Here is a 72,089-nt window from a genome sequence, read left to right as displayed (position 1 = left end):
TGCTGCAGATTTTCCAGGAATAATTCTGGAGCATGGATGACAAGATTGAATTCATTTCCTGGTTTGTTTGAACATTATGCATTGCTGCTTTGAATCCTAGACTGGGAAGCCTCATCATTTCAAAGCAGATAGGCAATTTTTCGTTCTTTATTGGTGAATGGATGGGAAGCAAGGTTTTAAAGTAAAGCCACAAAATGTGCTTGCAGAGTGGAGTGTCTTTGAAGTACCAAAGTAGTGGTAACATTTCCTTTTCCACGCTTTCAGAGAATCTGAAGTTTGAAGTTTTCTGAATTATGCTGATGAATGTTGAATATAATAGTTCTCCACACCAAAGACAACTCTGCCATGGACCATCCCAACCTGGTTGTGAAAACAGGAGCATAGGGCATTGGACTATCAAGCCTATTTGTTAAAAGACCTAGAGCAACATAAGCTCCAGAGACCTCATCCCAGGATCTTCACCTCGAAGATGTATAATGGGCTACACCTAGAGACAACTTGAAACACCAGCCCAGGTGAGAAAACTCTATTGAGCTGCTTTTGGCAGCCTATGCCCCAGTGTGGGTGATAGGCTTAAAAGAAGAAAGACATCAATTTCAGAAAGCCTGCAAGTATTCCAAGGAGAATGGGAAGTAGCTAGTTTTCCTAAATGGAGAGCAAGGTTTAAAGAATGTGGATAGCCATGCATTTGTACAATAACCTTTCAGAACGATCAGGGACTGAACCAAATAAGGGAGACAAGATTAATAAATTGCTCAAATGGTCAAATTTGCAAAATTATTTTACATTGAAACTCTCAAGTAATTTTGCTAGCATAGGTGAAGGAAGTTGATTCAAGGAATTGGAAGATTTGGGAAAAAAATTGTAGGTTGGGTTTCAGTGGTGAAATTCTTTCATATGTGGCGTGGCTGTGCCATGGTACAAATTACCTGACAAGATTTCTGAAATTAGTAATACACCAGAGATGAATGGATAAAGATGAACGTAAATGTGGATGCAGCAAAATTTGGGTTATTTTCACCAGATGTGAAATTGTTTCCTGTGCTGCTATTGATGATTCTTACAGTTTATTAAACTCTCAGTGTAGGTTTGAGGAAGCACTTCAATCATTTGCTGACATGGATTAATTATGGGTCTCCAGTTGCACCTGCAAAATAGATTTTACCCTCCATATAAATAGAAATGGTGAAAGATCTTCATATTTTAAATGGAGTAATTAGAATGAGCATTTCCAGCCGAAATCTCAATAGTCTCTTCAGTGGTGTTAATATATTAATTTAGATTAATTTGAATAAGGCATCTTGATTAAAATCAGCATTCTGGTTTCTTTACCATCTTGATCTATTTAGTGCTTAGTAAATTGTCCCATACCCTTAGAGAATACATTCCTGATCCCTCAGTTTCTATACTCTTAACCAGTTGCATGTAAAGAATTCATGCTTTTGATCTGATCATGCATTAAAATCTAATACAACTTTAAGTGAAAAGTATCAGAAATTAAATTAAAAACTAATTATTTAATTATATAGTCAGCCTGGATGGGGTATTGAGGGGTGACACTCCTTTTGAAGGGACTTGTTCTGTCCATTCCAGGCAACTCACTTTTTTTTAAAATTAGTTTTTTTATACATTTTCTACATCGCTACAGATAAAAAAAAACCCAGATCAAAATGAAGAACATTAATACAGTGCAAAAATAAACATACAATAATAATATAATACAAAAAAAGATAATTGAGAAAGCACCCAAATTGAAGACATGTAAAATTAGTATCCTCCCCAAGCCCCACAGCAAAAAAGGAACTCCAGACCAACCACAACACAATATAGAGAATATAAATCAGGACATTCAAACCCCCAAAACTGTAAATACACTTAGCAACAGAAGATACTAATGACTACTACCAAAAAAAAAAGGAGCTGAAAGCAAGGGACCGAAAAATAAACCTTAGTTAAGAGGAAGGTTATGAAAGTACTCAATAAAAGGTCCCCAGACCTTATGGAACTTTATATCCGAATTAAGAACTGAATAATGAATTTTTTCAAGGTCTAAGCAGGACATAATATCGTTAAGCCATTGAGCATGCGTGGGCGGGGCAACATCTCTCCATCTAAGGAGGATTAGACGTCTAGCCAGGAGAGAAGCAAAAGATGATATTCGACACTTAGTTGAACTCAGACGTAAATCTGTCTCACCCAAAAAACCAAACAAAGCAATTAAAGGGTTAGGTTCTAGGTGGTGATTCAGAATATATGATAACGTTATGAAGACATCTTTCCAAAATTTCTCCAAGCTAGGACAAAACCAGTACATATGAATGAGAGAGGCCTCGCCCCTTTTGCATTTATCACAAAGAGGGCTAATATTAGGGTAAAATCAAGATAGTTTAGATTTAGACATATGGGCTCTATGAACAATCTTAAACTGTAAAAGGCAATGGCGAGCACAAAGAGAGGTTGAATTAACCGATTCGAGAATCGAGTCCCAAGTCTCATCAGATAAGGAGATATTTAAATCTTGCTCCCAAGCCATTCTAATTTTATCCACAGGGGCACGTCATAAGGATGCTAATTTATCACGAATAAATGATATTAAACCTTTACCTAGTGGATTAATAGAAAGAAAGAAATCCATAACATTTTTCTCAGGCATTTCAGGGAAGTTAGGAATTAAAGGATTAATAAAGTGTCTAATTTGGAGATATCTAAAAAAATGAAGGCAACTCACTTACCTTTGGTCGCTACTGGATACTCAGCTTCACCTGCGGCTCCAATTAGCTGGTCGTATGCGACAGTGGCCACATCGCATTACACTGCTTCGACAGGCGGGCTAAACCAGGTAAGAATAGCCAGCGGCATCATACCCCAGTGAATTAGGGACATGCCTGCCTAGGATGTGAAATCACCTCTGGCATACTGGGCAGATGAGATCAACAATGAGATCCAATGAACAGGAAGGCAGTTCTGCAACACCCCATGGACAATGTAAAGCATGACAAGACACAGAAGACATCATGATCTTATACTGCAAACAAGGAGGACCCCAGATTGTGCTGCCTCCTCATACCACTAGACTCGGACTTCGATAAGACCATAAGACATAACCATGTAACAATCACAGCACGGAAACAGGCCATCTCGGCCCTTCTAGTCCATGCTGAACACTTACTCTCACCTAGTCCCACCTACCCGCACTCAGCCCATAACCCTCCATTCCCTTCCTGTCCATATACCCATCCAATTTTACTTTAAATGACAATACTGAACCTGCCTCTACCACTTCTACTGGAAGCTCGTTCCACACAGCTACCACTTTCTCAGTAAAGAAGGTCCCCCCTCGAGTTATCCCTAAACTTTTGCCCCCTAACTCTCAACTCATTTCCTCTTGTTTGAATCTCCCCTACTCTCAATGGAAAAAGCCTATCTACGTCAACTCTATTTATCCCCCTCATAATTTGAAATACCTCTATCAAGTCCCCCCTCAACCTTCTGTGCTCCAAAGAATAAAGACCTACCTTGTTCAACCTTTCTCTGTACCGCAGGTGCTGAAACCCAGGAAACATTCTAGTAAATCTCCTCTGTACTCTCTGTTTTGTTGACATCTTTCCTATAATTCAGTGACCAGAACTGTACACAATACTCCAAATAGATAATATTACATGCTGGTTTGTCCGCTACCTTCCTTAAACAAAGGAACAATGGCTGTTCTCCAGTTTGCTGGGACCTTACAGAGGATAGAAAGACCTGTCAAATCTCATAGAAGCAGAAATAGGCCATTTGGCCCATCGATTCTGCCCCACCATTCAATCATGGCTGTTCACTGTTTTCCACTCCTCAGCCCACTTCCCAGCTTTTTCCTAGCAAGCTCTGCTTTAAATACCCCCAGTGACCTGGCTTCCACAGCTGCCTGTGGTAACAAACTCCACAAATTCACCACCCCTGGCTAAAGAAATTTCTTTGCAACTCTGTTTTCAATAGACACCCCTCTACCCTGAGGTTGTGCCCCCTTGTCCTAGACTCCCCCACCATGGGAAACACCCTTCCCACATCTACTCTGTCTTGACCTTTCAACATTCGAAAGGTTTCAATGAGATCCTCCCTTATCCTTCTAAATTCCAGCAAGTACAGGGATAGAGCCATCAAATGTTCCTCATATGATAACCCTTTCATCCCTGGAATCATCCTTGTGACCCTCCTCTGAACCCTCCTCAATGCCAGTACATCTTTTCTTAAATGAGGAGCCTAAAACTGTATAAAATAATCAAGGTACTCAAGATGAGGCCTCACCAGTGTCTTATAAAGCCTCAGCATTACATCCTGGTCTTGTATTCTAGACCTCTTGAAATGAATGCTAACATTGCATTTGCCTTCCTCACCTGCAAGTTAACCATTTGGATGTCTGCACAAGGACTCCCAAGTCACTTTGCATTTCAGATTTTTGGATTTTCTCCCTATTTAGAAAATGGTTCACACATTTATTTCTACTGCCAAAGTACATGACCATGCATTTTCCAACATTGTATTTCACTTGCCACTTTCTTGCCCATTCTCCTAATCTGTCTGTCCTTCTGCATCCTACCTGTTTAGTCAACACTACTTGCCCCTCCACCAATCTTCATATCATCTGCAAACTTGGTAACAAAGCCATCTATTCCATCATCTAAATCATTTAAATACAGCAGAAAATTAAGCTGCCCCAACACCGACCCCTGTGGAACACCACTGGCCACTGGCAGCAAACCAGAAAAGGATCCTTTTATTCCCACTCACCCCCTCCTCTAACCATTTTAATAACTTTTCTGTAATACCATGGGCTCTTAACTTGGTAAGCAGCCCATGGCACCTTGTAAACAGTCTTCTGAAAGTCCAATTATATAATATCCACAGCATCCCCTTCATCTATCCTACTGGTAATATCCACGAAGAATCCAAACATGTTCATTAGGCAAGATTTTCCCTTAAGGAAACCATACTGACGTTGCCCTATCTTGTCCTGTGTTACTAAATACTCCATAACCTCATCTTTAATCATTCCCAACTACTGAGATCAGGCTAACTGGTCTATAATTTCCTTTCTGCTGCCTTGCTCCTTTCTTAAAGAATGGAGTGACATTTGCAATTTTCCAGTCTTCTGACACCATGCCCAAGTTCAATGATTTTTGAAAGATTATTACTAATGCCTCCATAATCTCCACTGTTATCTCTTTCAGAACGCTAGGGTGCAGTTCATCTGGTCTGGATGACTTATGTATCCTTAGGTCTTTCAGCTTTTTAAGCACCTTCTTTCCTGTAATAGTAACTGCACTCACTTCTCTTTCCTCACACCCTTCAACATCTGGCACACTGCTAGTGTCTTCCAGTAAAGACTGAAGCAAAATACTCATTTAGTTCATCTGCCATCTCCTTGTTCTATGCAATTATATCTCTGAACTCATTTTCTAGTGGTCTTATATCCACTCTCATCTCTCTTTTAATTTTTACATACTTGAAAAAGCTTTTATTATGCACTTTGATATTGTTTTCCAGCTTGCTTTCATATTTCATCTTTTCCCTCCTGATGATTCTTGTAGGCGCTCTCTGTTGGTATTTAAAACATTCCAATCCTCTTTCCTCCTGCAAAATGTAGGTTTTTAGATGCTTCCCAATCCTCTACCTTCCCACTAATTTTTGCTTTGTTGTATGCCCTCTCTTTTGCTTTTACATGATCTTTGACTCCCCTTGTCAGCTACAGTTGTACTATTTTGCCATTTGAGTATTTCTTTCTTTTTGGAATCCATCTATCCTGCACCTTCCTTATTTTTCCCAGAAACTCACACCATTGCTGCTCTGTTGTCACCCCTGCCAATTTACCTTGGCAAACTCCTCTCTCATACCACTGTAATTTCCTTTACTCCACTGAAATACTGCTACGTCAGACTTTACTTTCTCCCTTTCAAATTTCAAGTTGAACTCAGTTGTATTGTGATTACTGTCTCCCAAGGGTTCTTTTACCTCAAGCTACCTAATCATCTTCGGTTCATTATGTAATGCCCAATGCAGTATAGCTGATCCCCTGGTAGGCTCAATGACAAACTGTTCTTAAAAAGCCATTCAACAAGCTCACTCTCTTGAGATCCATTACCAGCCTGATTTTCCCAATTGACCTACATGTTGAAATCTCCCATGACAATCATAACCTTGCCCTTCTGACACACCTTTTCTACTTCTTTTTGTAATTTGTGGTCCACATCCCACCTACTATTGGGAAGCCTGTACGTAACTGTCTTCAGGCTCATTTTACCCTTGCAGTTTCTTAACTCAACCCACAAAGATGCAACATCTTCTAATACTTTGTCACATCTTTCTTCTGATTTGATGCATTCTTTACCAGTAGAACCACACCACCCCCTCTCCCTAGTTTCCTATCCCTCCAATATAACTTAAAATCTTGAACATTCCTAGGGGAAGAGAGTAGGACTGCCCCAGTGCAATGACAGTTCCACTTCAAAACTCTACTGCACAGGTTTCCTGCCATTGTCAAACATGACGGACAACCACGGCAGTCAGACACACAGCACCAAATTCACTGTTAATACCAAAATAAACCAGGTTAGCGTGCTGGGTGGTGAGGTGGAGATATGTCTCTATCACAGATGGTATAAAGCACTCCTTCACTCTGTTTGCCTGCAGGTCCCCTTGGGCGAGATGTAACACCTGCTTAGCCACCCCCCCCCCCCACCGATCAGGGTCACATGAAGCCATGGAAACAGGTGGTGGATGACTGTATGAGCAGCTGATGCATATCACATGTCCTGGTTAAGTGACCACAGATGCGGGGCAGACAATCTCTAAAGAGTATTGATAAAGGTGGGGGTCATTATCGATGAAGGTGATGGCAAACCATGCCTGTCGAAAAATTTGCCAAGAACAACCATTTTCAAAATAGTATCAGGGCAGTTCTACATGTATTTTGGGTAACTGCAGGATAAAATAACTTCATAGCTTCAACTTCATGATGCAGCAACAGACTGCTCATCTATATTTTCAATAATTTGTCAAAACGCCAATGGTCACGGTAGAGCATGGGTGTTGTATTCAGCGTGACTAGATATGCAAGCCTGGGCAGTACAATATGGAGGGCAAGGTGTTTCCCATGTGCAAGCTACCCCTCCCCACTCATCTGATGAACCCAAAAGATACTGTCTGGCACCAGTAGCATCGCAGGAGCTCTAGTCGGCATTGACCTCAACATCGGACTAACTGAGGGACTCCAGCTCAACATCTATCCCTTGAGGTTTATTTCCCCATGAAGGGGTACAGCCACAAGGCAGGGGAGGTTGAGATTAGAACCTTCCCTCTCCCAGATGGGCTGCCGACCACGGCTGACGAGCCCCGTCTGCTTGAAGCAGGCTCCAGTAACTCCCATTTGTCACTGCTCCTGTCTGTAGAAATGTTCTGCTGGACTTAGTAGCCAAGCTTCGTGTGAAGACCAGGAGCTGGACTAGGTTGTAAGTGGCTATTTGAGGCACCTGCCATTGGGAGCATTTAATAGGTTGTAACTGCCTGAATTAGTATCAAATCAAGATGGTGGATGGTGTAAACATTCACAAAATGTCACTGCGGTTTATTTTAAATCGCTTTACTGGTAATCTGTACACACACACACACACACACACACGCAGAGGAGAGGTTGTTTGCCATCCCATTTGACAACGCTCAAAAGCTACAATAAATAGGCATGACTTCAAAAATGCAAAATAAACCCAGACGGAAAAAAAGACATCTGATGGCCCAGCAGGCAGCTGAGACAGATAGAATATCAGCTTCTTGCTTCAATAACCCCATCTGTGCCTTGTTGTTTGATTTCACCGACAATAACAGCTCAGGGGGTGCAGTAGCTGACTCTTGCCAAAGTTCACTGGGCGATGGGGAGGAAAATGGGATGCAACAGTTTAATCAGCCAGCTTCTTTCCTCTAGAGCAGCTGAAGTGTGCATGCCTGGACGTCAAATGATGAAAGGATTAGCCTGATTGAAGTTGCACAAGTGGTTGAATTACCCAGTATATAGAAATAATTGCCGATGGGGAAAGCACTGTAAGTAGCTGGGACTTGAAGGAAATGGCTGTGAAAATGGGAAAGGACTGATGGAAAATTAGAGATTTAAAGAAATACAGTAGCATTGCTCATGCTTTCTCATTGGTGAAGTGTTTGGATACAATGCCTATCTTTAACATTCAAACAATTATTGTAATGTGCTGTACATTACACAGCAGACTGGTTTTAATGGCTGTCTCACAGGCATGCATCATAATACTGTGGAAATATAATAATTACATCATGTCTTAGTGGAAAAATTAAATATTTAAAAATAGGAAATATGGGAAATAGTACTCCATATATAGCTAACTTGCAAAATATAACTCTCAAGGATGTGTTAATTAAAGCAACATTAAACTGAATCACAAAAAAGTTTTACCCAAATTATATTCTAGCATTCAATTTCTTATCATGGTTTCCTATTATTGAACTAATTAAATTTAAAATATACCTAATCATAAAGACAAAAGTACTATGAGAGGTTCTGCAAGGGACAGGGATTCAGATTACTGGATCATAGGGGCTCCTTTTGGGGCAGACATGACCTGAACAAAAAGGGCAGGTTGCACTTTAATCCATGGGGCTATTGGTGAAGAGTTTAAACTAGAATTACTGGGGGATGGGAACCGAACTGAAGAGACAGGAGAAGGAGCTGTTGGCTCACAAATAGAGAAAGCACAGAGACAGTGCGAGAGGGAGGATAGGTAGGTGATAGAGAAGGGATACGCTCAGACCAATGGTTTGCAATGTGTCTGTTTTAATGCAAGAAGCATCATGAACAAAGCGGATGAGCTTAGAGCCTGGATCAGTACTTGGAGCTATGATGTTATGACTTGGATGGCTCAGGGACAGGATTGGTTACTTCAAGTGCCAGGCTTTAGATGTTTCTGAAAGGACAGGGAGGGAGGCAAAAGGGGTGGAGGCTTGGCACAGCTGATCAGAGATAGTGTCACAGCTGCAGAAAAGGAGGAAGTCATGGAAGGATTGTCTACTGAGTCTCTGTGACTGGAAGTTAGAAACAGGAAGGTGTCAATAACTCTACTGGGTAATTTTTATAGACCACCCAATAGTAACAGGGACATTGAGGAGCAGATAGGGAGACAGATTCTGGAAAGGTGTAATAATAACAGGGTTGCTGTGGTGGAAGATTTTGATTTTCCAAATATTGATTGGCGTCTCCCTAGAGCAAGGGGTTTAGATGGGGTGGAGTTAATTAGATGTGTTCAGGAAGGTTTCCTGAAACAATATGTAGACAAGCCTACAAGAGGAGAGGCTGTACTTGATCTGGTATTGGGAAATGAACCTGGTCAGATGTCAGGTCTCTCAGTGGGAGAGCATTTTGGAGATAGTGATCACAATTCTTTCTCCTTTCCATAGCATTGGAGATGGATAGGAACAGACAAGTTTGAAATACGGGGAAATATGAAGCTATCAGGCAGGAACATAGAAGCATAAATTGGCAACAGATATTCGCAGGGAAATGTATGGCAGAAATGTGGCAAATGTTTAGGGGATATTTGAGTGGCAATCTGCATAGGTACGTTCCAATGAAACAGGAAAAGAATGGTAGGGTACAGGAACCATGGTGTACAAAGACTGTTGAAAATCTTGTCAAGAAAAGTTTACAAAAGGTTCAAAAAACTAGGTAATGATAGAGATTTAGAAGATTATACGGCTAGCAGGAAGGAGCTTAATAAGGAAATTAGGAGAGCCAGAAGGAGCCATGAGAAGGCCTTGGAGAGCAGGATTAAAGAAAACCCCACAGCATTCTACAAATATGTGACGAACAAGAGGATAAGACTTGAGAAAATAGAACCAATCAAATGTCACAGTGGAAAAGTGTGTATGGAACCCGAGGAGATAGCAGAGGCACTTAATGAATACTTTGCTTCAGTATTCACTACAGAAAAGGATCTTTGCGATTGTAGGGATGACTTACAGTAAATTGAAAAGCTTGAGCGTATAGACATTAAGAAAGAGGAGTGCTGGAGCTTTTGCAAAGCATCAAGTTGGGTAAGTCTGGCGACCAAAGGAGATGTACACCAGGCTATTGTGGGAGGCGAGGGAAGGAATTGCTAAGCCTCTGGCAATGATCTTTGCATCATCAATGGGGATGGGAGAGGTTTGGGAGGATTGGATAGTTGCAGATGTTGCTCCCTTATTCAAGAAAGGGAGCAGATTTAGCCCAGGAAATTATAGGCCAGTGAGTCTTATTCCATTGGTTGGTAAGTTGATGGAAAAGATCTTGAGAGGCAGGATTTATGAACATTTGGAGAGGCATAATATGATTAGGAATAGTCAGCATGACTTTGTCAAAGGCAGGTTGTGCCTTACCAGCCTGATTGAATTTTTTGAGGATGTGACTAGACATATTGATGAAAGTAGAGTAGTAGATGTAGTGTATATGGATTTCAGCAAGGCATTTGATAAGGTATCCCATGCAAGGCTTATTGAGAAAGTAAGGAGGCATGGGATCCATGGGTACCTTACTTTGTGGATCCAGAATTGGCTTGCCCACAGAAGGTAAGAGTGGTTGTAGACGGGTCATATTCTGCATGGAGGCTGGTGACCAGTGGTGTGCCTCAGGGATCTGTTCTGGGACCCCTTCTCTTTGTGATTTTTATAAATGACCTGGATGAGGAAGTGGAGGGATGGGTCAGTAAATTTGCTGATGACACAAAGGCTGGGGGTGTTGTGGATAGTATGGAGGGCTGTCAGAGGTTACAGCGGGACATCGACAGGATGCAAAACTGGGTTGAGAAGTGGCTGATGGAGTTGAACCCATTTCAGTGTGAGGTGGTTCATTTTGGTAGATCAAATATGATGACAATATAGTATTAACAGTAAGACTTTAACAGTTTAACAGTGTGAAGGATCAGAGGGATCTTAGGGACTGAGTTCACAGGATACTCAAAGCTGCAATGCAGGTTGACTCTGTGGTTAAGACAGTGCATTGGCCTTCAACAACCAAGAGGTAATGTTACAGCTATATAGGACCCTGGTCAGACCCCACTTGGGAGTACTGGTGCTCAGTTCCGGTCACCTCACTACAGGAAGGATGTGGAAACTATAGAAAGGGTGCAGAGGATGTTACCCGGATTGGGGAGCATGCCTTATGAGAATAGGTTGAGTGAACTCAGCCTTTTCTCTTTGGAGCAGCAGAGGATGAGAGGTAACCTAATAGAAGTGTACAAGATGATGAGAGGCATTGATCATATGGATAGTCAGAGGCTTTTCCCCAGGGCTGAAATGGCTAACACAAAAGGGCACAGTTTTAAGCTGCTTGGAAGTAGGTACAGAGGAGATGTCAGGGGTAAGTTGTTTTTTTTACGCAGAGTGGTGAGTACATTGAAAAGGCTACCAGCAACGGTGGTGGAGGCAGATACAATAGATTCTTTTAAGAGATTCCTGGATATTTTTCTAAACATGGAGTTTAGAAAAATAGAGGGCTGTGAGTAACCCTGGGTAATTTCTACAGTAAGTACGTGTTTGACACAGCATTGTGGGCCGAAGGGCCTGTATTGTGCTGTAGGTTTTCTATGTTTCTATATGCTGCTGGAACTGGAGAACCTGAGTTATAAGAAACTGTTGAATACGTTAGGACTTTATTCCCTAGAATGTAGGAGATTGAGGGGAGAGGTATACAAAATTATGAGGAGGATAGATAGGGAGAATGCAAGCAGGTTTTTTCCACTGAGGTTGGGTGAGATAACTAGAGGTCATGGGTAAAGGGTGAAAGGTGAAATATTTACGAGGAACATGAAGGGAAACTTCTTCACTCAGGGTGGTGAGAATGTGGAATGAACTACCAGCACAAGTGGTGGAAGTGATTTTGATTTCAACGTTTAAGTGAAGTTTGGATAGGTACATGGATGGTAGGGGTACGGAGGGCTACGGTCCGAGTACAGGACCATGGGAATAGGCAGCTTAAATAATTTGGCACGGACTAGAAGGGCCAAAGGACCTGTTTCTGTGCTGCAGTTTTCTATGATTCTATGACTCAGGCAGTCACCACAAGTATAGGGTAAAACTTACAGCAGCAAAAATAAAACATTCTTCAGGAAGTCAGATCATCTGACCAGGAAGAGTCAGGCACACCAAGACCTCTCAATAGAGTTGTTAATTTTTCTTGATCATGACTTGGACCTTGTAGAAACAAAGGTTGTTCACATAAAGGCAATTAGAGATGGGATACAGTAAGCAGGCAGATCTCTTGGAGTAATCTGTCATTACAACTTGAAAAGGATATCAGAAACAAATAATGTATATTTATTTGAGATTAGTTCACTGAACTAATGGTTTCATTCTCCCACTGTTATTTTTTTATATCAGTTGGACAGGGTCGACCATGGATGTTGCATCCTAGCTGTCTATGTACAAGCCAAGGACAGCGAGCTGTTCCCCATGCAGCAAGCTCCCCCTCTCCATTCAGCTGATGAATCCAAAGGAAGAGCAAAGACCGATACAGTTTGGCATCAGTGGCGTCGCAGGAGTTCTCAGTCAGTGTTGAGCTCAACGTAGGATTAGAGACCCCAGCTCCATCGTTTTCCCTCCGACGCAGCCTTCCCCATTAGTGGGTATAGCCACAAGGCAGCAGAGTGTAGAGATCAGAGTTCTCCTTCTCCGAGACAAGCTACCAACCACAGCTGAAGGGCCCCATCTGCCTGAAGCAACTGATTTAAGATGCCAGTAATCCGTCCTTGCCCCTTCTCCCATCAGTAGAAACTGTTCTGCTGGACTTAGTAGCTAACCCAGATGTGAAGGCCAGGAGCTGGACTTGGTTGTCAGAGGCTATTTGAGATTTAACCATTGGGAGCACTTAATAGGTAGTGGGAGCTCATCCCACTATCTCCCATTCCCATGCCCAAGCTATGACAACCTTAAGGAACTGATTATCCATAAAATTAAGTATGTGGAAAACATTTACTCTACTGTTAGTATTTTGGTTGAAACCCTGCAACAGAAATTGAAAAAAAAGTGGAGAGTAGATGGGTTGGTGGTAGTGATGATAGGAGGCAGTAGGTGAGGTGAAGGATGATAGGCAGATCAACTTGGGTAGGAAAGGAGGCGGCACAGAGCTGGGAGACAGAGACAGGTGGAATATAGATGGAGACAAAGAGGCAGATGGAACCAGGTGGGGGAGGGGAGAGGGTTGAATGAGAGAGTGAAGATGGAGATAGGTAGGAGGATGTTGGGCAGAAATGAAAAGGCTCCCAGAGCAGCAATCTGATGAGAGGAAAATAATAAGGGGAATCATTGGGAGAAAGGACTAGAGCAGATGAAATCAGAACCAGATAGGGAAGGAGAGAGTGAGAACAGGTGGATAAAAGGTGTGGAACCCAAAGAGGGAGATGAAAATGTGTGATGAGGAGGCTGGGGGGCAGTGGGGTGGGGGGAGGCGATAGAAAGGGGGAGTGGGTTCAGAAACACAACTGAGATTAGAGTTGCCTGAAATCAAATAATTCATCCAATTGAAACTACCCAGGCTACAAATTGATTACCAAGTTTGCTCCAGATTAGGCTTCCTCTATACCAGTGAGACCAGGCAAACCTGGTAACTGGTTTGCAGAGCACTCTGCACGCTGTCCGCGATAGCCTTCCAAGTTCCCAGTTACAAGCCATTTTAATTCCCCTTCCCATTCGCACACTGACCTGACCATCGGCGGCCTTTTTCACTGCCACTGTGAGGCCCAATACAAACAAGAGGAGCAACACCTTATATTCCCTGTAGGTAGTCGACAACCATAATATATCCTGTGGCAATAAATTGGCTGAGGTGTTCATTTACATCAAATCAAGATAATTACTGATAATGAAAAAGCAATTGCAACATACAACTCACACCTGAGGTACAGATTTAGGAAAAAAATCCTTTACGCTCTGACAAAAAGCAAATTACGTGCCAAGATTATTAAATGACAATGAACAACAATAAAAAAACCATACCCATTTATTAGATCAGCTTTGATGAAAGAATGTGTGCTGAATCTTTTATGAGCTACTTCCTAATTATACAAACATTATTAACATCTTTCATCAGGAGAAAATCTATGCATCATTAAAATGTCAGTAAAACAAAGTTGCGAGGACGTTGACTGGATTACTCTATACAATAGCACAGTTGTGGTGTGCATAAGGTGGTGGCAGCTTAATTGGACAACAATGGAAGTTAACAGTTCTAATTTTCAGTGATTACATTCTTATTGAAAACTGTTTAAAGCTCTGAATGTGTTGAGATACACAAGATTACTCCAGTAAAATTCAAATTATAGTGCTCTGACCAACAGTTATTCAAACATCAACAGTATTTGGTCACCATACATTGGTTTGTGAAAGGCAGATGTGCTGAATCTCCTGCATGGAGTCACTTCATGCCTTTCTAAACATCGCTGTGAAGTGCCTCAGGACACCCAGACAAAGGCACTGTATAGTCACAAGTCTTTGTTCACCTATCGAGAAATCAATCGATTTCTTTTTCCTGTTCAGAGATTTCACTCTTTAATTTCTTGTAACCTCCTTCATTTGTGACCAACTGTCTGCAGTTCTCAATGGCTTTCACTACTTCACTGATTGTCCACTTCTCCTCTTGAAGTGCATGTTCATCCAATGTAAAAGGTCCCTGTTTGGTTCTGATCAACTCTTTAATAAAGGCACAGGAAGAAAGCTCTAGCAGAAATAAAATGTGTTATGTCAGACATTGAATTTCAAACAAAAATTGCTACCATAAAAAGGTTAGTACTCTGTCTGAATTTCTTCCCTACCTTTGCCAAGGTCATTCACCAAACTACGAACGTAAAAGCCACCTCCACATTCAATATCTGAAACAGATACACACCATTCCATGCAGCATGAAAGATCTTCAATTCTTTACATTTTTATTATGTGATAATAGCCTCAGCAATTTGAAGGATTTCACAGAACATAAGAAAATAGGAGAATTGGGCCAATTTTTTCTATACCATCTGTTCTACAATCAACAAGAGAATATCTGCTGATACTGGAAATCCAAGCAACATACACAAAATGCTGGAGGAACTCAACAGACCTGGCAACATCTATGGAAAAGAGTATAGTCGACAGTTCAGGCCAAGACTCTTCATCGGGACTGCAGAAAACAAGATGAGAAGTCAGAATTAGAAGGTGGAGAGGAGGGAGGAAGAAACACAAGGTGATAGGTAAAATCGGGAGGGGCAGAGTGGTGAAGTAAGGAGTTGGGAAGTTGATTGCTGAAAGAGATACAGAGCTGGAGAAGGAGGAATCTGACAGGAGAAGACAGAAGGCCATGGTAAAAAGAAAAGGGGAGGTGCACCAGAGGGAAGTGAAGGGCAGGTAAAGAGATAAGGTGAGAGAGGGGAAAGGGGACTAGGGAATGGTGAAAGGGAGAAGGCATTACCGGAAAAGTTTGAGAAATCGATGTTCGTGCCATCAAGTTGGAGGCTACCTAGTCAAAATTCACAATGCCCTCCTCCAACATGAGTGTGGCCTCATTGCAACAGTAGAGGAGACCGTGGCCTGGCATGTTGGAATGGAATGGGAAGTGGCATTAAAATGGGTGGTCACTGGGAGATTCCGCTTTTCTTGGTGAAGTGGTCTTCCAATCTACATCCGGTCTCACCGATATACAGGAGGCCACATTGGGAGCACTGAATGCAATAGATGACCCCAACAGACTCACAGGTGAAGTGTCTCCTCACCTAGTAGGACTGTCTGGGGCCTTGAATGGTAGTGAGGGAGGAGGTGTAGGGGCAGGTGTAGCACTTGTTCTGCTTACAAGGATAAGTGCCAGGACGGAGATCAGTGAGGAGGGACAAATGGACAAGGGAGTTGCGTAGGAAGCGATCTCTTTGGAAAGCAGAAAGTGGAGGAGTGGTGGGGGGGAGTGAAAGATGTGTTAGGTGGTGGGAGATGGAGGAAATTACAGACAACTATGTGCTGGATGCAAAGGCTGTTGAGGTGGTAGGTGACAAGAGGAACCCTATTCCAGGTCCCAGGTGGGGTGGTGGGAGGATGGGGTGAGGGCAGACATAAATGAAATGGAAGCGATGTGGTTGAGGGCAGTATTGACGCTGGAGAAAGAGAAGCCGCTTTGTTTGAAGAAGAAGGATGTCTCCTCCGTTCTGGAATGAAAAGCCACTTTTCCCACCCTGTTACTGGTAAAAATGCCACCACATTCTCTCAATTCCTCCGTCTCCACTGCAGCTGCTCTCAGGATGAGGCTTTTCATTCCCCTCTCGTCTCTCTCACCTCATCTTCTTACCTGTCCATCACCTCCCTCTGGTGTTCCATGGCCTTCTGTCCTCTCCTGTCAGATGCCCCCTTCTCCAGCCTAATATCTCTTTCACCAATCAACTTCCCTGCTCTTTAGTTCAGCCCTCCCCCCCCCCCAGGTTTTACCTATCACCTTGCACTTCTTCCTTCCCTTCCCCACCTTCTTATACTGACTCATCCTTTTTTCTCCGGTCCTGATGAAGCGTTTCAGCCTGAAACATCACCTCTACTTCTTTCCATAGATGTTGCCTGGCCTGCTGAGCTCCTCCAGCATTTTGTGTGTGTTGTTCCACAATCGATCACCATTTACCCACCTGCACTTTAAAGATGTCTAACTAGTCAGTTTTCTCCATTACCTGGGCAGAGGGTTCCAGCAACTGTGAAAAGATATTTCTATATATCTCAGTTTTAAGCGACAGGCCTACCTCAAACACAAGGAAATCTGCAGATGCTAGAAATTCAAGCAATGCACACAAAATGCTGGTGGAACACAGCAGGTCAGGCAGCATCTATGGAAAAGAGTAAACAGTTTTGCACCAAGACCCTACTTCGGGATTTGTCTGGGTCCTGATGAAGGGTTTCAGCCCGAAACATCAACTGTTTACTCTTTTCCACAGATGCTGCCTGACCTGCTGAGTTCCTTCAACATTTTGTGTGTTACTGTGGTAGTATACAATGTTCTAATTTATTCTGTATTTCATTTAAATATATAATTTGTTATTGTTAAACACTAGTTGTCTTTTTTTTATACCTTTATAACTACTTCCATGAACCTTTGGCTTATTGGCGCAGCTGCTTAACAGGGCCAAAATTTACTGGACCCGATCCGTCCCAATTAACTAGAATTCACTGCATTTCCAAATCAGTTTAGTGTGTAGTTTGGATAGAAATGTGCATTTGCTGACTTTTCCACGTGCCTATTGAGTGCAGAAGCTGTGGATTAGAGAGATGCCGGGCAGTAACTGCAGGTGGGAATGAGCACTGTTCTCCTGGATTGGGGTGCTGGTTCTCCTGGATTGTTCTAAGTTTCATCAGTGTTGTTGGAGCCTATGCACCCATCATGAGGTATCAGGAGTTGAATCACTTCCTGCTGATATCCCCATCTCTGTCTGCGTACATTTGCATTTTTGGTAATTAAACTGGTTGTTATCTTCATACCTCTAACAAATTTGAAGTGGACGAACCGAGCCAGCAGAGCCCGACCCCGAGAATAAGGAATAAGCCAATGTTTGACCGACTTAAGCGCCGGGCCAGATTGAGAAGGTCGGGTGCAGTTTCTCTGGGGGCTCCAGTTTCCTCCCACAGTCCAACGATGTACTGGTTAGTAGGCTAATTGGTCATTGTAAAATGTCCTATGATTATGCTCGGTTTTAATTGGGTGTTGCTGGGGCAGTGAGACGCAAAGGGCCATTGGGGCCTACTCTGCACTTCATTTCTAAATAAATAAATAAAACATTAGCTCATTTTCACTTCCAACAGTAATGACCTGATCTGCTAATTACTTCCAGCATTTTTACGTCTTGTTTCAGTTTGGAAGCATCTACAGTATTTTTTACTTTCAACATGTTTTTGCCTATGTAGTAGAGCCTGAGTTTCGGCTACTCTCTCAGCCGGCCTGCCGTCCTGAAAGGTCTCCAGATCCCACTGTTCCTGAGCAATGGTATCATTAAGCTTATATTCTTCTTCATCCGTTTCATCTACAATCTCACTTGTTTATGCATGAGGAAGCAAAACAAAAGCATAAAAATTACAATATTAATGCCTTTCATTCCAGGCAATGACTCCATCAGCAGCTGTTATTTCCACATTCAATGAATTAATCCTCCCTCTTGTCAACTCAGTATAAGTGAAACTCTATCTTTGTAAGAATGAATGGCAAATACTGAATTTGCACCACATCTTGTTGAAATATCTTTGAAACATGGGAGATAATATTCCAACATATTCTAGGAAAACCATTTGTGATAATATACTTAGGGAAGGACAGCAGTGCTTTATGCACAAGAGTAGGAGGAAAGGAAAAGATTTAACTTTGCTAGGTATACTGCCTGACCATTACAATAAGAGAATAAGTGAATTTATTATGAAATATTGAAAGCATTTATTTTCTTACCAAGAGTAAAGTGAGGAGGACTGTAATCCTGTACAGAAAGATCATACACCATTACACATCTAGCAGGTTTAGATTCTACAGCTTCTCCTTTCTTCACCAAACAAGAAAGCCTTTGCCCATTCTGTTTCAAAGCAGAATATCTGAAAATAAGAATATATATATATATATATATTAGACATGGGTGGCACAGTAGCATAGTGGATAGCATAATGTGCCAGCGACATGGGTTCAGTTCTGCCGCTGTCTGAAAGGAGTTTGTATGTTCTCCCCGGGACTATGTGGGTTTTTTCCTCCGAATGGTCGGGTTTCCTCTCATATTCTAAAGATTAGTAGGTTAATTGGTCACACAGATGTAATGATTAGGTGTGGCGCAGGCTCGTTCGGCTGGAAATGTCTCTGACCCTGCTGCATCTCTAAATCTTTAAAACACAACATTGCCAAAGGTAAAGGGATTTCTGTAATTCCCACAAGGTTCTGGAAAGATTCGTTAACAAACAAATGTTAAAGAATCATTTTATTGATACAAAATATTCTCAGCACAGGTTACATTCTCAGATTCAGATTAGATTAGTTTCTTTGCTTCTGCTACCAAGTCTAGTCTATCACACTCTAACTAACAGCATCCAGGCATATTTTGCTTTCCAGTGTTCAGCAAGTATTTGCTCCCTGTTGTACCAAAGAAGCTTAATATTTTTACAAGGGGATCATCAGGGAGCAGGCTATGTAGAATCTACGCCAACACCACAGACTCAAAACAGTTACTTTTTCCAAGCAGTATGGCTAATCAACACCTCCACCCACTAACCTAACCCTCCACACTCCCAACCACCACTACTTTATCAGTTCCTGTCAGTCACCTTATGTACTGACACCCTTGTACCTAACGTCACTTTATAGACATACTATCAGTGTCTGTATATAAACTATCTTACATATTTATATTTATTGAGTTTTATTATTATTATTATCATCATCATCATCATCATCATCATTGTGTTCTTTGTCTTTTGGTTTATTTTTGTGCTACATTGGATCAGAAGCAATTATTTTGTGCTCCTATGTGCCTGTGTACTGGAAACAATCTTGAAATGTAGACTGTAAGCAGTTCTTTAAAGAAAATTTAATTATTTGGGTCAAATTTAATACAAGATGCATTACTAGCCCACAATTGCAATGCAGCTGTCAATGTATATGAAAATCTTCTCATATTCATTGACAGCTATACCCAGCAATGTTTTACGCCCCATGGATTCTGCACAATATGCTGACTACTACTAATCTTTTCCATTTTATTAAGGGAAAAGACTGCTTTGAAACAAATAATTTGGAGCATATTAAAAACTTGCAGAATCATTACAGCACAGAAGGGTGCAGTAAGGCAGTTGCCAGTACAGCCGATTGCAGATGCTGAAATCTGCAGCAGCAAACAATCTGCTAGAGGAACTTCTGTCTATTTCCCTCCATCGATGCTGCCTGCCTGCTGAGTTCTTCCAGCAATTTTGTATGTGTTGCTTGAGATATCCAACATCTGCAGTTTCTCGTGTCTATTCCACAAAACTTAAAGTTTTTAAACAAGATTTTTGTGATACTTTGCCACATTCTTTCTCAACAATCTTGATAAGCAATATCCAATTTCAACTTCTCCATTAGTTCAAAAACTTTAATCAGTAAATGGGAAACAAAGTATTCAAATATATAAAAACCAAACCTGACTGTAATTGGTCCAACATTGCTTATTACTATCAGTTTATTATTTTACAGGCCAGAAGAACATCAAACCTCTGTAAAATTATTTGCTATTTTATTCTCACTTAGCCTTACTGTTCTCTTCAGGCTCCCCCAATTTATTGCATTTAGCTCAGTCTTTGTCTGAAGAATTAACTTACCTGACTTGTACGTGTCACCATTTTACCATATTATGCCTCTCTTGCTATCCAAGAAGCTCTGGCTTTGGTTACCTAAACATTTCCTTTTTTGGGAATATACACAGTCTGCACTTCTTTAAAGAGGCCCCTCCAGGATCAACCATGGATGTTGTGTCACAGCTGTCTATATGATACGCAAGCCAGGACAGTATGGTATTGAGAGCAAGCTGTTGCTCATGCAGCACGCTCCCTCTTTCCACGCAGCAGATGAATCCAAAGGAACAGCAGATACCAAAACAGTTTGGCACCAGCAGCAAGCTGGAGTTGCCAGTCAGCACTTAACCCAACATAGGACTGCTTAGGGACTCCAGCTCTGGATTTTTCCTTTGGGTTTAATCCCAAAGCTTTACCCATGAGTGGGTATAGCCACAAGGCAATAGAGGTTTGAGATCAGAGCTCAGCTTTTCTTATATAAACTCCCAACCACAGCTGATGAGCCCCATCTGACTGAAGTGACTGGTTTTAAGGTGTCACCTTTGGCCCTTTTCCTGTCAGTAGAAATGGTTTCATCAGGCTTAGGAGCTAAGCCACACATGAAGGCCAGGAAGTGTCTTTGGTTGTCTAAGGCTATTTGAGATATATGACATTGTGAGCATTTAATAGGTAGTGGGAGCTTTTCCCCATTACACTCATGGCTGTAACAACCTGAAGGAACCTCTTCTTTAAAGAGCTCCCAGAAATCTGTTGTGTTTCTCCTGTTAACTTTTGGTTCTATTTTATGTTTCCCAAATCCTCCTCTTGCCACTTAAGTTCATCCTCTTCCAGTCAAGCAGCTCTATTTTAGACAGCTCCTTGCTCTTCTTTATTAGTAAGTTAAACCCTATGATACAATAACCACTCTTCCCCCCAGTGTTCTCCAGCCGACAAGTGGTCCAACTGTCTCACTTCATTCCCAGGCACCAGAAATACCTCCTTCCTAGTTGGATAGAGAACATAATGGACATTCCAGAAATCCTCCCCTACCTTTCCCTTTACCCTAAAATGACCCCAATCAATGTTCAGTAATTAAAGCACCTTCCCTGCTTCTCCATCCCTCGTTCCCACACTGCCCACCAATATCACCTCTTCATAGTTTTTTCACATCTTTGTTAATTTCCTGCAGGCTGGCCATCATCCTTTCATCAACTGAAAGTGTATTTTTTAAACGTTTGTGTTAGCTTTTCAAGTTCTGACCATATGATCCATTCTGATGATATTGAAGTGTACCACAGCTGCAAACTCACCCACTTTCCTAAGCAGACTCTTCTGCACTCTTTCCATGCCATCTATACCACGACAGCAGGGAGGCAACGCACAACATGGGGCTCACAAAAGTCTATCTGTTCCTGTAGGAAAGGAACCTGGCATAGTGACTGCATTTTTTGAGCTTCTCTTGTGCTTTTACATCATAACTTTAAAAATAGATGAGTTGTGATTGTTACTGCCAGGCTATTTTTCCAACACTAATTCATTTTAATTTTCAAGTTCCGTAGTGTATTAGATGGTGTTTTATCCAAAGAAATGTCATGTGGCCTTTTTTATATATTCTTTGCATCTCCTTAAAGTCATAAAGCTAAAAACTATACCTTTGGCTTACAATTGTTTGTCTAAGTTCTGTAAATTGCATTGTAGTCCTGTTGTAAGTACTGTTTCTACAGACTACCCATCATGAAGTTTGGTAAGTGGGGAATTACAGGTGACGAAGGAAGAAAGGCTATTCTGCTGTTTTATAAATGAATAGTCTGAAAAAGAGAACAAGAGCTGGAATGTGTCCTCAGTCATGGTTTCGGAGTTTGAGGACCGGCTATTGTCATTGCAGAGTGCTGAAGAGGATCCTCTCTCTTCTTCTATCACATTCCTTCTTCACCGCCCTTTGCCTTTTCCAGCTATCACATCCTAGTTTCTTACTTCACCCCTCTCCCACCTCCCTGCTTCACTCGTCACCTTCCAGCTGGTCCTTCTTCCCCTCCCCACCTTCTTATTCTGGCTTCTTTCCCCTTCCTTTCCAGTCCTGATGAAGGGTCTCAGCCCAAAAAGTCGAATATTTATTAATTTCCATAATGCTGTCAGACCTGATGAGCCCCCGCAGCATTTTGCATGTGTTACTGATCATAGAAGGGTTCCAGATCACAGAATCCATAAGTTGGACTCTACAGGTAAAGAGAATACAAGATAGTAAATAGGTTGTTGTCCTGAAGAGTGAACAGTTGAAGGAAGTACAAGAGTCTCAGAGTGTGTGCCACTCTAGTGTTGGTACTTAATGTGGAAAAGTTTAGAGAGAAATTGCTTCTGAAAGAGTGTATCCCAAAATGAGACCAATAGACAGGGGATTGTATAAGTGGGAAAAGGATTAGTGTATAAATGCAGTAATTACGCCAGGTTCCTTTGTTACAGGGACAAATGGACTTTTCTGCAGCCTTCATTGTGAGCCCCACACTGTGCATTGCTTCCCCACTGTTGCGGTAATAGATGGCACGGAAAGAGTGCAGAATAGTCTGCTAAGGAAAGGGGGTGAGGAAATGGCGAGTGTGGAGCAGCGTGAGAGGCTGAGGAACAGATGGAAGAGAAGGAATGCCAGGGGCAGGAGGAGGCACAAGCGTAGACACTCCCAGCCCTGAGACCAGGCAAGGTCATTCGATTCCAAACAATTGGCTTGTTTGATCATTATAGAATATCCCTCTTCAAACTACCTCCCCTCTCCCTTCCCCTTCTCCCAACCATGATTACCTTCTCCCTACCCCTTCCCATTCTCAGTCCACAATATGGACCCATATATGTCATGAAATTTTTGCATCAACATGACAGTGCAATACATAAAATTACTACAGTACTGTGCAAAAAATCCTAGGCACCACAGCTATATACGTGAGCTGAAAACTTTTGCACACTTCATTCATTATGTGCTATGTCATATGACGTGGGTGATCAATGGTCTTTCCATGACCATGACTGTTCATGGCAAATTTTTCTACAGAAGTGGTTTGCCACTGCCTTCTTCTTTCCAAGACAGGTGCCCCAGCTATTATCAATACTCTTCAGAGATTGTCTTCCTGGCATCAGTGGTCGCATAATCAGGACATGTGATATGCACCATTTGCTCATACTGGGGGGACTAAGCAGGTACTACACCTGCAAGCTAGCGGAGGGAAGGAGCACCTTACACTTACTTTGGTAGAGATGTATCTCCACCTCACCTCCCAACTGTACAGTACTGTGCCTAATTGACCAACAAACGGATGAATGCAAAATATTCACAGCAATCATCTTCTATCAGTCTCACGTGGTTGAAGTATACAGAAAAAATAACTTACAATGGTGGAGTCTGCATAATGCTTCCTGTAAATTTCTTCAGAGTCCTTTCCAGATCATCTTTCGTTATGTGATCTAATTAACAGAAAAATTAAATAAACACTTAAGCTCTTGCCCTCTTGCCAAAAAACTGCAATACATTTATATTGAAAATATTCAAAGTAGCATCAATATTTTAAAATATAGTGGATTCCATTTAATTATGACACATCATGACCACTGCATTTTGGCCCAATTAAGCGGCTGCCCCAATTAGCTGAAGTTTTATGGAAATACAGGTGTCCCCCGTTTTTCAAACGTTTGCTTTATGACACCTCGCTGTTACGAAAGACCTACATTAGATACCTGTTTTCACTAACAGAAGGTGTTTTTGCCTTTTACGAAAAAAGGCAGCACGCAAAAAAACGCAGTGTGTGAAAAAAGACAGCGTGCACCCCAAGCAGCCAAGCTCCTTCCCTGGAACTGCATTCTAGCTGGCATTGCTTAAACACGTGCCTGTGAGCATCTGTGCTTTGTGTCGATTTATTTTGTGCATCCGTTTACAAGATGAATTCTAAGGTATCAGAAAAGCCTAAAGGAGCTTGTAAGAGTGTTACACTTAGCGTAAAACTAGACATAATTAAGCGTTTCGATCTTGGTGAACGAAGTAAGGACATAGTGAGTTTGGCTTGTGGAAGTTGACGAAGAGGATGTTGAAGAGGTTTTGGCATCCCATGACCAAGAACTGACAGATGAAGAGCTGATGCAATTGCAAGAGGAAAGGATAACAATTGAAACTGAACACAGTAGCAAATGGCCCAAACGTGAATTCGTCCAGGAACTAAACGTGAAGCAACTGCATGAGATTTTCACTGTGACTGACAACACTGCAATGATTGCAGAAAAGTATGACTTTAATTTTGAAAGGATATGTAGGTTTAGGGCAATGTTTGAGTACTTACAAAGAACCGTAGGATAGAAAACTGTACAAGGCTAAGCAGGCAAGCATACTGGTGTTTTTCAAGCCTTCTACATCAGCCACAGCAGACAACAAACCTCAACCTTCGACACTGAGGCAGGCAGACATAGGTGATCTGCCTGCCCTGATGGAAACAGATGACTATGAGCTGACACCCCAGTCTCCCACCACCCCAACCTCTGACGACTCAGCCTAACACACCATCATCAGTGTGCTCACTGTCTTCCCGATTCCAGTAAGTGAAACTACACTATACATACATTATTTCTACTTTATATAGGCTGTGTAATTTTATGTGTTATTTGGTATGATTGGCAGCTTCCTAGCTTAAAGGTTACTGGGGAGAGTCTTTCTACCAAGATCGCTTGCACCGAGTCTTTCTGCGAGGGCGCATGCGTGAGGCTGTATATTTATCAGATCATTCCTGTTTTTACTATATGTTACTGTTATTTTTGGTTTTATGTGTTAATTAGCATGGTTTGGTAGGTTATTTTTGGGAACGCGCACAAATTTTTCCCATATAAATTGCTTCACTTTACGACATTCTGGCTTACGAACCATTTCATAGGAATGCTCTACTTTTGGATAGCGGGGGAAACCTGTAGTTAAAAGGTATAAAAAAAGACAAACTAACATTTAACTGAGTGACAATTTATGTATTTAAATGAAATACAGAACAAATTAGAACACTACCGATACTTCTACAATACTATAAAATTGTGTATCAGTTTAGAATCAGGTTTATTATCACCAGCATGTGGTGTGAAATTTGTTAACTAGCAGCAGCAGTTCAATGCAATACATAATATAGAAGAAAAAGTAAAATTAAATAAGTAAATCAATGACAGCATATGTATATTGAATAGATTAAAATTGTACAAAAACAGAAATATATATTAAAAAAGTGAGGCAGTATTCATGGGTTCAATGTCCATTTAGGAATCGGATGGCAGAGGGGAAGAAGCTGTTCCTGAATCACTGAGTGTGTGCCTTCAGGCTTCTGTACCTCCTACCTGATGGTAGCAGTGAGAAAACGACACTCCTTGGTGCTAGGGGCTCTTAATAATGGACACCGCCTTTCTGAGACACCGCTCCTTGAAGATGCCCTGGGTACTTTGTAGGCTGGACCAGACAGTAATGCAGCCTGTCAGAATGCTTTCCACAGTACAGCTATAGAAGTTTTTGAGTATTTTTGTTAACATACCAAATCTCTTCAAGCTCCTAATGAAGTATTGTCACTGTCTTGCCTTCTTTATAGCTGCATCGACATGTTGGGACCAGGTTAGATCCTCAGAGATCTTGACACCCAGAGAGTGAAACTGCTCACTCTCTCCCATTCTGATCCATCTTTGAGGATTGGTATGTGTTCCTTCATCTTATCCTTCCTGAAGTCCACAATCAGCTCTTAGTTCCTAATAGTTATTGATAGAAGAATTTATCTGCCGTGTTTTTTGATTGACGGTAAATGAACAAAATCAGCATAGACACCTAGTGCAGATGATGGACTTCTTTCATACAATGCTTTCAATGATTGCATCCTCCAAATCTTCATTTTCATTGTAACATTCAAGGTGATTGTCAATACTTTCAAATTCTTCATATTTCCTAACTTAATGAAGTCGTGAAATTGTTTCATTTTCACTCCCAGCTGTTTCTGGGAATGTTTGAATGCTTGAAATTGCAGCGAGCAAAACAGTCCCAAATTATACTTTGCTTAGTTCTTCACAACCATCAGTGACAAAAATTGCTACTTTTTGATTACAAACACACACAACTGATGCTATTTAAAAACTGCGCACTCTAAGCATGGTGTGGTATCTAGTAGTGCACAAGTTCACATCACTGACACGAATTAGAATGTTCTCCAAAAGTCTCGTGTTCTGATTAAGCCATATAGTATCCCAAATAAACAAATGGAATCTTGTCTATTTTCTAGGTTTCATTTTTAGTCTTTAAGAGTTGTCCCAAATAAGTGACTACCCCAATTAACCGATGGCCCAATTAATTGGAATTCACTGTACCTCATAATAAATTAAGTTTAACAAGTATTTGAAGCAACTCCACCACGACCTGGATGTTAATAGCAGAAGGATAACATCTCCACAGCTTTCCCTGTGTATTTTATTTACGTCAGTTTGAGGAGTTCCTACCACATTTACAATTGGAGACTGGGTAAATGCCCTCGAATTTTTTTGCCCAATATGCAATGCTTTCAAAAATAGGAAGGATCTTAATCTTAATACCAGTCACTGTAATGTCGGCAGATTTCAATGTCAACTGGATTGAACACAATTCTCCAGTTGCCTAGCAAAGATCAACTGAGACCTTCCACATCAGAATAATCTCTCAAACTCCATCTCCTCAAGTTTAATTGTCATTCAACCATACAGATGAATGTAGCAAAACAAAATAGCTCCTCTGGGCCGAGGTGCAAAACACAGTACCAAAAGTCACACAGCACATATATCTAACTACAATAGCAGAAAAGCATAGTCACAAAAAAATAGTGGATTCCAGTTAATTGGGACACATCAGGGCCCGTAGGTTTTGACCCAACTATGCAGCTGCTCCAAGTAGTAAAAGTGTCGATGAAATAGTTTAAAAAGCTATAGACAAACTACCATTTAACTGAATAACAAATTACGAATGCAAATGAAATACAGAACAAATTATCACATTATCAAAACTACTACAGTGCTATAAAACTCTGCATTAATTCCTAATAGTTATCGACAGAGGAATTCATCCGGTTTGTGCTGCTTGTACTTTTGATTGATTGTAAATGAACAAAGTCAACCCAGACACCTAGTGTAGATAATGGAATGCCTTCCTACAATGTTTCCTTTGAATCTTCAGTTTTATTGCAACCGTAATTGAGCAACTCACTAGCGGGGTAGAACTGCAGTACAGTCAGCCCTCCTTATCCGTGGATTCCATATGCAACCAACCGCGGATCAGGAAAACCCAGAAGTTCTCTCTCCAGCACTCATTGCTTGAGCAGTACAGACTATTTTTTCTTGTCATTATTCCCTAAACAATACAGTATAGCAACTATTTACATAGCATTTACATTGTATTAGGTATTATAAGTAATCTGGAAATGACTTAAAAGTACAGGCAGTCCCCTGGTTATGAATGAGTTCCATTCCTGAGTCCGTCTTTAAGTCGGATTTGAAGTTGGAACAGGTACATCCAGTATTATTTAGCATCAGTTAGTCAAACGTTTTTCTTAGTATATATATATATAGTACATATTTTACCTTTCTATGCATATAAAACACTTAAGAAACATATGTATTTCACTAATTAAATTACTGCGTTGCTTAGTAATAATTGTAGCTTTCATCAGGGCAGGGCCTTTCACATTCTCCATTAAAATTGTTCCGATCATTGACCGACTGTAGCCTAACGCTTTTCCAATGACCGATGGCGTTTCACCTCTTTCCGATCGCTTTATTACTTCCACCTTAATTTCAATCGTGATCGTGATTATTTTTGTGAACAGAAACACTGCGGATTCAGAGCTGCACTACCAGGTCCTAATGTCCACCGTACGGAGACGTGTTAAATAAAGTCCAGGGTTCCGCTGGGTCCTAAAGACCACTGCACTGATACATGTTAAATAAGGGACTTGAGCATCTGCGAATTTTGGTATCCATGGGCATCCCGGAACCAATCCCCCATGGGTAAGGAGGGCCAACAGTACCTTGATGTTCTTAATATCCAGCAGTGTTTTGTTATTGTAAAAACGCTGTAAAGGGCAAACAATTACATCTTTATTTGGACCCACTCAAAACTAATAAAGGACTAAAGAGTACCTACACACAAGGTTAAGGCTACTGCTGTCAATGTTGGAGAAAAGCGAATGAAAGATATTATGCAAGGTAAGTCAAATTAAGAGAGATTTAAGAAAACAATAGATCTGAATTCTGAAAGACATTCACAAAATAACTCTTGCAAAATATTCTCTTCACATAGGTATATCATTTTCTTCATTTTATGAATTCACTGAACCTTTCAGGGGAAAATGCTCCAGTATCCACAGGTTCTGCCTAGTGCACAACTAACCCAAGCACCAAAGGACCCTAACTCCAGCAATTGGTTGGGAGATTGGTGGAACCTCAACATCACTTTAAACTCAAACTTGTGTAATGCCCTGGTTAAGATTTTTACTGCTATGCTGTAAGCATTTCACTTTAGCAGTTCTCTAAGAGTAGTCTGTTCTGCTTTCGGCCTGTTTGGGTCTGAGCTGAACTAAGAGGCTTTGTTGTTCAACTTAGGAATGTGGTGACAACCAATCAGCACGGTGGACTGGGAAAAGACAGGAGGGAAGACAGCTGAGGATGTCGCCCCTGTTCACAAGGAGCTTTGTGCAGATGAATTAAGACTTCATGGAGGAAGGATCAATACTCCCATGGGAGAGCCTGTTTGTTCGAGATGGATTTCGAGGGACATTCAGTAGCTGCAGTATGTACATTGAAGACAACAACATCTGGAAGATCTGGGCCCACCATGCACAGGCGACTTCTTGTATTTGTTTTCTTTCTTTCTTTTAATAAATGGTTTCTTAAATGGTTTCTTTATGTAGTGTATGATCTGTTATTTCTTGCCGGGGGCAGGAAATCACACAGCATTCACACAAACCAGGGTGTGGGTGGGCGAGACATCTCAACTTCACTGACTTGTGGGACCAAAGTCCCATGATTAGGTTAGAGTTAAATCAGGGCTGTCAGGGATGCCGGACGTGCAGTTTGAAGAGCCAGAAGGGCCTATTCCGTACTGTGTCTAAATTAAAATAAATAAATAGATAGATAGATAGATAGATAGATAGATAGATAGATAGATAGATAGATAGATAGATAGATAAATAAATAAATAGATAAATAGATAAATAAATAAATAGATAGATAAATAAATAAATAAATGGATAAATAAATGAATGAATGAATGAATGAATGAATGAATGAATGAATGAATGAATGAATAAATAAATAAATAAATAACCAGCCAACCAACCAACCAACCAGAAGCCATAAGATCTGTAATGACAGGGTTCAGTGATGAAAGAACCAGGCTCAAGTCCGGAAATCAAGAACAGACTTTCAGTGAGATCGAGCTTACAAAGCTGAATAGAGAGAAGGAGCTAGATGAGTATCTGAGTTGTAAAAGAAGGCTAACAAGGATATATCTGAATTTCAGTGACAGACAAGCTGAGCCAAGGCCAAGATAAGACAACTTCGTGATGCAGCCTTACAGGTGACATGGATATGAGGTTCAAGAATAAAGTTGACTCAGATGTCAAGCTTTCATGAATGTCAGTTTCACTGGCATAGAGAAGAATGGTATTAGTGCCGAGGGAATGAGGTTTCTGTCAGGAGTCAGAAACAATTGCTTCAATTTTACCCAATATTTACTGGGAGAATTTTCAGCTCACTAAGTTCTGAAAAAAAAACATCTTAATGCAATGACAATGTAGGGTTCACACATGATCAATAGAGTTGTACAACTTTAGTCTACATTGGACACCATTTCCCCAATTACTAATTTGACAATTTCATTTGCTAAGTGCTTTCTAATCCATCGCCAAGATTAAGTATGGAAATAGAGAACAGCTGTTATATGAGGCAGACAGAAAGTCCATGTAAAATTATCATTTTGTACTTTTCTCCCTACTCAAATTCAGAAGCAGCATTTATCAAACAAAATAGAGGTTAGTGATTATCTGTGGCTGAACAAGAAACAAAGTGTTCTACCCTTTTCATAGCAAATACTTCATCTATAAACAAATACAGTGTCCAACCTGAGCAAAGATCTATAGAAAGGAATGAAGTAAATCATCAATAGATCCACTTGAACTGCAGAGTGGAGGAACATCTGTAACTCACTTATAAGAGTGCAAGAAATTTTTAATGATTACCTTAGCAGGCAATTCACTATCTAGTCTATAGGGAACTCTTCATATCAAAGTCATTCAGTGATGCCAGGTTATTTGCTCAGATCAAATGAAGGATATCTTGAACCCATAATTTTCTGTCTTAAAAGCATAAACTGCTTACCAGAGAGTAGATTTCTAAACATCCATGCAGTGCACTTTCGAAATACAGAACTAACCAAACCTATCAAAGTTTTAAAAATACAAGTATAGGTAATATTGGTAAGTATACAAAATTATGAGGGTATTGATATGCTGGTTCATGAGAAACTTTTCTCTCATAATAGAGGCATCCAAAATGATAAGAGTATTGATTTAAGGTGAGTCATAAATTATTTAAATAATCTTCTTTTCACCTGGAGGGTAGTTACAATCTGGAATCCAATGCCCCAAAAAGCAGTAGAGCCAGGGACTCCAGTAATGTTGAAAAAATATCTGAATGAGCATTTGAATAAGCAAGATATAGAAAACACTCTGGGCTGCTCATCAATAGTATAGATGGGCAACTGACAATTGGTGTGGACATGATGTTTCTGTAGAGTATTACTCTATCTGTCTTATTGATAATTAAACTGACTTACTGAAACTTTCTTACCATATGATTGCTCTTCTGTCACCATTCCTATGGCATCAAATGTGTCTGTTGCCTTTCCAAATTCTCCAACAGTTGTGTATTTCTGAAAATAAATTGAACAGTTAAATTGCAGAAGCTTGAAACTCTTTTGACACAACCATCTTCACCATCTATTTTCTGTTTTTCTGTAGTGTGTATTTATATGCTTGCTCATTGCTCATATGCAACTCTAAAACTTGCACAGAGACACACTGAGAAATGTTGACCAAGAACATGAACGCAATGAGATCCTTTGTCCAGCTTACTCGAGTTCTGCCTTTTTCAGCTTAAACCACTATTTGATTTGGCAAAGGCAGTTAACATAAGTAGAAAGATAACAGATTAACAAAATTAAATTCATAAATTCTCCAACTTAATTCAGTGCATCACATTGTGAAGATGAATTAACATGGTACCACTAATTTGAAGAATGAAAGGACAATTTCCTTCCTGCAGTAAATAGTAACCACATGAAACAAGGAATAAATACATTTAACAATGTGCAATCTGATTTATTATTTTTTCCCCTAAGTTTTCAATTGCCTTATCCAGGACCTGACCACTGGATAAATTGATGTTCATGAATAATTTTCTTGTTTCCAGTTGTTTGAAGTCAGTAAGACCTGAAATGTGATTCAAGGTGAATTTATGTAAATTTCCCCTGATATTTGTTGAGCTTCTGTCTCCTTGAAAGATGCCGAGTCTGACAGGCATTCAACTGGCAGATAGCCATCTGCAAAATTAGTGTAGTCTGGGTCAGACTGCTGTCCCAATGGAATACAGCCTGCTAATAAACCTTGCCAGTGACTACACAGAGAGTGGCAAGACATTTCATTTATTAATATACTGTACCTATACAAAGTATTCACTCCCCCTTGGAAGTTTTCATGTTTTATTATTTTACAACATTGAATCACAGTAGATTAAATTTGGCTTTTGACATTGATCAACAGAAAAAGACTCTTTTGTGTCAAAGTGAAATAGATCGCTACAAAGTGATCTAAATTAATTACAAATATAAAACACAAAAAAATTGATTGTTTAAGTATTTATCCCTTTAATATGACACACCAAATCATCACTGATTTTAGAAGTTGCATAAGTAGTTAAATGGAGATCACCAGTGGGCAGTCAAGGTGCCTCCACACCACCACCCCCCAATTTCTTCCCGGGTGTCTCAGGAAACGGCTTGTTAGCCCTCACCAGCAGTCTCCCAAGTCAGCATCAAGAAACCCACCATTCTCCGGCCTCACACATCTAGGGTATACACACTCTGGTCGCACCAAATCCGTGAGATTGTGATGTCTTGCCCACCCAAGCCCATTTGGGTGAATGCTGTGTGATTTGCCACCCTGTTACAGCTTTTTGCAGGAAATAACAAATCACACACTGCATACAGTTAGAAGTATATTTATGAATATTAACTAGAGTCAGTACAGAAAAGAAAAAAAAAAGGGCCTATTATAATTAAACAGTCAAATGCGCACAGGTTGGAGCTCAAGTCTTCCAAAAGTCATAATCACCGATCCCCAGTAGACTTCCACACCTTGGCTCCATCAAATCACGGTCCCCACTGGATCAAATCCTATGAGCAGTACTCTCCAGAATCTTCACTCTTCATCTCCCGCCAAACAAAGACAAAGACTGCCGCCGGTGTCAGGCACAAAAAAATAACCTGTCCCCCAGCCTCCTCACCTGATTAGATGGCCCACATTCCTAAGCACCCCTTATCTCTAACAATAACCCTTCTACAGAAAGACCATTACATGAAATACCCTACACCATTAGCAGTGAAACCTTTACCAGGGCGCTACAGTAGTAAAAATGCACCTGTGTTTGTTCTTCAGTTGGAAACTATCCTATCCCTCAACCAGAAGGAAAAAAAGTTCTATAGACACCTGAAGGCTGAGGAACAATATGAAAACTTCACAATCCAAATATCAGAGGGAAGGTGTAAAGAACACAGGAGATCCAGCAATGTGCTGATAATCACGGCATCCTTCAGTGCTGTCAGTACAAACGCCAAGGGTCCCACCCTACCACGTGACAAGAGCAGACAAAGGTTTATCAAGGCTAATGAGGCAGTCATCATGGAATGCAGCTGCTGGGAGAATCACTTGTAGAACTCTTCAACTGTGAATTTACATTGACTTGAATAATCAGGTCTAATCTCACTGGCACCACACTGAAAAAAGTCAAAAATTCCATAAATAAAACAAGTCCTCACAATCTGATGATATGATATTCCCATCGAAATTTGGGGGAGAGGAACTGCAGGCAGGAATCCGCAGCCTCATTGCTACATATTGAAAGAGGAAGGCATAACAGGGACATCACCAGAGATCCAAGAAAGGATACTGGGACAGAGAAAAACTGCAGTAACTACAAATGAGCCTTCTTGCTATGTGCTACTATCAAGCTACATAAAGAAAGTCTTCTGCAAGGATCGCCATGTTGTGGTGGAGAGGTTAGTGAGTTCCTCAGATCTCAAGAGCAAAGCTGTCTAGATGCCATTGGGTCTCCCATGGCAGTAAGATCAAGGGATAAGTTCCAGACGAAAACCCATTCAACCAATTCCTCAGTGGTGGAGTTGGCGGCAGATGATAACACATCACAATGGCAGTGAAGGCGAAGGAAGTCTGCATCAGTGAATGATCCCCAATCATCTTGCATTCTATGCTACTGAACCTGACCTTGATTTGTCAAGGACTGTGTGGTGGCTACCTGTGCATCAGCCTCCATGCATTAAACAAAGACATGCATAGGCATTCTCCATTAAGGGAATGACCCTTAACTGTCCTTACACATCTGAGAATGTGAGAATGTTGTTCTTCGACTACAGTTCAGCATTCAACTAATTCCCTCCAGGCTGACAAGAAGCTCAGAGACCTCAACCTTCATCCTGCCTTGTGCAGCTGGATCCTGGACTTCCTGTCAGATCACTGGCAGGTGGTGAGAGTGGGCTCCCTCACTTCTGCCCCTCTGGCCCTCAACACAGGTGCTCCTCAGGGCTGTGTACTAAGCCCCTTTACTCTCCATATACCCATGATTGTGTCATCACCCACAACTCCAATCTAATTAAATTTGCTGACAACACTACATTGATTGGCCTAATCTCAAATAATAATGAGGCAGCCTAGAGAAGAAGTCATCACCCTAACCCAGTGGTGTCAAGAAAACAACTCTCCCGCAATGTCATATAAACAAAGGAGCTGGCTTTGGACTATAGAAGGAATGGACAAAGACTAAGATCAATGGATCTGCGGTTGAGAGGATGAACAGCTTCAAGTTCAAGAAGAAGATAGTCTGTACATGCTCAACAACAAGTGCTGGAGAGGGAACTTCCGAGTTTTCCCAAACTGTGGTTGGTTGATTCTGAGCATGTGGAACCCGCAGATAAGGAGGGCCGACTGTATCCTGTGGGACCGCTTGTGTAACTCTTGCCTGGGTATGTTGTGTGGTAACCACTCGAAGACGACATTCCTGTGACAGGTCATTTTTGGTGATAATCCGTATGTGGATTTGGAACAACACAACGGACAAGATCGAGCTTGGGGAAACAAGGCTCAGAGTCTTGAGATGGTAAAGTAGGAAAGTTCAGTCATCCATGTAAGAAATGATGGGAGAGATATTTATAAGTCACGTTGTCCCCATCTCCCCATACTCTGTACAAAGTTTTTAACCATAAATGGCTATATGTCACCAAGTATTGTATCTTTATTTCAAAATCAGAATAATTAACTGCTAAGCTCCATTCTGAATTTGTCTGGGATGTCTATCAACATCTCATCCTATTATAGACAAGCAGTTCAATATGGCCAATTATCATTTTCTAAGTTTATTCATTCATGGCTGTCACTGGCTTATAACTGAACAGAGGAAGCAGTTGAGAATCAATCATACTGTTGTCTAGAAATCACATATTGTCCAGACTCATTAAGGGTGACTGATTTCCTTCCCCAAAGGATACAAGTGAACCAGATGGCTTTTTATGACAGTCTGGTATTGCGAAGTTACAAACAGTCACTGAGACTTCAACATTTATTGATTTACAGTGGATTCTGCTTTACTGGTTCACATCGGGACCAGTACATTTTAGCTCAATTAAGCATCTGCCCCAATTTGCTGGTTTCATGGAAATAGTTAAAAATGCATAAAAAAGACAAACGAGCATTTAACTGAATAACAAATTATATCTTTAAATGAGGTACAAAAAAATTAGAAACACCCCCAAAACTACTACAATACTATAAAACTGTGCACTAATCGTTATCGACAGAGGAATCCATCCAGTGTTTGCTGCCGTTTTCTTTTGACTGACTGGAATTGAAAAAAATTGGCGCAGACACCTCGAGCGGATAATGGACTGCCTTCATACAATGCTTTCCATGATTGCATCCTCCAAATCTTCACTTTCATTGTAACATTCAGGTTGATTGTTGATACTTTCAAATTCTTTGTAGTTCCTAACTTATTTAGTAATCTGTTGAAGTAGTAAAATCATTTTATTTTCACGCCTGAATGCTTGAAACCACCGTAAGCAAAACAACTCTGCTTATTACTCACCAACTATCAGTGAAAAAAATTACTGCATCTTAAACACAACCACACGCAAGTGTCGCTAATTAAAAACTGTTTGCTCTTAGCATGGTGTAGTGTCAAACAGTCAAGTGATGTGCACATGACTGACTCTAGTTAGAATATTCGGCAACAGTCTTCTGTCCCAATTAAGTGGTATATTGTCCCAATAAACGAAAGGAATCCATGCAATTTTCTTCACAAACAAGAGAAAATATGCAGATGGTGAAAGTCCGAGCAACAAACACAATGCTGGAGGAACTCAGCAGGCCAGGCAGCATCTATGCAAAAAGATACAATTCACATTGCAGACCGAAACCCTTCCGCAGGACTAGAGAAAAAAGCTGAGGAGTAGATTTAAAAGGTGGGGGGAGAGGAGAGAGATGAAGCCTGGAGGGGGAAGGATGAAGTAAAGAGCTGGGAAGTTGATTGGAGAAAGAGACAGAAGGCCATGGAAGTAAGAAAAGGGGAAGGGGCACCAGAAGGAGGCGATGGGCGGACAAGGAGATAAAATGAGAGAAGGAAAATGGGATGGGAAATGGAGGGAAATTTGAGAAATCTATGTACATGTCATCAGGTTGGAGGCTACCCAAACAGAAGACAAGGTGTTGTTTCTCAAACCTAAGTGTGGCCTCAGCACCACAGCAGAGGAGGCCATGGATGACATATCGGAATGGGAGTGAGAAGTGGAATTAAAATGGGATTGGGAATTAAGATCAACTTCCCAGCTCTCAACTTCATCCTCCACCTCCAGACTTCATCTCTCACCTTGTGTTCCTCTCTTCCTTCTCCCCTCCTTTTAAATCTACTACTCAGCTTTTTTCTCCAGTCCTGCAGAAGGGTTTCGGCCTGAAATGTCGACTGTACTCTACTAGACTGTACTAGATGCTGCCTGGCCAGCTGAGTTCCTGTGTGTGCTGCCCAGCTATTTTCTTGATTTGTTTAAGTTCTTTAAGAGTTGTTCCAAATAAGCAACTGCTCAATTAACCAGAATTAACTGTATTTAAATCCACAGTGAGTTGCCGACTCATACCCCTCCCTTCCTCTACATCATCAACGGAACCTAGGGATATTTCAAAGTTCTTTGGGTATTTAAAACTTTGAATTGATATACATTGGGGAAAAGAAGTCTAGTTATTAACTAAGCAACTTCAAGTGTAGAGAAATCTGCATACAATGTAATCTTACTGTAAGTGTGTAAAAAGAGATAAATGTTACAGATGGAATGGGGGACAGGCATCCCAGTGTGTAGCTTGTTAATCACTTGCCGTTAACACAAAAAAATGTATTTACATAAGATAACACACAAAGTGGCCAATCTCTTATACACAACCACGGGGAACTGAAGGTGAATCCAGGCAATCAACCGTCTGCCCTGAGCAGGACTCTAGGCTTTAAATGGTGTGATGCACACAATACACTGAAGTGAAACTAAGGAAAACCATGAATGTACTTTACACATTTAAAAGACAACAGTTGAAACGGTTTACCCTTTGCAATTTTCCCACAACAAATGACTTCAGAACACAAAGGCTGATCAGATGCAAATGTAGTCAAAAACAGCAAGAGCTGTTTGCTTCTGACGTTGATAATCTCAAACCACAGCATGGGCAACTTCCAATACATTATTAATTCTTTCCCATCCTTCTGCAAAATGTCAAGGAATATTAATCCCTCAATCACAACAAAAAGTGAAATTTAATTCAGTGTTTTTTTTCAATGATCTTTTCAACAATATGTATTTTTAATATTTAATGCACGCATTGCACACAGATCAAAATAATTTGGTTAGAAATTTTGCACCATCATTACAACTGATCAATTCAACTGCATGATACTAAAGCAAAACAAATCACAATGGAAGAATAGAATAAAAAGGAAACCTCCATTAAAGAAACTTACGTCAAGACAAGCTTAAAGAGGTTCTAAATTCATCATTAGACAAAGAAAAGAAATCAAAAATCTTGAAATATTTTAAGCAATACTTTGAATTACCTTCACTTATCTACTAATTTGATTTAATGATAGAAATACAATCTGTAACATAAAATACATTTGCAGAGCCAGGCTCCAGAGGTAAAATCTTAACAGCTTAATCTTGACAGATAAGTGTGCAACAACATAGTGTCAAAAGCAAATCTAGATGTCCCAGAGGCAAGGATAATATCCTGCAACCAGTCATTCATAGGTTCCTTAATTGAGCTTTTGTCTTGTAACAAAGCAAAGATTGTACAAACTCCTGGATTCTTTGCCGCTCATGAAAAAACTGGAATAAATTTGCAAGTCACCAGAAATATGTAATGTTTTCATTAGAAAACTTGAAAAGAATCAATTCCTATTACTCAGAAGTGATTTAAAGGAAGATGGTAATGAACAGGAATGTCCTATGTCATTTTCATTGGACAGATGAAAACAATATTACAAAGTTTACAAAGAGATTTTAGTAGTCAAACACACCAGCACTTAATTTCAACAGGACACTGATTCTAAAGCAACTTCTCCGTAATAAGGATGACAAATAAAACCATAAATATCCTATCCCAAAAAGACATGACTGTGTCTGATAAAATGCAAAGATATTCTTCTATAGTTTAAAGCAGTTTTAGTTTAGATATCTGCAATAGCCTAAGCACAAGTAAAAATTACTACAGCCATTTGTTTAAGTAGAGCAGGTATAAAAATCTAAACTATTATATGCTCAACCCCTGTATAGACTCAAGATTAGTGACATCTGGGAACTTGTCACAAAATAAATGGATTTAATGTTTAAGACTTGTAAGGAGTTTCATTGACGAGTCAGTTTGAAGAAAAAGTTTTTTTAAAACATTGCAGATTAGAGGCAAGGCAGAAGTGGTGGAGCCTGGGCCTGAAAGTGCATCAAACGGTGGGGCCCAGGTCCAAAAATGAGGAATGACCCAAGGTTTGGTCCATTTAACTGTCAGACCAGATTGAAAAGGTCAGGGGCAAGAGGTGAGGAACTGCTCCAGGAAGTTTACTTGTTGCTGTGCTGAACTGAAGTTGTAGCCTGCAATAAATAAACTCCTGAATTGGCTGCAGTGATGACTGACTTTGTGGCTGTTTTACTCACTTTCTTGAACTTCAGGTCCGAATGTCATTTGCTTACTTTTATTGTTTACATGATTTTTTTCCCTGCATTTTGGGTGCGTGATGGTCTTCTTTTCTTTAATAAGTTCTATTACTCCACTTTTTAAGAAAGGAAATTATAAACCAGTTAGTCTGACCTTATTGGTTGGGAAAATGTTATTGTCAATTGTTAAGTATGAGATGATGGAGTACTTGGTGACACAGGACAAAATAGTACAAAGTCAGCATGGTTTCCTTCAGGGAAAATCCTGCCTGACAAACCCGTTAGAATTCTTTGAAGAGATTACAAGTAGGATAGATAAAGGGGATGCAGTGGATGTTGTATATTTGGACTTACAGAAGGCCTTTGTTAAGATGCCACACGAGGCTGCTTACCAAGTTAAGAGCCCATGGTATTACAGGAAAATTACTAACATGGCTAGTGCACTGGCTGATTGGTAGGAGGCAGCCAGCAGGAATAAAAGGATCCTTTTCTGGCTAGCTGCCAGTGACTCGTGGTGTTCTGCAGGGGTCAGTGTTGGGACCACTTCTTTTTATTCTGTATATAAATGATTTAGATGATGGAATAGGTGGCTTTATTGCCAAGTTTGCAGATGATACAGAGATTGGTGGAGGGGCAGTTAGTGTTGAGGAAACAGATAGGATGCAGAACTACCTAGACAGATTAGGAGAATGGGCAAGAAGTGGCAAATGAAATACAATGTTGAAAAATGCATGGTCATGCATTTTGGTAGTAGAAATAAATGTGTGGACCATTTTTTAAATGGGAAGAAAATCCAAAAATCTGAGATGCAGAGGGACTTCGGAGTCCTAGTGCAGAACACCCTAAAGGTTAACTTGCAGGCTGAGTCAGTGGTGAGGAAGGTAAATGCCATGTTTGCATTCATTTCAAGAGATCTAGAATACAAGAGCAGGGATGTGATACTGAGGCTTTATAAGGCACTGCTGAGGCCTTACTTTGAGTATTGTGAACAGTTTTTGGCCCCTCATCTTAGAAAAGATGTACTGGCATTGGAAAGGGTAAGCTCACAAGGATGATTCCAGGAAGGAAAGGATTATCATGTGAGGAACATTTGATGGCTCTGGGTCTCTACTCACTGGAATTCAGAAGGATAAAGGGGGATCTCACTGTAACCTTTCAAATGTTGAAAGGATGAGACAGAGTAGATGTGGAAAGAATGGTGGGAGAATCTCGGACAAGAGGGTACAGCCTCAGAAGAAAAGGGGTGCCCCTTAAAAGAGAGATGTGGAGGAAGTTCATTAGCCAAAGGGTGGTGAATTTGTGGAATTTGTTGCTCCATGCAGCTGTGGAGGCCAGGTCGTTGGGTGTATTTAAGGCCATGGCTCTTGATTGGGCATGGCATCAAAGGTTACGGGGAAGAGGCCGGAAACTAGGGTTGAGGAGGAGACAGAGAAAAAGGATCACCCATGATTGAATGGCGGAGCAGACTCAATGGGCCAGAGGGCCAAATTCTGCTCCTAAGTCTTATGGTTTATTGTTTTTTTTTGTTTTGTAGCTGCCTGTAGAGAAAAATCTCATGGTTGTATGTAGTATTATAGGCATCTGTTAACCTCATGAGACCATGGATTTGCGCCTTGGAAGGTTTCCAGGGTGCAGGCCTGGGCAGGGTTGTATGGGAGACCGGCAGTTGCCCAAGCTGCAAGCCTTCTGCTCTCCACACCACCGAAGTTGTCCAAGGGAAGGGCACTAGGACCCAAGCAGCTTGGCACTAGTGTCGTCGCAGAGCAATGTGTGGTTAAGTGCCTTGCTCAAGGACACAACACGCTGCCTCAGCTGAGGCTCGAACCAGTGACCTCCAGATCACTAGACCAATGCCTTATCCACTAGGTCACGCGACAACCTGTATATAGTATACATACTTCGATAAAATATGTACTTTGAACTTTGATCAAAACTCAGAATTTAAAGACCAAAGAAAGGTTCATTTGTTAAATTACATTAGGGTGGTCTGTGAATATACAGCTCAGTTAAGTTGACAGATCACTACATGAGCCAAATGAGTGGCAAAAAACTGAATTCAGGCTCTCAAGTTCAGCTTGATGCCACATCCTTGTGAAAACTTCTTTCTGAAGCTGAGGGAACAAGGACTCTACACGCCAAATCTTATCGTTGGCAGAGAGACTTGTTATTCATAATATGTATCAGAATCATCTCCGTGCACTAATAACTCAAGGAAGGAGTAGGACTTCAATCCTTTTGAGCCTGCTCTATCATTCAGAGTGACCACAGCTGAAACAGCAATACAAGTCCTTCATCCTTTGGCTCCGAAGCATGCTAAAGATACTCACTTTTGAACGGGATTAACAACTATGAAAAAAAGATCTTAAAATTCTTATCTGCATCAAATGATTCAAGCACTATACTGCAACTCTGCTCTGTCAATGAGATCTTGCATGCTTAATAAAGTTGTGCTTTAAGACAATAAGCAACAGATCTGCATAACAACAAATTTCACCACATATATCTGTGATAATAAACTTGATTCTGATATTTGATTGAAACTGTTGCTGACACTTCTGATCATGCGTGACACACACAAAATGCTGGCAGTACTCAGTAAGTCAGGCAGTATCCATGGAGGGGAATCGTTGATGATTCGAACCAAGTCCCTTCATCAGGACTGGGGGGTGGGGGGGAAGGGAACAGAAACCAGAATAAGAAGGTGGGGGAGGAGAAGAGTTACAGTCTGGCAGGTGAGAAATGAGACCAGGTAGGGGGAAAAGTGAGTGGGTCCACAATAAAGACCCATATCAGAATTAGTTTTATCGTCACTCACAGATGCCATGAAACTTGTTTCTTTTTTCACAGCAGCAGTACAGTCCAATACATAAAATTACTACAGTATTGGACAAAAGTCTTAGGTACTCTAGCTTTATATAAGTGTATAAGACTTTTGCACAGTACTGAATATCTTTCATGTCCTCGGGAAATTACTTCTAAATTTCTTGGAACTGATATTATAAAGGCAGAAAATTTACACATGACCCAGAATGCATAGGATTCTAAGAAAACAAACATAAGGAATACAAAGAAGGCATCATTCTTGTGTAAGCGATGAAACGATGCTTTGCAAAGATCTACAGTAATAAGCTAAATTAATGTGGGAGGATTTCAAACAAAAATGCATTTTACCCACTGATTTTTTTTTTAAAAAGTAGCTTTGGTGTGTCAGATATCATTCATGCCAGGAAATATATATTTGATTTCTATGTCTGCACCATAATATCTTTGTTTAGCACATTTTAAAATAAAGTAGTATTGAAGGCCTATGGAATACATTCTATCTGAAGGCTGATTTATACTTGCGCATAATATCAACACCACAGGTAATGTGGACCCTACGCTGTAGGGTGATGTGCACCTCTCCAGAAAAGTTACTTACGCATCGCAGCAACAGACCGCAACAACTGTGATTGGTCCGCTTGGTAGCATCACATTTCCGGTTGCTTCTTCTCCGCCATGTCTGTAGGCTGTGCGTGCACCGATGCAAAATAGATGAACCAAATCGTCAGTATCTACCTGCTGACATGCAAAAATGTTTGAAATGCATTTCCTCGTCCATGTCTCTCACGAAGAAACTCAACACAGTGGCATAGAAACCCCACCGCCAACTAGCGTTTTGGCGCACACCAACACATGCTTGCTACGGCGTAGAGCGATGCAGAAGTGAAAATCAGGGCTACGGCGTAGGCTGTATGCACAAGTATAAATCAGCCTTATGATACACACCAATAGACAGTAGGTGCAGGAGTAGGCCATTCGGCCTTCTAGCCAGCACCGCCATTCACTGTGATCATGGCTGATCATACACAATCAGTACCCCGTTCCTGCCCTCTCCCCATATCCCTTGACCCTGCTATCTATAAGAACTCTATCTAACTTTCTCTTGAATGCATCCAGAGATTTGGCCTCTACTGTCTTTTGGGGCAGAGCATTCCATTGATCCACAACTCTCTGGATAGTGAGGATGACCCCACTTGCTAGGCATGTGCCTCAAACTGCCTCTGACAACCAAGTCCAGCTCCTGGCCATCAAGTAGCTCCTAAGCTCAGTAGAACCGTTTCTACTGAGAAAGGGAAAGGGAAAAGCGGGTTAAGGCAACCTTAAAACCAGTTGCTCCTTGTCAGCCATAATTAGCAGCTCCTATAAGAGGAGGAAAACTCAGATTTCAAACCTCCATTTATAGGGAAGGCTTTGGGCACAAGCCCCAAGGGAAATCCGGAGTCCCTAAGTCAGTTCAATGATGACTGGCAACTGATTTGACACTGCTACTGCTGAACTGTAATGGTCTCTGCTGTTCCTTTGAATTCATCAGAATAGAGGGAGCCTGCTGCACGCCCAATAGCTTGCTCTCCATATCATACTGTCCTAGTTTATGTACTGGCTTGTATATACATAGACAGCTCAGAGACATCATCCATGGTCAATCAACAGAGGACCTCAAATATATCCATCCTATTCCAGAGTGCAGAATCATCAACACATATCTGGGAAAGACAAAAAATCTGTATAGAAACCAAAGCGCAAAATCCAGTGAACGTGATATAATCTGGGTCAAGAGGTGAGTGGGGAATTGAAGAAGAGGGAAAGTGGAGGGAGAAAAAATTACTGGAAGCTGGAGAAATCACTGTTCATACCATCGGGCTGGAGGATACTCAGATGGCATATGAGGCGCTGCTCCTCCAACCTGAGAGTAGCCTCATCATGGCAATAGAGACCACAGAATGACAAGTTGGAATGGGAATGGGGAACGGAATTAAAGTGGTTGGTCAGCCAGAAATCCTGCTTTTTAAAAGGTGCAAAGGTGCTTGGCAAAGCAGTCCCATAATCTATGTCCGGACTCACCAATGAAGAGGATATAATAGATGACCCCCAATAGATTCGCAGGTGAAGTGCCAGAAGGGCTATTTGTGGGGAGGGATGAATGGACAAGAGAATCATGGAGAGAGCAATCGCTGTGTAAAACAGAGAACGGTGTGGGGTGGGGTGAGCTAGGGATAGGTAAAGATGTATTTGGTGGTAGAGTCCTACTGAAGATGGGGGAACTTGCGCTGAATGATGTGCTAATGAATTGATAATGGTTTAATACATTTGTCCTGTTAACCAACCTACACCCTTTCTCACCACAACCCCCCCCCCCCCCATCACACACACACACAAATTGAAATGGTATGTGGAAAGACACTGATAACATGAGCATAAAATCAAATAGGACAACTGCCCACAGTAAATGTTGAACTTTGTATTTTGTGATCTCACAGGAAACCCCTGTATCTTTTTTAAAAAATTAATAAATTAACCTTTCAAAGGGAGATATTTTTTTCAAATACATCAAAAAAATTCAACAGTATGTTATTTTGATACATGTAACAATCTGAATGATTAGAATTATTCTGAAAGTATATATTTTTGGATAACAAGATGGTTAATTCCTCCATTTCTCTTCTCTATTATCATATTCTAGTAATGCACAGTAATTTCTATATCAAGGCTTTCAATGACAGCAGAACCATCTTTAAGGAGATTCAAGAGTTCCTTTTCTCTAGGGAGCTGCCCTATCAGTCACAATCCTCACTCCAGTATGGAAAATTTAATTTAAAATACTGCAGAATCTGAAGCAATGGAATGGGAGATCACAGTTGCAGGCAGTGAGATGATATATATCTATTAATCCAGTGGGTAAGTACACTGTACAAAGACCGCCCGAGGTAGTCTTCTCTTCACTTTATCAGTTACGCTTGATTTACAACAAAGAGTACACGTTAAGAAGGGAGATTAAAAAATTATTTCAGTACAGCATTTACTGGCTCATTCAGTACATTCGAAGAGCCAAACACAGCTGAATCCTAATCACGACATGGGCACCTGGTGCAATGCCAAGTGATGAATTTCTGACTCTTGACAGTTTTTTCTAAAGCAAGCATATTTGAAAAAGAGAACAAAGGAATACATTGACAATCACAAATCACTGCGAACAACCCCTGTATTGACATGAACTATTACTGCAGACAATGAGCTAAACTTTACAAAAGGCACTAAAAAAAAAGCACACCCTTATTTCGTGCAGCTTCAAATAAGCCTGTAAAATGCTGAAATACTGGGTGGTTGCAGTGATAATATGAAAATACAAATGCGTCTAGATGAATTTTTAAATAACAATGTCATTTATGTTGACATGGTCAAAGTAGTGCCTAAAGAAAAATATCAATGCATTTCAACCTGTAAACATGCAGTGATATTTGCCGGTCATTTTTTGAGATCACTAAGACTAACGATAATTGCATAGGCTTTCAGAACAAAATGCCGAATACAGATATCTAACAAAGACACAGCAGTGCTTGACACTTCTACCTCGGTGGCCAGGACTCAAAATAAATTGAGATTGACAATCTTTATTCTGAGATAACTATACCAGAGACTTTTGAAAGTCTCTCTACAGAGTCTAGATTAAGTACCAGCTGTGGAAACATAGCTACAATTCTAAAGTAGCTGTCTCAAGGCACAGAAATCACCTTTGCAGAAAATTAAGTTACTGACAGAATCACAGGCATGGTAGTGTAGCAGTTAGTGCGACATTATTACAACTTGGGGTTGGGGGCTGTCAGAGTTCAGAGTTCAATTCTGATGTCATCTGTAAGGAGTTTATACACCCTCTCCATGGAACGTGTGGGTTTTCTCCGGGTGCTCCAGTTTCCTTCCACGGTCCAAAGACATACCATTTAGTAGGTCAATTGGTCATTGTAAATGGTCCTGTGATTAGGCTGGAGTTAAATTAGGGGCTTCTGGGCAGCACGGCTTGAAAGGCTGGAAGGACCTATTCCATGCTGTATCGCAATTAAAAAATACTCCATTCATTTAAATAATAAACTTGACTATTAATCCTGCACCTCCGTTGATAACATCATTTTGGAGCAAGGACTCCATTGTTTAGTATGTCAAGCCTCCTCATAAACTGAACTGACATTAAACTTCTGCAACATTAAAGTGCTAACTTATTTGTACTGTGGAAGTAACTATTTTTCAGTGAGATGCGGATTAGGTTTCACAGAATTCACTGCTGGCCCCAGAACAGCAGGTAGTGTCATTAATGTGTTACTTTATAGGCAGCACTGCAAAGGTCAGCATTGTGATGTATTGGCATTAATGCTTAGCAAATGCCATATCCCAATTGCAATCATCCTGTCAATTAAACAGCATGCAGGTAATTTTCTTCCTGTTACAAATTCAGACAGCACTCTCTACTAATTACAATGGCTAAGCTGGAAGATGTAATTGGAAAATTGGCCAACATCCATACGAAATTCAATACAAAACTGTTTTTTCCTCTATGCACATTGGGTGTTTGACAGTCTTTTTTTATGGGTTCTTTTGGGCTTCTTTGCTTTGTGACTGCCTGTAAGGAGACAAATCTCATCTTTGTATAATGCATACATACTTTAATAATAAATGCATTTTGAAAAAAGGAAAAGAAACGCTGCATTGTTATGTTGTACTTATACAGCAATCCTACCACCCAGGACATGTTCTCCTCTCACTGGGATCCACCACTACCCTAGACATGTTCCCTTCTCACTGGGACCCCGCATCACCCAGGACATGTTCCTTCTCGCTGGGACCCCTCACCACCCAGGACATGTTCTCCTCTCACTGGGATCCACCACTACCCTAGACATGTTCCCTTCTCACTGGGACCCCGCATCACCCAGGACATGTTCCTTCTCGCTGGGACCCCGCACCACCCAGGACGTTCTCCTCTCACTGGGACCCACCACTACCCTGGACATGTTCCCTTCTCACTGGGACCTGTCATGTTTTCTTCTCACTGGGACCCCAGGACAAACTCCCTTCTCACTGATGCCATCAGGAAGAAGGTGTAGGAGCCTCAGGACTCACACCACCAGTTTCAGGATCAGTTATTACCTCACAACCATCAAGCTCTTGAAACAAAGGGGATAACTTCACCTGACCATTATTGAAATATTCCCACAATCACTGGACTTACTTTAAAGAAGTCAAGTCGTCACTTTTATTGTCATTTCAACGATAACTGCTGGTACAGTGCATAGTAAAAATGAGACAACATTTTTCAGGACCATGGTGTTACATGACACAGTACAAAAAACTAGACTGAACTACGTAATAAAAAAAACAGAGAAAGCTACACTAAATTACAGACCTACACAGGACTGCATAAAGTGCACAAAAAAAAGTACAGACATTTACAATAAATAATAAACAGGACAGTAGGGCAAGGTGTCAGTCCAGGCTTCGGGTATTGAGGAGTCTGATAGTTTGGGGGAAGAAACTGTTACATAGTCTGGTCGTGAGAGACCGAATGTTTTGGAGCCTTTACCTGGACGGCAGGAGGGAGAAGAGATTGTATGAGGGGTGCATGGGGTCCTTCATAATGCTGTTTCCTTTGCAGATGCAGCGTGTAGTGTAAATGTCCGTGATGGCGGGTACAGAATGATCTTCTCAGCTGACCTCACTATCCGCTGCAGTGTCTTGCGATCCGAGATGGTGCAATTTCCGAACCAGTCAGTGATGCAGCTGCTCAGGATGCTCTCAATAAAATCCCTGTAGAATGTGATGAGGATGGGGGGGTGGGAGATGGACTTTCCTCAGCCTTCGCAAAAAGTAGAGATGCTGCTGAGCTTTCTTTGCTATGGAGCTGGTGTTGAGGGACCAGGTGAGATTCTCCATCAGGTGAACACCAAGAAATTTGGTGCACTTTACGATCTCTACCTAGGAGCCGTCCATGTTCTGCAGGGAGCGGTTGCTTTGTGCCCTCCTGAAGTCAACAACCATCTCTTTTGTTTTGTTCACATTAAGAGACAGGTTGTTGGCTCTGCACCAGTCCATTAGCCGCTGCACCTCCTCTCTGTAAGCTGACTCGTCGTTCTTGCTGATGAGACCCACCACAGTCGTGTCATCAGCGAACATCAGCAAACTCATTATCTCATGTATTCGACACTTCTTGCTTATTTATTAATTCTTTCTTTCTCTTTTTATTTGCACAACTGGCGTATTTTGCACAATGGTTGAACAAAAGCCAAATGGTTTTTCACTGATTCCATTACTGTTACAATTCTATTATGCATTTATTGAGAATGCCAGCAAGAAAATGAATCAACACACACAAAATGCTGGTGGAATGCAGCAGACCAGGCAGCATCTATAGTAAGAAGTACAGTCGACGTTTCAGGCCGAGACCCTTCATCAGGACTCAAGTGAATCTCAGGGTTGTATACAGTGACAAACATGTACTTTGAACTTTGAATTTTTTTATTCAGATTCTGTGGGACACTGGTGCAGAATACAAGCATACTGTGCTCATCACTGCCTCTTTTACTGCTGCCAGCTCCAAATTTTCCACTGCTTTGCCACTCACTGGCCCACAGTATTTCCGATAATGAGGAAGAATGAGGTGGTCAAACAAAATAGAAAACGGGGGAATAAAGATTATCTAAGAAGATATTTGCACATAATAAGGGATGCAAGAGGAAGGTATTGAGGCTGACACATGCTTAATGATGTGAAAGGACACGGCTTGATTGGGAGAGATGAGTTACAACATAGTTATCAGGAAGAAATGGAGAAAGGGATAACAGAGAAATGAATGAGAAATGAAAGAAAGTGGAGGAATATAATCAACTGCAAATGGTACGTTAGGCAATTACAGTCATTCTGTAAGGATTGGAAATGACAGTGGCAAGGACAGGAGAGCACCACTAGATTGATAGTACAGAGCAAAGGTAAATTGAATGTGACAAGGAAAACAAATTACGTCCAAAATACAAAGCCTTAACAGGCATCCAGACTGAATGATAGTCATTGCTGAAAGGATCGTGCAACCTAATAAAGCTTTCGATATCTGCACTGCCATTCTCCCGCCAGTGCTCCTCCACCCATTAACCTGCAAGCCTCGACCACAAGAGTTATCAAGGAAATGAAAAACAGACATATTCATCTATTTTTTAATAACCTACAATTCTATAATATGTGAGCTAATTAAGTGAAGCATCAATGAATGTTATGCATTCATGTCAAAGTTTAATCAAAGTGTAAGTTAAATTGATACATTTACAATTAAATACATAGATTCTTTAAGCAAGACACCCAAATGCACTTGATGTACAAACTAGCGTTGCAGAGAACATACTATAAGGTATTAAATATTGAATCCACAGACTCAGTGAAGTCAGAAACAAACGGTATCCTTCATATATATTTGTACCTACCTTAGAGCCTGACAACATTCCACTGAGCATTTTGGTCCCTTTTCCAATTCCAACCACTATAGTCAAATAATAAAGGAAAACAGTAAATATTGACATGCAAAGACTGAAAGAAAAGCTAAAGCTGAAATGGAAACAGGAATGGCTCGAAGTGTGGTGTGGCATGCTGATCTGGGAAAAGATCCTGGGACCACAATGAATGATCATCTGCCCAAGGCTCAAGTGCAGTTACCAGAAAGCCTAAGTATGAATCAAAGGGAGTTGTGTTGTTGGTGTCTAACTCACCAACTGGCCCTCATCTGGATTACAGTGTGCAATTCAGGATTCAATTATGGAAAAAAAATGATTGAGAAGCAGCAGGCAATGCAGATGACCCATTTTCAAAAATTCATTGTGGTGTTGCAATACAGAAAAATGTGATGAAGATAATCCTGGAAGAGAGGTGACCCCTGCATTCTGGCCTTTTGGGTAATGGAAGGTCACCATTTCAGAATTCACAAATCACTACCAAAAAAAATTCACTCTGAAGAGAATTTGTGAAAAAAATAAACACCTTTTTCAGCTCACATTTTTTGAAGCACACAGATGATATGGTTTCACATTAACAAACAACATGGTGTTGCCTACCATTTTCTAGGAGCACAATGCTACCCCCGTCTCCCCATTACATGAGTTCACTTTAAGGAACTCTCAGCCACAAGAAGGGCCCCTGAACTAACTTTTCAGCAATTGAAAGAATTACAAACATTTTATAGGTCATCGTGTAAATAGAGTTGTTTAGAAGCAGAAAGTAAGTCAAATCAAGTATGACTGAAGACCAAGTATTTTTATCCAAATATAATGTAACTTCACTTAATCTAGTGATCTGGTTCACCAGCTCTTCAGTAAGAACATGACTGATTGTGGACACACACACAAACCAAATGTTTCTGAAGAGTTCTCTGCTCATTTATCCAACCAGATCTACATAAATTTTAAATCTGCAGAATGCGTCATGCAGAGGCTTCAAAAAGATAAAGGGCGTTAGTAAGCCAGCACCACAACAGGTTGGTCTTATTAAGAGGTGGATCCTACCACACTCATGAATACTGTTTGCTATTAAAGCCTGAATAAAGATCAAGCAAACAAGCAAATATTGACAGCAAAACGTTCGTTGTAATGCACCTGATACAGACATTAGTATTTTTTAAATTAGCACAAGGATAAGACCGTGTGTAGCAATGGCGCCTTAAACAAAAGTCTATCAAAACAGCTAAAAATGATCACTTTTCCTTCATTGTTATGTACATTAGTCACCTCTTACCAAGTACTCCTGATGCTGCGCTATCAAGGGTTCCTCCATGACCCATTTTCAGAACTTGTTTCTTTCTTTTCTTTGGATGTTGTTTAATGCCAGCTTCTGTTTAATACAGAACAATTAAAATATCAGATTGCATAACTCCATACAGCACTTTGAAGATTTATTAAATTATGACTCACAAATGCCATAAATAGCTTTAACAACTTTGTAGGAGGTGGTCGTTTGTGCAGCTGGTGCATATCACAAGTCCTGGTTATGCAACCACTGAAGGCAGGAACACAATCTCTGAAGAGTATTGATAATGGCTGGGGTCACCATCTTGTAAAGAGACTGCGCAGAAGGAGGCAATGGCAAACCACTTCCGTGGAAAAATTGGTCCAAAACCAGGATCACCTGCATCATATGACACGGCACATAACAACTGAAGAAATAAATTTAATTTTTTTAAAAATGCCCACATTGGAAATCACTCAGCTTACCATGCAGTGTTTCCAGCATTTTGTTTTTATTTCAACATTTTTGTAGTTTGTTCAAACCAATTTTTTTTTGAAATAGTTGAATAAAAAATGTTTTGCTTTCTGATGCAAGTGTTATTCTACAGTTTATGTCTTCTGAAAAGACTTTATATAGAAATGAGGCTTTTAATTATTACACTAATGAACAGCTCTTTTTTAATCATTACTTACACAGCTTTAAAACATACGCATCTGAAAAGGAGAGATTCAAGGAAGGAAGGCATGTCACATCCTAACACTGAAATCTCAAAGGCAACTGTCACCTTGATCTGAAATCAGTAACAATCTGAGGGCAGGGTCTTGTAATTATGATGTGGCGATGGCCTCTCATTCTCCACATCTTCCAGTTTCTGTGACACAATGGCAGTACTAAATACCAAAAAATCAGTTAACTGCAAATGCATCGCACTCAAATTTGCTCACATCTTCCTGACATCCACATAAGGCACATCCCAGAATTCTTTTCAACCTCTTTTAGGTCAATCAATGAATGAAATAAGTAGCTCTATCAGCTAACAGATTGCTGAAAATTCTAAGGGCTTCACTTTCACTACCTTAACAATTCAAGTGCCAATCACTGTGTGAAGGTCATCATGACATTTGCTCTAAATTATATTTTCCAGTCAAACTTTCTCTCCCTCATTCCAGGAGTCCAGATTTCATGCCAATTAATGTCTATTGTAATGTTCACAGACATTGCCTCAGCCACATCAATTCAATCAGAGCCACAAATTTTCCAACTTCACACCAAAAACATAATTCACATTAGAAATTGGCTAGGGTATAAATATTTACCTTGTCTTCAGGAATCTAAAACATTGCATTGATTTCAGGTTTCTTTTGTGTTTATGCATCATTACGCTAGTAGAATACTTAGCAAATAAGAAAGGAACATGCAATTAAATACCCTTTTGTTCTGTTCCAAGAAATTTCACACCCAATTAAATACTTCTGAATTGATGCAACACTGGGAAGTGAAGTAGCCAAATTATATTTAACAAGTTTGCAGAAGTAATATAAATAAAATTATATGTAATTTTCTGTCATATTCTTTGAAAATATATGCCCCACCACTCCTCTTCCAAGATTCTGGTTAATTAGACCATTGGGTAATCAGATCAGAACAAAACCAAATCAAGAAAAATGCCAGGATTCCCTTCATTTATTTTGGATATTCTGCCACCTAATTGGGACAGGAGACTGTCGCTACTGAGTTTCTAACTATCACCAGTCCTGCACACTTATGTGGCTGTTAGATACCTCACTATGCTTAAAGCAAACAGTTTTTAAATAGCCTCACTTGTGTGTGCTAATGTTCAAAAAGCAGAGATTTTTGTCACTGATAGTTGGTGCAAAATAAGCAGTTAAGACAATTCAGAAATGCTTTGCTCACTATAGTTTCAAAATTTCAGGCTTGGTGATACCAGAATCGGCCAAAAGTGAAAATGAAACGATTTCATTACATCAGCAAGTTAGGTACTATAAAGAATTTGAAGGTATCTTCAATTTGAATGTTATAATGAAAATTAAGATTTGGGGGATGCAATCAAAAGTATTGTATAAAGGCAGTCCACCATCTGAACTGGGTGTCTGCACTGATTTTGTTCATTTACAGTCAATCAAAAGAACGCGGCAGTGAAACACTGGATGAATTCCTCTGTCGATAACTATCAGGAACTAATACCCTGTTTTCTAATACTATAGAGCATTGGCAGTGCTCTAATTTGCCCTGTATTTCATTTAAATACATAATTTGTTACTTGGTTAAATGGTAGTTTGTATTTTTATACCCTTTTAACTATTCCCATTAAACTTCAGCTAATTGGGACAGCTGTTTAATTGGGCCAAAATGCATTGGTCCTGATGTGTCCCAAGTAACTGGAATCCACTGTATTCAGTTCATAAAAGATGTTTTATGAAGCAAAAAATAAAGTGCTGGAAGAGCTCAGTGGGACGAAGAGCAAAGGGGTCAATGTTGGGATTGAGATCCTACGAGGACTGAGTGTGTAAAGGGGAGTTAGCCAACAGACTCACTTTCAAGGGCTCTTTCCAACTCAGCTTCTCAGTATCGTGTGTATTTATGCAGCTTGCATTCTTGTGTTCATTGGTTGCTTGTCAGTTTTGTTTATGTATAGTTTTTTGTAAAACTCTATTGCATTTCCTTTTTCCTGTAAAAGCCCGCAAGGAAAGTAAACTCAAGACAACATATATGTACTTTTATAATATATCAGCTGTAAATTCTTAACTTTGAATCGTTAAAGGCAACACTTGCTACTGAAGGTGAGGTAGATGAGTGGGAATAGAGGGGGAAAATGCTCTGTAACATGGTTTTTCTACATAGCAAAACCGCTTCATCTGCACACCTGCCAAGAAATGTGACATGAAAAGATAATTTAGTGTTTATTTATTTTCTTTCCTCTCCCCCACATATTATTTTCAGTCTCAAATGTTTTATTTATTTTATTTTAGAGGTGCAGTGTGGAGCTGGCCCATCTGGCCCAGCAAATCTTGATTTCACCCTGGCCTAATCACAGGATAATTTAAAATGAGCACTTGACCTACTAACCAGTATGTTTTTAGCCGGTGGCAGGGAACCGAAGCATCCAGGGAGGATGTACAGACTCCTTACAGACGACGCCCCGAGCTGTAATAGCGTCACACTGACTGCTATGCTACCGTGGCCTAACAGGAAGATTGTACAAACATTTTTTTCAAGAGAATGCTGGAATGGAACTCCCACATCGTCTGTAAGAAAGTTTGTATCTATCGGTGTTTCTTCTCCCCAAGATCAACTTTCCTATCCCACCACAACCTGGCTCAATCTAGCCTTCTATTATGTTTCTACCTATCATTGGCAGCCTCTGTCCCTACACCCCCACCTCACTCCATTTCCATTATTTGCACCCTCCCACCATACCATATCCTTATCGGCCTCCAGCTGTCACCTACCAGCCTGTCTCATTTCTCCTTCTCACTTCTACATACTGGTCATTTTCCCTTTAAACTCTCAAGGCTGATTTATACTTGTGTGTACATGCTATGCCGCAGCCTACGCCATAGCCCTGATTTTCACTTCTGCGTTGCTCTACGCCGTAGCAAGCATGTGTTGGTGTGCGCCAAAACGCTAGTTGGCGGTGGGGTTTCTATGCCACTGTGTTGAGTTTCTTCGTGAGAGACATGGACGAGGAAATGCATTTCAAACATTTTCGCATGTAGATTTGACAATTTGGTTCATCTGTTTCGCATCGGTGTACAGACATGGCGGAGAAGCAGCAACCGGAAATGCAATGTTACCAAGTGGACTAATCACAGATGTAGTCTGCGTCGCTGCAACGTGAGTAACTTTTCTGGAGAGGTGCATGTCACCCTATGGTGTAGGGTATGTGTTACCTATGGCGTAGATGCAACGCACAAATATAAATCAGCCTTCAGTCCTGATGCAGGGTCTCAAAATTGAGCCATTCCTCTACCTAGACAGATGCCACAACGACCCGCTGAATTCCTCCAGTAATTTATTTTATGTCCTAGTTTCCCACTAACCTGAAATATATTGCGCTTAAATGAAACAAATTGCAATATTCCTGCCGAATGGTCTTGACCCCAAACATCAACTGGACTTTTTTCCATAGATGTTGCCTGGCCTGCTGATTTCCTCCAGTATTTTGTGTGTGTTGCTTGGATTTCCAGCATCTGCAGATTTTCTCTTGTTTGCAATATTATTTATTCTTTTACATCTTCACTATCAATAATTACTAAAACAATCAAACTCAGTATTTGAACAACTGAAACCAAAATGTAGATGTTGTTCTGTTACTTGATAAACATTAGCTCACTAATCAAACTGAGGTCATTCTGGTTTGCACAAATCACTGTCACATTACGCAGTGGATTTCCACAGGTTTAGAAATTAACTTGAATAACGATTTTTTTTAAATCAATTCTCTTTCATGGGGGCACGATGCAGTATCTTCCACAATATATTTAATAAAGCAAACTCCTTATAATGAAGAGTAACACATGCATTGGGTGGGTCCTCTCTATCAAAGGAGGTGTATGGCACTTCTTCCCTCCTGCAGGTCACCCTTGGGCAAGGTGTGGCACCTGCTTAGCAACCCCCCCCCCCCACCCCCCGATCCCCAATCAGGGTCACTTGAAGCCACAGGAGCAGTTGGTGGATGGTCATATGAACGGCTGACGCATATCACAAGTCCTAGTTATGCAACCACTGACAGTATTGATCATGGCTGGTGTCACTACTCTTGTAAAGACTCTGCCCAGAAGGTAATGGCAAAGCACTTCTGTAGAAACATTTGCCAAGAATAATTATGGTCAAAGACCTTATCGCCTACATCATACAGCACAGCACATAATGAACTAACAAACTCATCCCATGAGGAGCTAAAATATTAAAACATGAGCCAGACAATTCCTAAATTTATTAAAGAAATAATAGTAAACTCAATCTGTTTCTCTGACGAAGAACCTTCAACCTGAAACGTTATCTCAATTCTTCTCTCCACAGATGCTGCCCGACCTATTGAGTCTTTTGCAGCACTTTCTGTTTCCATCAATGCAAGATATTCTGCAGATGCTGGAAATCTTGACCAACCCACACAAAATTCTGAAAGAACTCGGCAACATCAGTGGAGTGGATCTTCAGGATCTCGGCCCGAAATATTCATTCACCTTCACAGATGCTGCCTGACTTGCTGAGTTCCAGCAGTACTTTCTGTTTTCCCTTCAGGTTGTGCAGCATCTGTAGCCGCTCTACACTGCTGATCACTTGAGGTCGGGGCAACACTGACATTATTGGGCAGAATTGGTTGGCAGACAGGAAGCAAAGAGTGGGAGTAAACAGGACCTTTTCAAAAGAATGGCAGACAGTGACTAGTGGGGTACCACAAGGCTCAGTGTTGGGATCCCAGTTGTTTACAATATATATTAATGATTTAGAAAAGGGAATTCAATGCAGCATCTCCAAGTTTGCCGATGACACGAAGCTGGGCGGCGGTGTTAGCTGTGAGGAAGATGCTAAGAGGATGCAGGGTGACTTGGATAGGTTAGGTGAGTGGGCAAATTCATGGCAGATGCAATTTAATGTGGATAAATGTAAGGTTACTTATTTTGGTTGCAAGAACAGGAAAACAGATTATTAACTGAACGGTGGCCGATTAGGAAAAGGGGAGATGCAAGGAGACCTGGGTGTCATTGTACACCAGTCATTGAAGGTGGACATGCAGGTACAGCAGGCGGTGAAAAAGGCAAATGGTATGTTGGCATTTATAGCAAAAGGATTTGAGCAGGGAGGTTCTACTGCAGTTGTACAAGGCCTTGGTGAGACCGCACCTAAAATATTGTGTGCAGTTTTGGTCCCCTAATCTGAGGAGAGACATTCTTGCCATAGAGGGAGTACAGAGAAGGTTCACCAGATTGATTCCTGGGATGGCAGGACTTTCATATGAAGAAAAACTAGATCGACTAGGCTTATATTCACTGGAATTTAGAAGATTGAGGGGGGATCTTATTGAAACGTATAAAATTCTAAAGGGATTGGGCAGGCTAGATGCGGGAAGATTGTTTGCGATGTTGGGGAAGTCCAGAACGAGGGGTCACAGTTTAAGGATAAAGGGGAAGCCTTTTAGGACCGAGATGAGAAAAAACTTCTTCACACAGAGAGTGGTGAATCTGTGGAACTCTCTGCCACAGGAAACAGTTGAGGCCGGTTCATTGGCTATATTTAAGAGGAAGTTAGAAATGGCCCTTGTGGCGAAAGGGACCAGGGGGTATGGAGAGAAAGCAGGTACAGGGTTCTGAGTTGGATGATCAGCCATGATGATACTGAATGGCGGTGCAGCCTCGAAGGGCCGAAAAGCCTTCTCCTGCACCTATTTTCTATGTTAGATGCACGTTAGGTGATTACAAATTACAACTGTACGTCTATTATGAACTTCATTGAAACGAGTATACCTTCCAAAAGCTTAGACTTCAGGAGATTCAGCACGTCTGCTGAAGTAGGGCCTTTCTTTTTGTGAATTGCAAAGAGTCCGTTGAGACCCTGCAGCTTCTCGGCCAGTCCGATCTGCGCTGCGCTCCCCGCCATGTTGCCCTGACTCCGCCCACACGACCTCCCATGGTCATGATGTCATCAACGAGACCAGGCCCCATTGCCTTCTGGATCTTGTAGTCCAATGCAGGAGACCGGGTTCGCATGGGGTTTGGAGAGGGGTCGTGTCCCCGTGCTCTGCAGTTTAAAATTCAAAATTCGGTGGTCAATTAAGTATTTAAAGGCAATTGTCAGAAATCTGAAATAAAGGCACAAAAATTGCTGAAAAACTCGCAGAGCAGGCAGCAACTTTCAGCTCTGGGAATCGTCCTCAGTGAGAAGGGATTATATGTCAAAGCACTTAACTATTAAAGGCAAATATTTCCACAGTGTGAAGAGCAAATTTACAGGAAGATTTGACATGTAAAAATACCAGGGCAGTATTCACAGGGGATTTCAATTATCCTCATATTAACTGACAAGGAAATTCCTAAAATACAATGAGGAGAGTAATTCTAATCTGTAAATACCAAGCTCATCAAGAAGTGGGATAAGTTTAAGAATTGTTTTAGGAAATGGAGATGAGCAGGTGGAATTAGAATATTTTTGTCATTGTTATTATAATTCGAAGTTCAAAATACATTGAAGGATGTATATTATTTACAACTTTGAGATGCATCTCCTTACAGGTAGATGCAAAACAAAGAAATCCAATACCCAAAAAAGAAGTACGTCAAACACCCAATAGGCAGAAAAAAACAAATCGTGCACACAAATGTAAGCAAGTAACGTTCAGAAGTGAAGTTCACTAAAGTGAATCCACAGCCACAAAACCGGTTATCATTACAGGAGCTCGAAAGTTGTAGGCCACAGTCTCATTTCTGCGCAGAGATGAGTAAACCTGGCAGAGCAGCAAGTTAAACTGACCCGACTTTCTTCTCTGGCCCCTGCACTTAAATTGTCCAAACTTCGGGTCATTCCTCGTTCACGGACCCAGGTCCCGCTGCTTCAGTTAGCTCTCGGGCCCAGGCCCACCACCTCAGTTCGGCCTGACACTCAGATAGATTTACCATAATGATGAAAAAGTACAAACATTAAATAGGACACAAACTTCTGCATCTAAGATGAGGACGTTATTACGAAACTGAAAAGTGATTTAACAGGAGGGAACTTGAACAACTTCTTGAAGGTAAAGCATTCAAGAGACAATGGAAACAGGAGAAGGAGCAGATCAACAGAACCTTGAAGCCTGCCCACCAGTCAGTATGGATGCATAGAGTAACACAGCATGGAAAAGACCTTCAGCTCAGCTCATCAATGCTGATCAAGATGTCCGTTTGTCCACATTTCCCCCATCCCTCTAAACGTTTCCCATCCATGTACCCGTGCAAGTGTCTTTTAAATATGATCTTGGCTGGTCAAGTTCAAGTACGATTTTAATTGTCATTCAACCATACACATATATACAGCTCAATGAAACATTGTTCTTCAGAAGCCAAGGAGCAAAACACAGTGCATTTATTCACCCAGACCTCGTATAGTTACAATAGAACATACAGACACAAAGTCCCCAAATGCCATAGCCTGAAGATTGGTGGTGCATGCGATGCTGTCCTGGAGCCACGTTTCTGCAAGAATAAGCATGCAGCAGTTCCTTATCTCATGCTGGATCAGCTGCAGACAAGAGCAATCCAGGTTGTCATCCAAGGAGTGTACACCGGAGAGCAACATCGATGGGAGAGCCAGCCTGCTGGGACTAGTTGCCAACTCAGCACAGAGTCCAGCGAGCTCATCACACCTTTGTTCTCTCTGACACTGCCTCCAGTGCCTCCTCCACAGGTGGCTGTAACAGGCAACGCTGTGGCATGAGTTCCTGGTCTGTTCAACAACCAAGGCCATGCAGTTCCCCTGTTAGTCTTGCCACTTAACCAGACCTGTAGTATTTTGTATTACTGATGTCCAACAGGGTTTTGTGATCACCAGAAAATGTTTAAGACAAACACTTGCACCTTCTTTGCACACAGACAGGCCGCTACAACCATGCACACATCCATCCTACCGGAAGCTCTGTGCTTGTCTCAATTTCTCAACGGTGTCAGTTCCATATAATTCTCAATTCCTTAATATTTCAAATATTTATCTATCTCCACCATAGCTATGTCCAATGATATGGCCTTCCCCTGAAGAACAGAAAATTTCAGAACCGACTACCCTCTGAGAAGAAATATCTGAGCATTTCAGTTTTAAGTGTCTGGTCCATTATTTTACAGCTATGTCTCCTTGTTCAGGGCCCTTACGCTTGCAAAAACATCTCAATATCTGGGCCGTGAAACCCTCTTGGGGTTCTTATGTTTGAATAAGGTCATTTTTGGTTTGGCTAAACTCCAAGGAATCATAATAGAACCAACTGGTGTGGTCTTTCATTGATTCTTTCATGGTTATTATCCCATTATGGATTTATTGAGAATGCCTGCAAGAAAATGAACCTCAGGGTTGGTCATAAACTTACTTTGAACTTCTGAACTTTGAATACAGGACAAACCAACTAATCTTTCTTGATTGAAGACTCCTCTCATCCCATGAATTAGTCTGGCGAATCTCTTATGGACTGCATCCATTGCTACTTTATCATCTTTAGGTAAGGGAATCAAAATAATGCACGATATTCCAGGTGTGGCCTCACCGACACTTTGAAGAATGAACCCCGAACTCTCTATTCTAAAACTCCAATTTCTTTGCAATAAGGTCAACATTCCATTTTCCTTCTGATTACTTTTTGGAACTCCTTGCTAACTTTTTATGATTACACCCTCATCAGGTTCACACCACCAGCTTCAGAGAAAGTCATATCCCCTCAATCATCAGGCTCTTGAAGCAAAGGGAACAACTTTACTTGCCGCATCACTAAACTGTTCCCATAACCTACTGACTTCATTTCAAGAACTCTTCATATCATGTTCTCAATATTTATTGCTTATTTATTTATTATTATTTCTTTCTTATTTTGTATTTACACAGATTGGTGTATTTTGCACACTGATTGAACAAAAGACAAATGGTCTTTCATTGACCCTATTATGGTTATTATTATATCATGGAGATATTCAGTATGCTCACAAGAAAATAAATCTCGGGGTTATGTACTTTGATAATAAATTTACTTTGCTTTAAACTTTAAATGTAATACATAGTACATCTAGATTTTTCTGAACTTCACTCTATTTAGAATTCACATGTTGCTTTATTTTACTAAATTGTGAAACCTTTGACCTCCCGCATAATAAGCTCCATTTGCCGGATGTTTACCAAACCAGTTATTTCATCAATATTCTTTTGTGAAACCACTGTATCCTCAGTACAAGATGTCGTTCCATCTATTTTCCTATCACCCAATATCCAACTAAAGACATCCCTCCAACCTGATAAAGACCAATTTATTCCCACTGTCTGCTTTATCCATAAGACCATCAGACCATAAGACTTAGGAGCGGAATTTTCCATTTTGCCCATTGAGTCTGCTCTGCTAATCATGGCTAACTTACTATCCCCCTCAACCCTGTTCTCCTGCCTTCTCCCTGTAACCTTCGTCAATCAATAACCTATTAACCTCCACTTTAAAAGATGACCTCCACAGATCACCACACCAGGGCTAAAGAGATTCTGCTTCCTCTCTATTTTAAATGGATATCCCTCTGCTCTAAAGCTGTGCCCTTTTGTCTTCATCTCCCCCAATATAGAAAGCTGCCTTTTCACATCCACTCCATGTAGGCCTTTTGTGATTCCACCCCTCCCCCATTCTTCTAAACTCCAGCAAGTACAGGCCAGAGCCATTAAACACTCATCATATGACAATCATTTTTCACTCCATGTTAATGCACGTTCTCCAATTTGTTGGGCTATAATTTATTCACAGCCTCACATGTTTCATTCTGTCAAATGTCCTTTGTGAGTATAATTGTGGTGACCATGGTGATCATTTTTAATGGTCTTTGCAGTAGGACTGGTGACAGAGAATTCTAGGACTTTAGAATTTTGCTAAAGTTTAAGTTCAAGTTTATTGTCATTCAACTCTACACATGTAAACCGCCAAGTGAAACAACTTTCCTCTGGACCAAGGTACACAGCACAGTACATATAACCCACACATATAACACAAAGTAATCTTACAAAAATATATTAACAAATAATAAGGTGCATATACTTTACAAGTTAAAAAGTAAACAGTATAACACTACTGGTTCTTCGTGGAGTTCAGTAGTCTTACAGCCTGGGGGAAGAAGCTATTTTCCATCCTATCAGTTCTTGTCCTAACAGCATGGTACATCCTGCCTGGTGGTGGGAGGTGGAGGGGGTCAAAGAGATTGTTGAAAGGGTAGGAGGGATCATTGACAATGCTAAGGATCCAGTGTATACGGCATTCCTGATAAATATCTTTAATGGGTGGAAGAGGAACTCTCAGCAGTCCTCACTATCCTTTGGAGAGAGTTGCAGTCAGATGTCTTTCAACTCCCGTACCAGATGGTGATACAGCTGGTCAGGACACTCTTGATGGTGCTCCTGTAAAAATTGATTGGAATGAGAGAAATTAATAAATCAAGTAAGTTAACTCAACTTTAATAGTGAACAAGTTACTGCAATCAATTCTGAAGGACAACATAACTCTTGAACTAGACAGAAACTGATTTATTAAGGTCATTGTAGATTCAGTATGAGAAAGCTGCACATGATTCATGATTGAATTTTTTCAAAGAGATCATAAGATTAATATGGTGATGCATTTGATTCAATGTACTTGGATTTTAGCCTGGGATTTGATTAAGTCTTACCGGGCTGGCATAAAAACCAAAGCCAATTGGGCCAACATCATGAAGGATCTTACACAGCTTGCTTATGGACTGTTCATCCCACTCCCATTGGGGAAGAGGGTACGTAGTGTCCAAGTCAAGGACAACTAGACTCAAAAACAGTCCCTTCCCCCAAGATGTCCAGCTAATCAAAACTTCCACCCATTAACCCATCCCATCAACATTACATACACATCATCTTATGTACTTACGATCTCACTATGTATATAACAGTTATTTGTACATGATGTTTTATAGGATTACTTTTATACTTATTGTGGGTTTTTTTGTTTTATTGTGTTCTTTATAATTACTGTGTTTTTAATGCTGTATCAGATCCGGAGTAGTAATCGCTTTATTCTCCTTTACATTTGTGTATTGAAGAATGACAATAAACTTAGAAAACAGAAACATAGAAAATCTTCAGCTCATTAGAGGCCCTTCAGCCCACTAAACTGTGTTGACCATGTAACTACTCCAGAGACTGCCTAGAATTTTGCTAGCGCATAGCCCTTCTATTCTTCTAATCTCCTCTCTAAAAGTTGCATAAAAGACCCTATTGTATCTACCTCTACCACCTTTGCTAACAGTATGTTCCATGCGCTCATGACTCTCTGTGAAAAACTTACCTCTGACATCCCCCTTGTACCTGTTTCTAAGCACCTTAAAATTATGCCCACTCATGTTAGCCATTTCAGCCCTGGGAAAAATCCTTTGGCTATCCACACAATCAATGCCTCTCACCATTTTGTACACTTCTATCAGATTGTCCCTCATCCTCCATCACTCCAAGGAGAAAAGGCCAAGTTCATTCAACCTATTCTCATAAGGCATGCAATCCAGGCAACATCCTTGCAAACTTCTCCTCTGCACTCTCTCTATAGTATCCACATCTTTCTTGTAGTGAGGTGACCAGAACTGAACACAGTACTCCAAGTGGGGTCTAACTCTAAGGTCTTATACAGCTGTACCTCACGGCTCTTGAACTCATTCCCACAGTTGATGAATGCCAACACACCATATGGCTTCTTAACAACACAGTCAACCTACACACTAGCTTGAGTGTCCTATGAACATGGACCACAAGATCTCACTGATCCTCCACACTGCCAAGAATCTTACTATTAATATTATATTCTGTCTTCAAATTTGACCAACTGAAATAAATGGCTTTACACTTATCTGGGTTGAACCCCATCTGCCACTTCTCAGCCCAGTTCTGCATCCTATCGATGTCCCGCTGTAACCTCTGACAACCCTCCAGACTATCCACAACACCTCCAACTATCTCAGATTTTGAAAGAATGAAAAACAAGACCTAAAACTGACTCAGTGGAAGAGTTGTTGAGAGGTGTTTCTGCAGTTAAATAGCCCTATTCTCTTGTTTTGAGTGATATCCACTTGCATTTTTGGCTTAAGTATAGGGGATATGAGAAAGCTGTTGGAAGATTCTACTAAAATTAGATGTGTTTTTGACTATAAGGATGAAAAATAGAACATAAAACATAGAACTGTGCAGCAAGATACAGGATCTTGAGCCCATGATGTTCTGCCAACCTTTTAACCTCCTCTAACATCAATCTAATGCTTTCCTCCTGCATTGGCCTCCACTTTTCTTTCATCCATTTGGCTATCCAAGAGTCTCTTAAATGTCCCAAATGTATCAGCCTCCACATCCCCCCTACGCTTTTCTCCAATCACCTTAAAACTATTCCCTCTCATATTAGCAATTTCTGCCCTGGGAAGAAGTCTCTGACTGTCCCTTCTCTTGTTACGCCTCTATCAAGTCTACTGTTATCCTCCTTCACTCTGAAGCGAAAAACTAATTTGGTCCACCTTTTCTCATTAGTCATGCTTTCTTTTCCAGGTAGCATCCAGCTAAATTTAGTTTATGTCCTCTCTAATGTTTCCACATCTTTCCATAAGATATAGGAGCAGAATTAGGTCATTTGACCCATCAAGTCCGCTCTGCTATTTCATCGTAGCTGATCCAATTTTCCTCTCAGCCCCAGTCTCCTGCCTTCTCCCCGTATTCCTTCATACCCTGACCAATCAAGAATGTATCAACCTCTGCCTTAAATCAATGTAAAGACTTGGCCTCCACAGCTGCCTGTGACAAAGAATTCCACAGATTCACCACTCTCTGGCTAAAGAAATACCTCCTAATCTCCATTTTGTAAGGCCACCCTTGTATTCTGAGGCTGTGTCCTCTGGTCTTAGACTCCCCCACTATGGGAAGTATCCTCTCCAAATCCACTACCATGGCTTTTCACCATTCAATAGGTTTCAATTAGGTCACCCTTCATTCTTCTGAATTCAGATTCAGATTCAGTTTATTGTCATTCAGAAACCACAAATGCAATGCAGTTAAAAAATGAGACAAAGTTCCCCCAGAATGATATCACAAAAGCATATGACAAAACAGACTACACCAGAAAATCTACATAACATTTGGCAATCCCCAATCCAGAGTCCGGAGAGGCTGCTGCGTATTAATATCGCGCAACCATCTTAGCACGTTTCCGGGAAAGGAGCTCCAAATCCACCAAACAAAACAAGACTACCCAGACACACCAAGTCAGGAGACCAACTCTACCACCCAACAAACCAAAAACTAAAGCTACAAGAGCTGCACAAAACCACATAGTTACAACATATAGTTACAACAGTGCAAACAATAGCATAAGTGATATAAAAAAAACAGACCATGGGCACAGTAAAAATAGTGCAAAGATGTTAAAAGACTATAAGTTCGAAAGAAGCCACCACACAGTTTCCACAAGTCCTCAGGGTCCCGATAGACTCGTCATCTCATGCCAACGGCAGAAGGGAATACCCCTGCTATGGACTTCCACGGCGCCGCCGGACTCAGCCTTGCAGACACAGCACACAATGAAAGCTCCATTGAACCCAACCTCGCAGACACAGCACACACTGAAAGCACCCCGATCGCAGTGGACTCCGAGTCCGTCGAACATCCGAGCCTCCAACCGTCGCGCTGCCATCTTTTGGATCATTTTTGGATCTGGTGAATACAGGCCCAGAGCCATCAAACGCTCTTCATATAACAAGCCATTCAATCCTGGAATCATTTTCATGAACCTCCTTTGAACCCTCTCTAGTTTCAGCACATCTTTTCCAAGATAAGGGGCACAGATTCTTCCTATAATGAGTCAATCAGAACTGAACATAAAATAACCAAGACCCTTGGGAAACAAAAGGATGTAGATGATTGAGAAATCTGGGCAGAAAAATGACAAATTAACTCATTACAGTATATGCATTAATTGGTGAACTCTGCCATGGATGGGCCCAAGTCCGACTGTGAAAGGAGGATGGTCTTGTCTGAGGCCAGCAACCACACCCTGCAAAAATTTGGTGATACAGAAATGCCAGCAGAAGCTCAAAAGACCTTATCCCTGGGAGAGGAAGAAGATTTAATGGGCTACACCTGGGAATGACTGAAAGACTGGCCCAAGACTGAGGACTCTGGCGAGCTGTTGTCAGCAGCCTCTACCCCAGTAAGGGCGATGGACTGAAGAGGGCAAATATGGTGAGACACAGGTACAATGGAATCAGTGTGAGGTAATGCATATGAGCAAGTGCAATAAAACAGAAAGTTACTGGGAAATAGTGAGCAGCGTGAAGGAGACGAATATATTCGCTACTCTGCAAATGTCTTAGGTGTCTATATATACACAAAGTAATTGAAACCTCTGGGAAACAAAATTTTGCAAAATTGTGTATTCCACTGTACTGCAGCCACAAAAAAATCATGACATATATGAGTGATGATAAACCTGATTCTGATCTGGGTCTCTATTGTGGACTGAGAGTGGGAAGGGGGCAGGGAGAGGGGAATCATGGTTAGGGAAAAGGGGAAGGGAGAGTGGAGGGAACAGGAAGCAGGAAGCTCCAGAGAGACATTGTGTAATGATCAATAAACCAATTGTCTGGAATCAAATTACCTTGCCTGGTGTCTCAGGGTTGGGTGTGTCTGCACCCACACCACCCCCTAGCACTCCTTCTCTGCCATTTGTCCCACCCCCTCCCATGATGCTTCACCATCACCATTCCCAACATCCTTTGCTCCTGTCAGATTTACAAACTTGCTCTCCGCTCCACCTTGACAAAAACTGCAAACGCCTTAAGCACCCATACTGCACCTGTGCCTAAGACATTTGCACAGTGCTGTATATGATGCTGCTGCACATGCGTGTATCTGTACATATGACAAGAAACATGACTTCAGATGTGTACTGTGTATGAAGGAGCTGGAATCAGGCTGAATTTCTTCCTCAACCAACATGGACAAAATGAGTGAACTGGACTGCTTTGATATTATGGTTTCTTTAGTCATTCACATGGTTGATGACAAAAGTCCAAACATTTTCATAATTAGTTCTTTGCTTGTTCTATATTCTGAAAGCCACAGCTCAAATATTCCCTTTGACGAATCTAGTAATTATAACACAGCTGATAAATTAATCCTTGAAGACCAGAGAAACTCTAACTAATATTTAAATGATTCAACAAAACTCCCACCAGCACTTCATATGTCTAATTGTCAAACACCAAACATAATAGCACAAGAGACTCCTCAAATGTTACAATTTGTCATCATGACAGTTCCAACTCATTATTCCATTTTGTCAACTTGTACCAAAGCTTCCTCTTATTCAGCACTTACACCTCCTCTATCAGATCTTCCATCAAATGCCAGTGATGCTTTTGCTGACAGCCTTTTTATTCAGGATGAAAACAGAGAAGTACAGTTCCCTCTGCATTAAGCCGGGCTGTAGCAGCACACAGAAAAGCAAAATGAACAAAGTTCTGTCTGATCTCCCAAGAAACCAAAGATGAATCTAGGAACAAAAGGGTTCATGTATGAGGATTGTTTGAAGGCTTTGGGCTTGTGTTTGCAGGAGTTTAGAAGAATGGGGTGGGGAGGGGGGAATTTCATTGAATACTGAAAGGCCAAGATAGAGTGTATGTGGAGAGGATGTTTTCTAAAGTGGGTGAGTCTAGGACCAACAAGCAGTCTCAGAGTAGAGGGATGTCATTTGTACAGGGATGAGGAGGAGCTTTTACCAGAGGGTGGTAAATCTGTGGAATTCATTGCCATGGATGGCAGTTGAGGCCAAGCCATTGGGTACATTTAAAGTAGAGGTTGATAGATTTTTACTTAGTAAGAGTGTCAAAGGTTATGGGGGAAAGCAGGAGAACAGAGTTGAGAGGAATAATAAATCAGCCATGATAGAATGGCAGAGCAGACTCAATGGGCCAAGTGGCTTCATTGTGTTCCTTTGTTTCATGATCTTTGCAAATGCTCACTGTTTATTTTAAGTTGCTCCACCATTCTTAGTGATGCAAGGCGGTATAGTGGTTAGCATCATGCCTTACAGTAATGCAAAGTATAGATCTATTTCTCTTAGAACAATGACTCCCCTTAGCAATCCATTTGGACTGTTGTCTACACACGCATATTGACCTGTTGTCTATGTATGCATATTGCTCTCTCTCTCTCACTCTCTGCAATGTAAATACACCAGTTAAAGCCATCCCCCACATGTGTGCCTTTGTTTAATTGATAAGTAGCTGCAAAGACACAACCTGAATGTCAGAAAATATCACGAACTGCACCAAGGGTTCTGGGACGAGACCGCAAGAGGAAAGAGTTAAACAGTATGTAGTAAGCCATGGAAGCTGACAAAGGGATGTGTGAGTAACAGTGGATAGTATACAGTGAAAGATACAACTAGCAAAGTTAAAGTGAAAATAACATGACGATGGCTTAGGTTGGGTAAGTTGATGAATTTAATAGTTCTAATGAGGGCCGAAAGTCATATATCAAGAGGGTAGAATTATATGGTAATGCGAACAATGTGGAGGAGCAAAAGAAAGCCCTCATGTTTCTCAGTTTAATGGGCGGTAGGATGTACAACCTAGTAATCCCTGAAAAGCCAGCAAGTAAGACCTTCAACAAAATTGTTACAATTTTACAAATTCACTTGAGCCCTAAACTGCTGTAATAGTTGAGAGATTTAGATTTTACAAAAGGATGAAAGCACTCCTGATAACATTGCAGAACTGCACAAACTTTCCCAGTACTGTGACTTTAGTGATGGACTTTCTGATGCATTAAGGAACAGGCTTGCATGTGGTATGCATAGTCAAAGCACACATAAGAAGTTACCATCGGAAAGAGACCTAATCTTAGAATGGGCATTGACCATTGCAAAATAATTAGAGCAAAGGAAGCAGCAGAAGTAGAGAAAGGGAGTTTAGAATGTGAAATGTACAAAATGTGCCTGAATAGTGCAAAAAGCCAAAAATGTTATTGGTGTGGCAAATCCTCCCATGATGCAAATGACTGTTGGCTCAAAGAAAAAGTTTGCAGAGAGTGTCACAGATGAGGTCACATAGAGAAAGTGTGCAAGGCAGACACAACTCACAACCAAAGAGAAAAACCACAGAGTGAAAAGTCTCAAACACAAAACTAAGCAAATGCATAAAGTGACCAAGTGCAAAACAGAATCAGACAACACAGAGTCGGACAACGGTGAGCTATCATGCCTAGAATTGCATAGTATTACTGAAGTAGATTTCAAAGTCATCTGGATCACAATAGATGTGTCTGGTGTAAAACTGAAAGAACTGGACACAGGATCAACTTTGTCCGTAATTCCAGAGGCTGACTACAACTGAGTGTTTTCAAAGCTACCATTAGAGAAGACCTCAGTGATGCTAAAGACTTACATAGGTGAAAAGGTGTCTCCCAAAGGCAAACTGAGGGTAAATGTGATGTGTGGAGGCTAAACTCAACAGTTAGAGCTTTATGGATTGAAAAATGGAGGGTCAGCACTTTTTGGATGTGGATGGTTGAGAAAAGTCCAATTAGAGTGGCACTTAATCAAAGCTCTCAATGTGCATCAACAGGCAAATTCAGCCCAAATGGTAGCACTAACCAGAGACTGGCACAGCTGCTTAATGCTAATGAGAAGGCATTTGAGAAGGGGATTGGTAAACTCCAAGGCACAAAGGCCAGAATTGAACTGGATGAAGCAGCAACACCAAGGTTCCATAAAGAGTGTCCAGTGCCTTACATACTATGTCCTAAAGTGGATGCTGAACTTCAGAGCTTTGAGCAATCCAGCATTCTCTGCAAGGTTGAGTGGAGCAATTGGGCCATGCCCATTGTCCCGGTGATCAAGAAAGGGAAGGCCAGAGCCGTTCACATATGATAGGATTTCAAAGTGAGCATCAGCTCAGGGCCGCCTACTGTGCAGTATCCCCTACAATGACAGCAACTTTGACAGGCATGGAGAGGTTTTCAAAGATTGACTTGTCACAAGCCTTTCTGCAAATGGAGATTGAGCAGTCAAGCAACAAGTTCCTCCCAACCAACACTCCTGAGGGACAGTTAAAGTATAATTATCTCATCTTTGGCATCACATCAGCTCCAGCAATGTGGTAAAGAACAAAGGACTAACTACTCCAAGATATCATAGGACCACAAAGTTATCTTGACATCATCATCATCGTGGCTGGCAAGAATGATGAAGAGCACCCCCAGGACCTTGGCAAAGAGTAAGTGTAATGTATGGATCTATTTCTTTTAGAACAATGACTCCCCTTAGCATTACGTATGATCTGTTGTCTACACACATACTTTGTTCTTTATCTCTCTCTCTTGTTGCAATGTGAATACATCAATTAAAGCCATCTCCCACATGTGTGTCTTTATTTAATGATATGTAGTTGCAAAGACACAACAAGTACCAGCCACCCGGGTTCAATTCCCGCTGCTGCCTGTAGGGAGTTTGTACGTTCTCCCTGTGACTGCGTGGGTTTCCCCTGGCACTCTGGTTTCCTCCCACAGTCCAAATGTGTTCTGTTTGGTAGGTTATTTGGTCATAATAAGTTGTCTTGTGATTAGGCCAGGAAAGAAAAAATTGGTGGCTTGCTGGGCAGTACAGCTCAAAGGGCCAGAAGGGCCTATTCCACATTGTTTCTCAATAAATAACAAATAAATAAATTCCACAAGACTTATAAAGTGATTATGTCAAGTGCAGGAGAATCTAAAAGATACTGTGGAGCTTCTCTTCAATGCCTTGAAATGGATGCTTGGTGAGAATGAGGCATATAATCACATGAAAGCATTCAATGACAACATTAAGTTGCTTTTTTTCCTTTGAACAACCTTCAAAATAAAAATGCCCAGTGGGAAAGTCATTAAAGTTAATTCTTCTCATCCAGATGGTTGAGGGTTTGAATCCCAGAGATGTCAATCAGTCAAGATGATCGGATACTGTTGGGAGCAAGGCTTGTAGGTTATCTACGGTATGTCAAGGGAAGAGACTTTGATATTGCTACAAGGAGGATGTCTGCAAACTTAGCATTTCAATCCACAGTTTCTTCCATTTTCCTCCCTAGGATGCAGTCACATTTATCAAATTTCTCTTCTTATCATTTTCCAACACATTTTTAGTATTCAGGGCAATTTTCTAAGCTATAAATAGGCTTCCTGTTGTGTAAAAGATTCGTTTTTTGGGAAAGAGGAGGAAGTGATGAGGAGAAAGAAGAGAAGCTGGGAATGGAATGGTTGGAAGGCAAAGAAAGGAGGTGCAGGGTGGAGATGTAGCTCGCCAATGGAATGTTTTGGAAATATATTCACAACAGGCCTCTGCAGAGACGGAGAACATAAACTCACCAAGGCAAGAAATAAAATCACTCAGCCTGCTCACTTTTGCAATAACTTGTCTCAAGGTTACTCTCCCATTTTATACCAATTAACTTCTTCACCGAAACCTGCTGGAAAATAAATCAAAGAGCTTTGTGAATATCTCTATAACACTCCTATTTTGCAGTGTGGATGTGTTTTTAAATTGCTATGGGGAAGTAAATAGATGGTGATTTCCTTCACTTATATATAGGTTGATAAATAAATGGATTCATATAAAATTAACTTACATAAGTTAATAAATGGTAAAGAACACTTTCTGCATGTTTATATGCATGGAGTTTTACAAAAGCACACTTTGTAAAGTGTTATAAAGTTTAAACATTTATCACTTTTCCTTCACTACCAAGTATATTGTCTAAATATAAAATAGTCTTTCCTGGTAAAGGGTGCAGATATGTTTCTTCCAAAGGAGGTGTAAGTCACTCCTTCCCTCCACTGGCCAGTAGGTTACCTTCAGCAAGATGTAGCACCTGCTTCGCCCCCCTCACCCCTGATCAGGTGGATGGCCGTATGAGCAGCTGGTGCTCATCACAAGTGCTGTCTATGTGACCACTAACACTGGGTAGACAATCTCTGAAGGATATTGGTAATGGCTGGATTCCGTCCTGTAAATACACTGCCCAGAAGAAGGCAATGGCAAACCACTTCTGTAGGAAAGTTTGCCGAGAACAATTATGGTCACGGAACCGTGATCTGCTATATCATATGACGTGGCACATAATGATGATGATAATTCCAGGTAAACCTCCAGCTATGACATTTTTACTCCTCGTGCATGTGAAGGATGTAAGAAATAAAGTCAATTCAATTCAATATGTGTCTAGATAGCTTACTTAAAGGTGTCAAAATACAAAAACATGGCATTCTAACTATTTTCTCATTTACAGTCCCTTGGGATCAGGGATGGCTTGCTTCCTCTGTGGCTCTGCTTTTCTGAGGTGTCTGATGTCTGAACCACAGAGATCTTCCAGAGATGGGATGTGCCTGACAAGGTGAGAAGGTGTGTAGGTAAGATGGGGAGTGAGGTAGGCCTGGGTTGCTGCTTTTGATGAGAGTTTGTGAATGGCATTGAACATTGGCAAACAAACCCATTTCTGACATTATGTTGGAAATCAAATCAAGTTTAATTGTCATTCAGACCATACTGGATATAGCCGAAAGTGACAGCATTTATCTGGGTCAAGGTGCAAAGCCATACATGCACATTAAAATAATGAAAAAGGAAAAAAAAACACAATCACGTAAGGAAACACATTTTTAGTCCAGTACGCTAAGTGACAAGTCCTGCAAATTGATGGTTCCCAGCAGCCCAGTCTGTAATTCCACTGATAAAACACTTGAGGGCAGCACTGAAGGGAGAGGCCACTACCAACCAAGCCCAGATGCCACGTTACAATGCAAGCTCAAGAACTGAGGCCTAGTCCTCACTCCAACCAAGGCGACACTGCTGCCTCACTACCTGCCTTGACACCAAATGAGGGAAGCAGGCCTGTGGCAAACAATGTCCAACAGGGTCTTGTGATCG

General features: G+C 40.9%; 1 protein-coding gene across 1 annotated transcript; it reads right to left on the bottom strand.

Annotated features, from left to right (window-relative positions):
* Positions 1-14,010: 14,010 nt before the first annotated feature.
* trub1 (TruB pseudouridine (psi) synthase family member 1) lies at positions 14,011-57,952 on the bottom strand. Its single transcript, XM_059948007.1, has 9 exons — positions 57,822-57,952; positions 56,899-57,056; positions 50,420-50,515; positions 49,120-49,175; positions 31,156-31,237; positions 23,673-23,745; positions 18,458-18,597; positions 14,838-14,894; positions 14,011-14,742 (listed from the first exon to the last, which is right to left on the bottom strand). Exons 1-9 carry the CDS (start codon positions 57,950-57,952, stop codon positions 14,537-14,539), a joined length of 999 nt encoding a protein of 332 aa, XP_059803990.1. The 3' UTR covers positions 14,011-14,536.
* Between the last annotated feature and the right edge of the window lie 14,137 nt (positions 57,953-72,089).

This window comes from Hypanus sabinus, chromosome 22 (genome assembly GCF_030144855.1).
Source record: "Hypanus sabinus isolate sHypSab1 chromosome 22, sHypSab1.hap1, whole genome shotgun sequence".
Taxonomy (NCBI): domain Eukaryota; kingdom Metazoa; phylum Chordata; class Chondrichthyes; order Myliobatiformes; family Dasyatidae; genus Hypanus; species Hypanus sabinus.
Note: the sequence above shows the minus strand (reverse complement) of the source record. Positions and strands in the feature narration are given on the sequence as shown.

Bases quoted from the DNA above. Each gene is read 5' to 3' on its own strand.
- trub1 (XM_059948007.1), bottom strand. From the start codon at position 57,952: ATGACCCGAAGTTTGGACAATTTAAGTGCAGGGGCCAGAGAAGAAAGT. The intron at 31,238-49,119 runs GTAGGTACAAAT...ATTTATTTTCAG, and splicing joins GAATGTTGTCAGGCTCTAAG to AAATACACAACTGTTGGAGA. The intron at 14,895-18,457 runs GTAAGAAAATAA...TATCTGTTTCAG, and splicing joins TCCTCCTCACTTTACTCTTG to ATATTGAATGTGGAGGTGGC.